Source organism: Ixodes scapularis, unplaced genomic scaffold, assembly GCF_016920785.2.
Source record: "Ixodes scapularis isolate PalLabHiFi unplaced genomic scaffold, ASM1692078v2 PGA_scaffold1__304_contigs__length_218370807, whole genome shotgun sequence".
NCBI classification, from domain to species: domain Eukaryota; kingdom Metazoa; phylum Arthropoda; class Arachnida; order Ixodida; family Ixodidae; genus Ixodes; species Ixodes scapularis.
This window is the reverse complement of record NW_024609846.1, coordinates 13210483-13282571: the sequence shown is the minus strand read 5'-3', so window position 1 is coordinate 13282571 and position 72089 is coordinate 13210483. Positions and strand designations below refer to the sequence as shown.

The 72089-nt window shown below is 45.2% G+C and overlaps 2 protein-coding genes and 2 pseudogenes across 2 annotated transcripts; 1 reads left to right on the top strand and 3 right to left on the bottom strand.

Annotated features, from left to right (window-relative positions):
• Positions 1-3606: 3606 nt before the first annotated feature.
• Positions 3607-11685, bottom strand: LOC8029525. The gene is made up of 4 exons (XM_029978009.4): positions 11409-11685; positions 10115-10149; positions 6492-6599; positions 3607-3862 (listed from the first exon to the last, which is right to left on the bottom strand). The coding sequence occupies exons 1-4, from the start codon at positions 11452-11454 to the stop codon at positions 3776-3778; spliced, it is 276 nt and encodes a 91-aa protein (XP_029833869.3). The 5' UTR covers positions 11455-11685; the 3' UTR covers positions 3607-3775.
• A 29844-nt stretch (positions 11686-41529) lies between these two features.
• On the top strand, positions 41530-44440 carry LOC120841178. Its single transcript, XM_040212040.2, has 2 exons — positions 41530-41688; positions 42479-44440. Exons 1-2 carry the CDS (start codon positions 41530-41532, stop codon positions 44393-44395), a joined length of 2076 nt encoding a protein of 691 aa, XP_040067974.1. The 3' UTR covers positions 44396-44440.
• A 15507-nt stretch (positions 44441-59947) lies between these two features.
• Positions 59948-60690, bottom strand: LOC121046853 (annotated as a pseudogene).
• A 2566-nt stretch (positions 60691-63256) lies between these two features.
• Positions 63257-63932, bottom strand: LOC115332290 (annotated as a pseudogene).
• Between the last annotated feature and the right edge of the window lie 8157 nt (positions 63933-72089).

Below are 72089 nucleotides of genomic sequence, written 5' to 3'. Positions count from 1 at the left end.
CAATCTGATGGATGAGCTCCCATTGGCTGGCGCGCGTCACAGTTTCAAGCAGCGATCGGCTCCCATTGGCTCTCGCGCGGCGTAGTTCCAAGGAACGCCACCAGAGAAGCCATCTCTATGGCTGCGCAGCTGCCCGACCGCCGGTGAGAGGGAGCGGCTGGCCGGCCGTGCCAGCAGAGCTCGCACGGGGAGGCTCCGGAGTGGTTGCACGGCCGAGCTCAACGTGGCGCGGCCATTTCACGAGAGCGCGTGCTCGGCCGTCGGGTGGCGCAAGCAGATTTTGATTCAAAGCATCGCAGACGGCAGGAGGACCAGGCGCTTCGACAATGCGAGGCCTAAGCAATACGTCGCAGGTGGCATGCTTTTGCATTCACAACTCATAAGAAGTGTTTTCCAAACAAATATCTTAAAAAAAAACATCCTGTATGCGGTCTAGCTCCCGCGACTCTGCTCGAATTTTCTGCTAGCTACACTCTAAGAAAAAATGGAGGAAAAAAGTAGCAACGGCGCCTCTTCCTCCCTTCTACCGACGCGCCCCCAAGCGGACACGTGAAAAGGGGAGGAACGAAACTTTTTTCTCCTTCTCCAGGCAGACGGGTGAAAGCTTCCGCCCTCCCGACTCATCGTCTTTCGGTTTCGTTTCTCGAGCAGGTCGCGCACTTTGTTTAATAAATAGCTGTTGAGTTGATTGAGCTTCAGCAGCAGCGAAGGCCGCCTGTAATTCCGTCTTCTAGTCTAAACGTGCAGAACATTTCGGATGCATTGACGTTTTTATCACTAATTTTATCAAACGAGCAAACGAAGCCGCTAGAAACAGCGAAGTTCCGGAACAGTGCCAGCAGTGCCACCTACACTGGGGAATGGCCGTCTCCGGATTGTTTGACTCGCACGGCACGGAACTACCGGAACTACAGCCACTGCAGCACTGCAGACTACAGTAGCGAAAGCACGCGGACCTGTGTCGACGTTTTCGACGTTATGGAAACCGCAGGAACTGTGTCCAAGAAAGGCAGGTGTTGCTGCCGGCTGCCTGGGTGCCTTCCCTTCTGAGTTCGGTTCTGTTTTCCGATGCCGAGTGCAACCGGCGTTCAACGTGGTTCTGTGTTTCTGCGTGTCAGCAACATAGCTGAAACATCGTGATGGCAGTGTTGTGGGTTGTGAACGGAAGACTGGAATTATCAGCGATGTGACCGTGTGTTCGCGTATCAGTGGTGTAACAACAAGAGGAGATCGTAAACGGTCGGGCATTGATGCCGCTGGTCGGGCCGTGATCGGAGGGGGCAGAGTGTCGCAGTTTGACATTCTGCTTTACATTAAAAAGTTTAATACAGCTTGAGGGATTACGTGCAATCGATCAACGTGCGGATAGTCATGTTGGAACGCTGGTCTGAGCAGTATAGGCTCCTATCGTACAGTGGCCAATGTGACTGTTGGTTGTATTGTCCCCGAGAGCGATTGCGCTCTGGGGCAAGGACAACAGTACGAAATCGTGACGGAAAGTACGTATATTTACAGTGTGGAATTTTAGCATTAAAAAACAATAGTAGGTAAAATCGAGAAAAAAAAAAGCTACCATTTATTTTGCTGTTTAAATATATACTACGGTTCCTGGAGAAACTGCCCTCTAAGTGGCACGCTTGGATGAGCGCTAGAAGTTTTGGGGCTCACCACGGCGTAGCTCCGTACACTTAACACCTGCCGCAAGTCGCGGCTTTGACTGCATTCAAGTTGATCGAAAAGCGATTTCTCAGCCCGTGAAGCATCACTTCCAGCTGAGTGAATATCCGCTCTACAGAGATTAATTCAAGACGGCAATTGCAGCTTTGCGCGAACAGCACAAATAGAAAAACAAACACTACAATAGAAATACAGGCTACGACGCTCCGTGCGGGGAAACAAACTCATGACTTCGAACCGCATTGGAGCGGTTTGATTTATTACTTTCAAATAATTACGGCGTGATCGAGCGTTTACTTTTTAATAAGAGATTCATCCCCTGAGCCGTTCAAAATACTCTCAGAGGTATGACATTGCTGGGAAAAAATCAGCATGCTGGGAATATTTTTTATTGCTTAGGGAGTCACCGAAAAGTTCCGCACGTTTAAAACGACCAGTATAAAAGACGGAAACACAGAACACGGGAGTAGTGTTCGGGTTAGTGTGGTGTTCTGTTGTATTGATATTTGTATGTGCAGTGCATGTGTTAATGTATGTTCACCTGATGCTTGTGATAAGTGTAATGGGTGTGGTGTGTGTATAGCAGAGGATCCTCAAGCGCAGAGTGGCCTGAGAGAAGCAAATTATTTTTTGTAGAACATGAATTAGGCGGTACCTACGGCCACCTAGCCTAGCTACTTGCAATTACTCTGCTTGACCCCGCCATCTGGTGGCTAGCGATTTAACCTTCTTTCACGCTACGCGATAAACAGCTGCTTCGAGTTTGTTCTTTCGAGAACGGCTTTTGGTTTCGCGGAGTGAGTTTGCCCTTCTCCGTGATGTGCGGTTGACGAAGGAATTGTGACTCGAGGAACACCAAAGGTAAGACGCAAAGTGCACGAAGTAACCCGGTATCGGTTGTCTCCGTTTAACATCGCAGTGGTGTCGACGAGAAGACTGAGTAACTGCTTTCGAAACGCCTGTGGCGGGAATCTGGCTTCGGAAATAAACACAGTTCGCGGAAAGCTCGTGTTATGCTCTTATTTGCTGCTCCTCTCGTTCCGTACAAGAGACGTAGCGTCCTCGTCAAGCCTTATTGGGCTCGATTTTCTCGATTCGGGGCCGCCATATTGAGATGCAAGCGACGGAGGAACTTTGCTCCCCTGCTTCAGGGACGAAGGTTTCTCCCTTTCTAAAGGAACATAGGTTACAAGACCGTTCCTCCCGTAAGGGAGGACTATCCGTACCCTTTTTTCTAAGAGTGTATATGCGTCATTAAAACGGCACCAGGCCTCGCCAGTTACCTGGTAAAGCTTTAAAACACAAGTAAAAAATAAGTTAGAAGATAGAATATAGAGGAGCCTCAAGCCCCCGAAATAAGCGTTCTAAGCTGCAGGAATAACCTATTTTTTCCGGAGGTAGGTACATATACCATTACGTTCGGACTGAATTTGGTAGATAGTATGAAATTACCTGAGAGAAACACGAACTGAAGGAACAAGGTTGATATTCTGGGAATATCGTCGGTTGTGTTCGAAAAACCTCAAGAGCAGGGCGAATAGATGTGACATCTGAAGGTCTGTATTGCCCACCAAAGTTCCTCATCCCGTTCCTGGGATTAGTTCTTGTACCATCTTTAAAATTCGCAAGGAAAAGGCAACGACGTTTTGCCCTTGCATATTCATGTCTTCGAGGATGCATCCCTCTTTCGTTCTCTCTCACAAACTAGAGCTTGAGTATCTTCAATATTTTTGGAGCTGCACCTCTTTGTTGGTATAGATACCAATGTTAGCCTACAAAAGATCTCTTGGCATGCCAGTGGGCCTTTTCTTAAATGACTACTCGTTATATAATTTGCGAAGCATTCTAGGTACGTACATTTTAATGCTTTGCCGGGCAGTCACAAAAAAGGCTTCCTCTTGGGTCAGCCGGCGTCAATTAGACACACACTTTTCCATTCATACTTTATTTTATTACCTTAATATTAAACACAGGTTTAGTGTTTCTGTTAGGTATACAGTGCAACATACTTATAAAAGATTTTTAAGCAAAGAGTTATGTAAAGTCTCTTGGGCCGCTTCTCAGAAACTCCTTGAAAGCTTTCCCCTGTTATGCATGTTTATTCAGGAAGCGACGATGTCATATTAGCCGTAGGCTTTACACATCTTCCATTCATGCATACTCCACGACTCAAGCCCAAATGTCTCTGGAGAAGAAAAACCACAATATAAAGTGTAATTTTAAGACCATCGATAGGCCTTATATCGCACAATACAACGTATTTGTTTACTGGTGTTTGCCGTTATAAGCAAACATGCACAATCACTTTTTTGAAATATTATGAACTAATAATTTTTTCCAACGCGTTTCTATGATTAAATAACGCGGTGTGTTTTAAGCTTCCGCTAATTGTTTTTTTTTCGCGTCGAGGAAAGAGATGCGATGCTTAAACTGCGGTTTACAAACGCTTCCGGATTATGTGGTCTATCACATTTCCTTTACTTGGATCTCTTTTTTCTTAATCTAAAACTGACCCATTTGAAAAAAAAAGAAAACTTTTATGAAATTACACGTTTTTATAAATGAGGCAGTGTGCCCTTAAGGATAAAATTGTAACCATGTTCTGAATATAAGTATAGAAGAAAACAAATCACTCTTTCATTCTTGTTAAAGAGTGCCAAAATTGAATTGAAAGGAATGTTACTGTTGGGTGAGCCGCGTAGTGATTACTTAACTGTGAGTATTGATAATTTGCCGATGTTTTTAAAAGGAGAGTATCTAAGAATGTCCGTCAATCAAATCACCCGTTTTCCAACATGTAACATACACAATTGAAACGGGAACTGCTCGAGAAGTCAGAAAATGCTAGACGAGGTAGGACTATTATTTCTACTCGAGATAGAAACTTGAAATTGGACGCAGCCTTCTCTCAAACAACTTTTAAACTGAAACACTAAATTGAGAAAGGTTTTAAGAGTGGCTGATTGTCAGACGTTTTGTTCGTTAATGTGGAACGAAACAGTGTCAGACGAAGTTGTTTATTTGCAAGTTACTGTGACAGTAAATTCAATGCACTTTACGCTCTCATTCAATCTGCTACGCCATGCATAAAAAACAGTCATGATTTATTTATTTCTTGTCATTCTAGATGTTAGTTAATTCTGAAATAATTGCTCTCGCGAGATTCAAGATAGTTTTGAAATCAGTTTGGCAACGTAGGTGATAAAAATCTTTTTTTTTTCCAGGATCTTCTTCCGCCTAATGATTAGCGAGGAAGGGATAAAACACATCAACCTTTATTTTTAGACTTTCGTTTGTAATGCGTTTGCAGTAATTAAGAAAAAGAACTGCAACAACACGAACAACTAATTCGGGACGTGAAGCAGAGGCAAAAAAGACAACCAGGAGCGAAGCATACTTGAACATCTTGGGAAGAAACAGCGGCCAAAAACTTGGACAGAGTAAAGAAACGTACACGACAGGACGGCTCAGCGCCGTCCTGTCGTGTATATTTCTTTGCTCTTGTCCAAGTTTTTTGTCGCTGTTTCTTTTCAAGATGTTCATCTCAAACCAAATAGCCCAACACCTCCCATTGTTGAAACATACTTGCATCATGACCGATAGAATGAATCATACGGTTAATAATACGTGTAAAAACTTATTCTTTGTTTATTCATTTTTATACGTGGAATCCAATGAGCGTGTAGGTAATTTGTATTCTGAGATCAAAACCCATACTTAGGCCAGAAGCGTTTATACGGCTTTTAGTTCGAAAAGCTTATTTTGGTCGCAAGCATATAATCTATTCTTGAGACCGACTCAAGAACTTCACAACACGGTCACAGTCTCGGCCAGTACTACAAGCGTGAGCGATGTTGACAGTTTTAATTACTGACAGCTTGAGAAGCGCAGAGCGTGGGTTATTATGTTCGCACTTCTTGGTTTGTGAGTCCCTCAAGGTTCTTTTGGCTAAAAACGAAATTTTATTGACTGCGAAGTGACAGTAAGATGATAGGGACTGAACACGCCTCATGTTTTTTAGGTTGTTAGTGAACATAACCTAGCGGTTTTGAATCCCTATTTCAGTTTCCTATAGCTCGTGTTAGCGGCTGCTAAAACTGGTTCTCGACCGTTTAATACGGTGACTACGTTTTCTGCCCAACGAGGCAACCCGAAGTGTCGAAGATACTGCAATTTTTCAAAAAAGATCGCGAGCTTTCCTTAAAGTTTTCGATATCTTTTCTAGAGAATTTGAAACTATGCGCAAAACAAAACTATGGGAAAGCAACTTAGCTAAGGTCCGAGTAAATAAAATGTCCGTATGAATTTACATACAAAAAGTAGGACGACTAATAGAATTCCTTAGCAGGGGTTTTGCGTAATGTTCACAAATCAATATGAAGCTCGCGCTCTCTGGAGACATTGACCGCAAGAGACGCTATAGACCCGCCCTAATATTTATATAAAAAAAACAGAAACTGAACTATTATTACAAAAACAGAAAGATAAGAACTGCAGGGCGTCCCTCTCGGATGCCCGGCTTCTGGCGCGTGCTTGTTGCCTTCCGCCATGCTTGGGCTGCGCGTGCATACTGGAGGCTCACGAAACGCCGAGGCGTTCTCGAATCTAATAAGCTTGCAGCAAGAGTAAGTATACCACTCTTACGTTCTCAACCTGACAGCTATTATAATCAGTTGGGTGGAGCTATCTTAATGCAGGAACTTGAAATGTAGCGAAGTAATATTTTATGATTTTGTCTATTATGAATAGTCACAGATATTTCAAATATACTGACAGTGCATTCGGCGGTTTTATACCAAAATAATTATACGCACCCTGCAAGACGTTCCGTTCGACTTATGCTCGAGGGTAAATTTTGGCCAAGAATGAAGCCCCCAACTTCCATGTTGGCAAATAAAAAGACAAGGTGGCCAAAGTACTGGCTGAAAGAGAAATGTGAAAGGCTAAAGAAATTGTATTTATATTCGTAAACAAATATGAATTGGCAAGAACAATAAAATTACAAACTGCCTTATATATGCAGCCGATTATAAACTTTAAGTTAATTAATATTATTTTATATTAGTGTTTAATGACACGCCGAACTGCAAACTCAATGGGTCAATTTCAACAGCGGTATTCTATTTAATCTATTTTAACAGTGCCTCTATTATATAATTGAGAGTATCACGTGTACGGCTATTATAGTGCGCATATAAATCATATTAATAATTCATTTAATTGAGAAAAGTTAAACTCTAGCAAAGCGAGCCATAAATTGGAAATGAGTTCTCGACTTTATCAGTAAAACAGAGGAGTTTGTTTTATACATATATACATCTTTGCTTCTCAGGCAAAAACGCCTTTTGTTGCGCCATATCAACAAAGGGTAGAGCAAAATGTCGTTCTAAACAAGTCTTTCTTAGGTCGTTAGAGTATAGAATGAAATAAAATGACAACTAATGCTGGGTACAAAATGACTATACAGGGTGTTTTTAGGCTTTCCAGATATGTTTAAAAAGAAATTTGAAATTTACAATAATGCGTGTTGTGCAGGTGAGTTATATTGCCAGGGGGACATATGAAAGGAAAATGTACGTCACGATAAGTCGAATAACTAATTAAAATACGTTACCGCCAAATCAAACAAGTAAAAGGAGCTTAGAGCACAGGGAAAGCAGGGTGAAGCGCTAAAGGTACGACTCGAGCTGCAGGAGCAAGGCCACCTGAGCCATAACGCTCTCGCGGGGTTTCTTTTGCTCTTATCCGTGTTTTCTCTTTTGCTGTTGCGCGACTGGCAAATTTAGTGAGCTAATGCTCATTCCATGCGCTCAAAGCTTTCTAAATTTACTGATTTAGTGGTTTTTGATGAAGCTTTGCAAGTTGTAACTATTATAATTGGAACTATGTGTTTATTTTCACTCGATACAATGCTAATGAACAATTTTGAGTAAATTATGAGGCTTATTCTGACGATTAGCCCCGTATATTTTGTACCGTAATCGTATTACTCAACTGCACAAACAGCACTAGTGTAGCTTTCCGGGCTTTCCTAAAAAAATGTGTATGTCCTAAAAGAAAAATTCTCTCTCTCTCTCTATATATATATATATATATTATATATAGGGTGTTTTTTTATTCTTACACATTTGTTTAAAAAAAAAAAGGCCCGTGAAAGCTACACTAATGCGGTTTGTGCAGGGGGGTTATACGGCCAGGCGGACATTATGTGGGTGGCTAATCTTTGGGACAAGTCGTCTAATTAATTAAGATTTGTTAATTAACTTTTTAATTACTGAAAATAGACATAAGGTTCCTAATAGAAACTTGCTGAGCGTCACCCAAAACCCCTAAATCAGTCACTTAAAAAAAAAAAAAAACATTGAGCGCGTGAGAAGCGCAGTTGTGCTAAAGTTACCACCCGTGGAGCAGGTACAAGGCTGGGGCTAGATATGAGACGGAAAAATTGCGCGGGCGCCTTACCGCAACCGCTAGCCTTGTACCTGCTCCACGAGTGGTAACTTTAGTGCACTATTACGCTTCTGACATGCTGAAAGTTTTTTTCTAAAAATGACTGGTTTTGGATGACGCACAGCAGGTTTTTAATTAGAACCATATGCCTATTTCCACTAATTAAAAAGGTTAATTAACGAATTTTAATTAATTAGCCCACTTCTCCCAAAGATTAGCCAGCCACATAATGTCCGCCTGGCCATATAACCCACCTGCACAAACCGCATAAGCATGCTTTCGCTGCCACAACTCCTACGCAATACTTAGGTATACCTCGAGCTTTTCTTTCTTTTTCTAAAGAACAAACGTGTGTAGGCAAAATTTATTTTCAGCTCTTTAATCCGTTCGTGACAAGGTACAACTACCACGATTGATCGACCGTATTCCAAACATTGTTGCACGGCCCCTTTAAGTCAAACGAATTAAAGCGCAGCTGTTAGGTACCCGCTCCCGTGTTTCGCAGCGGCGGCGTGGGCGTCGGCGTCGGCGTCGGCGTAACCGCGTTAAATATAGGCGGAGAATTGACGTCGCTTGATCTCATCGCTAATACAATTCCCCGCTAAATCTAGCGTGGAAAATCAGTATCTCCTCTAGATTTAACAGACAAATCCAATTTCTCCGCGAGATTTAGCGGGAAAATTAACGTTAGTGACCTCAACACCAAAATGATTCCCAGCTAAATTTTGCAGGGAATTGAATTTGTGTTGATTTTACGTGACGCTAATTTTCCCGCTAAATCTAGCGGAGCAACTGAATTTTGTGCATAGGTGACGTGCCACCGAGTTATGTGACGTCATTTTCCCCGCTAAACTTTTGGGAGAAATTTATTTGGGGGAGGAGGAGGGAAGAGGAAGAGGAGAAGGGGCACACCCTTCCCTCCGTGCCATCCATTCCTCATCCTCAAGAAATGCGGTCTAATTTCGAATTACAAAGAATTGTAAAAACATGTTATTTATTTATTTTTTCTCCTTTTTTACTTTTATTATAATTTTTATCAACTCGAAACAGTGAATGAGGTTTCTTAATTTAGAATACATTAAGTTTGATAATTATGGCCGTCAAAGTATAACCACAATGAAAAAGGCTCAATATTTGCAGAGGGTTATGACGGCGTAGTGACATTTGAAGTACCCAAGCTGACATCCAGAAAAAACAAGGAGTCAGTTTCAAATGTTAAGTTGACATTTGAATGCTTCTAAATTTGATTTAAAAAATACGGACTCACCACGAGTAAAATTGTTTTTCTTTCAAAATATGGTTATATTTTTTTAATGGTTTTATGCATTTTTAATCTGGTTATATGCAAAATATGGTTATATGCATTTTTTTAAAGAAAAACGAAGTGATTAATTTGTAAGAATAAGTTACAACGCTTTTATTAACGATTTCAGTAATTAATTGTGTGACGTTCTTATACAACTATTAATCTTTTTTCTAACGCAGATACAGTATTGCGGGTGCTCACAATAAATAGCTAAGTACAAATATATGTTTTTCTAATACATAAACCGATTAGAAAAAAAAAACTTTTTTTTTCGAGCTCCGTCATTGCCCTGAATGTATAATTGAATACATGACTGATACGGCGGGTATATGTTTGTTGTTATAGCAAGACAAATAAAAAAGATTTCTTGTCACTTATGCCATAATTTTACACAAAGTGGCCGACTTGCTTGACGACAATTCGACTACTTTTGCATTCGCTCAAGAAGTACATTTTCGAATTACTTGTTATGTACCCATTTCTTAACTCTAAAATGCATTTACAGTTTAAGTTAGAAGTCACCTCCCGTCATCTGTTCTTCTCTACGTCTTCCTCTTTTTATGCTTTGTATCTATACTTTCCATTGTCATGAACCAACTCGGCTGCATCGCTACATTAGTTTAAGTTTTATGTTTCAAGAGATGGAAAGGAAATTAAGCGACACAATGTATCTTCTCTTACCCATTTCTTTGTGCAATCCGGTTCAGCTGCCTTAGCTGTAACAAAAAGATATCATAAATATTGCGCGAAAGAATTAACTCGTCCAGTCGTCCAAGTATTTATAGTAGATTTTGGCCCTTGGGAATTTTGGTTGAGTTAAGAATCATTCGGAAGATTTCATCCTGGGCGCCGGTAGTCAATGTCACCGGTAGAAGACAGCCAGTGTGCAGCTCACACGTAACGCAAGCATGGCGGCATTTGAGGTGAAATTACCACTGCTGAGTGAAGTAAGTCGCTTTAGATAGCCTATAATCAGTGTTAGCTTAAAAACCGCAGGGTGTCGCTGATTTTGTTCGTCTGCTCGTTTTGATATTTGTTATTTGGCCATTTTATCGGCTAATGCCGCAATCTGACTTGCAGTGGAGAGTTCATAGATCTCTTAGGACTCGCAACAACCTGCTTCGCTCGAGCAATGCTACATTTAGTACATCCCGATAACTCAAAATTATGGTGTGCCCAGAACAAAGGTGTAACACAGTAGCGTCTCCTTTGGTAGCTCTCATTCCGGCGCTCGAAACACGTAAGAAATGTGTTACAGTTTTTTGGGACCCACGTAAGAACTGCTATAATTGTGCTGTCTAGTCAGTGACACCACCCGCAGATCACAATTAGCAACAATCTTAATGAAAATTACTAAATATAAATAACTCTGTAAAACGTTATTTGTAGCGTATTGGTGCATTCAACGTTGCGTTCTGTAATTACTCTTATCATACTTATTATTTATAGTTAAATTTCATCGCAAATAATTGATCGGCTGTCCTTATCGATGATGGCAGAAAAATATATTTTGCAAATCATAAATGGTCGCGATAACTGTTTCCACTAACTGCTATACATAACTCCGAGGTGACTAAATTAATTTTTATGCTACTAACATCACTAAAGCAACTCAAAGATACAGTATAATGGTAAATGATCTAAAGCTGTATATTTTTGTTGTGGCCTTGAGCTAGGGGAGCACATTTGTGGAAGTAGTAAACTTTATATTTAACCATTTTCAAGCTACGTAATGTATTCATCACCAAAACGTGATTGAGCGATTAAAAATATAGGGGCTAGGCTAGCCATATTTATAGGACGTTATTCGAAATTGTGATATCATATCATTCGGAAACGTTTTTCTTTCTATATTGATATCTTAGGCAGTTAGCATAAATATAAACGAAACATTAAAAACTTTCATTTAGAATATTTTAGACATAATCTAATGAACTCATTACAACCCTACATAACTGGAGGCTATAAATCTTACCAACGAGGCACATTGCTAAAAGGCCCAAAATGCAACTGAAACGCATTGTCGCTGTAACCACAAAAGCTAGTGATTCGGGTTTTGAAACCTCTCAATATATACTCACTGTCAGCTTTTTGTTGTGTTTATGTTAAAGGTCGCAAAGAGAAACACATTGTGACCTTATGTTGCATGGTTCATAATTTCGTTTTCGCTAGATTCTATTTTCTAGGAATCGCCGCTTTTCAGTTGTTGCCTTTTTCAGAAGCCTGACATTTTGGTGTTTGGGGATATTGTCTGTTTGCGGAAAAGTTGCCCTTTTTCGACGTGAGTTGCCCACTCATAACCTTCTATTTACGCAGAAGCTCGGCAGTAGCTATTTCGTTTATATATTTTTCTTTTAGTATAAATGTCATCATCACTATTTCTTCAATTTCGTTCCCGTAAACAACCATTGGTCTGCAATGTGGCGCATATGTAAAACGTTCTAAATTAGACGTACACCAATGCATATAAAAACCTCCCAAGCGAGCGAAAGCAAAAATGCACATTACAGCTATTTTTGTTAAATTTATTTTTCGTGATGTCTCATGATGTTAACCTCAAGTCAGTAAAAAAAGCGAGTGCCTTTTGTTTTTAAATTATTGTATTTTTGAAAGTAGGACTCCAAAGCAGCACATCATTGTTGAACCAACATCGGCACATCACTGGCAAAAATTGGATGCAGTATTGGCCTAAGGTTGTTTTTCTTGAAAGCGCTGCCCAATCCAACGTTGAACCATTCACTAATGCCAATGTTGGGCCACGATTAAAACATTATTTAAACCAACATCGGGCCATCATTCATACTACCGTTGGACCGTCATTTAACCAACATTTAAGCCAACGTTGGGCCGCAATTTAACCATAAGCTAAACCATCACAAGACCACTGTCGGTTGTGGGTCTTACAACTAATAATGGCATTCAACTTTAATCATTGGCTTATCCAATATTGGCTCCCCACCCTATGCTCTGGTTATTTCAATTTGGGCATCTGATTTCCACAGCGGGTTGTACTATTTTCGGCAGCCATTTTAGTGGGCATACAGCTTTCCATTCTGATGTATCTATAGTGTTCAATAGAACACTATAAATACATCTGTAAAGAAATGTGCAGCAGACAAGCCATATTCGCTGTGCAAAACGTTAAGTCAGTATTGTATGCCGGTAAATATGAAAGTATTCAATGCAAATTATACCGCAAATACATTTTATTTGTAATTTCGATGGAAGGAACAGGAGAACAAAAATGAGTGCCTGGCTACATCCCTGCAACCTGTTAACCGGGCTGGAACTTGATGGGATCCCACCCAGGGTGCTGGGCACAGGGTTCTAAATGAGACAGAAGGAGGGAGCTTGAATTTAAATGAAGCTAGGGTTTCAGAGGCCAGATTTTTGTCAGCTCCAACTATACCTCGTGCCACTGTAATTTGAAATATTCCTTTACCTTTTTATCTTCAGTCACTGTCAGTTCTCTCTTACGCTTGCCAATCATGAATATCAAAATAATATATAGCTTCATTATTCGCCGCCTTCTAATTAACTAATTGATTAATCGCTTCAGTCGCCCTTCAAGTTTAAAATCTTAGAGAGGTCTGCGGACTTTTCTCTTTATTTATTTTTCGAACTTTCTTACCCGGTGGTATATATTTTCGTAATTTTGTATATTATAAACATGTGTATACTAGGAGACAACAGTACTGCCTTCTAAAATAAGTAGATATGCAGGTAATACACCTGGGCAGGCTTGCTTGATTCAGCGTCTTAGCTGAGACTGGGAGATAGAAAGCACTCCAAAGGTTGGGGCGCGCGAGAATCTTGAGACGTGGTTTGAGTCCCGCTCAGCTCGTGCGCTGGCTTTGGAAGTGCTTTCTTTCCACACTTTCAGCAGAGACGCGGTTTCTAGCAAGCCGGCCCAGGCGTTTACCGTTCTATTGTTCGCCCGACTTGTCCTAACTTAGAACTGAACCTATCTAAATAAACATATTGATAATGATTAAAGAAGTTAATCATATAGTAGGAAGGTAAATCAATCAATTACTTAGCCTTTCTCTTGCAACATATTAATTACGCTATCGCCAATTAGGTTCACACCTATATTTCCGTGTTGATTTAAAAAAAAACTGTTTTATGACCTATTGCATCATCGGCAAAGAAAGATGTAGCTTTAAATGGCCCATATTGCCTCCGTATTGTTTTAAAGTACTGAATCAAACAGCTGTCCTCCCTCTTCAGCTCACCAGTGTCAAATGTCCTGCTAAATTAACAGCCCATTACCCTGCTACGAAAACAACATTACATTTGAAGAGAACATGATACTTGAATGAATCAAAGAATTAAAAAAATCATGCACATAAAAGCTTGTCCAACAAAGACAATTACTGAAACTTTACTCCAACAAAACAAACCGAATCTTGGCAAATAGCGACTACTCAGCACTTCTGTTGTATTCGGCTTTGAAGATACTTGGAGGACTTTGATATAGCACACACCTCCCACAGAGAAGACAGCCATATTTTAAAGGGATCATGAAACAATTCTGAAATCTAATTTCATTCACCGCACGTCGTAAAATGTGTGAAAGGAAAACTAAAATACAAAAATAGGGTGCGAAAAAAAATGTTTTCGACATTGAACTTTTTAAAGAAAATCGGACTCTTTTATATCTTCTATACTTCAAACCTTCTCTGCCTTTGGCTGAGATGCCTCCGCGGTGCCAAAGCACGTCAGCCAAATCCACGTCGCTTATTGGACCGCGATCATAAAAAATAAATAGCCGGCGAATGCACCTAGTAGTTTTGTTAAAGAATCTTGTCATCCACATTTTGTAGCATAATTCACGGTTTCACAGGAATTGCCGAATTTTATAATGCTGGCAGCCATGCGCGATCTATCGTGTGGTAAACAAAGCAAAAGAAAGATCAGACTGCGCCTTCGCTATTAACTCACGAGCGTCGTTTGCTCAGGAATTGAAGTTTTTATTTCTTTCGGATTAACCGAAAGGGGAACACAGACTAAAAGAGAAAATGCCTGACGAAGGTATCTGTCCCCTTTGCAGTTTGTACACACGGTACACAGTACACTATACACTCGTGCACCTATAAAGCATCAGTGATTCAAGTAATGTCGTGGCTTTATAATACATCATCAAGAGAGGATCGCAACTTGTAATATAGATTATGAAAGAAACTTTTTCACAAGTTCAGAGAAAAAACCCATCAATTTGACATGTATAAGATGGCTATAGAACAGTGTCACTGCCTACCAAGAGTGTCCACAGCTCTTTTTTAAATTTTGAAAAGGAGTTAATAAAATCCACGAAGGTCCCAATTGAATTCAATAATTTGGTCACCTGATAATCTTTAGTTTGCTTCCGTAATTTGTTCGAATCTGTGGAGGTCGTCTTAAAGAGTGCCGAATGGTATATTTATGCACTACATCACTCGCAGTCATATCCTAAAGTTTCTCAGTTTTGATTAATTGCATTAACTTGAAATCATAAATTTGGTTAGTCTTGAGTATACCGTGTTTTTTTTAAAAAGTGGCTCAGTTCGAAGGGCTTGCATATTTCCCATGTAACTTTCAAATAACCGCAAAATTTTCTTTTGTAATTCAAGAATCTTATTGTAGTTTGTGAGCGTTGTTGTACCCCCATACTAAAATACAGTAGCATAAATTTGAGTAAAAAAGAGAGTAATATATATATTTTTTAACCATGTAGGGATCAGGTTTCTTATTTTATACAAACATCCAACTGCCTGAGAAAGCTCGGCAGTCAACTTATTTACATGGGCATTCCAGCTAAGCTCCTGGTTAAACCAAAAGCCTAAAAGATTTTTGGTTAGGGGACTTGTCCTCTAATTGCGTTTTCGAAATATAGAGTTATTGGAGCATTATCATGTTTGTTTATTGGAGCAAAAATTATATACTTGGTTTTCTTAGAATTAAGTTGCAGTTTATTTTTATGGAGCCACACTGCTAATTCAGCCAGATAGCTATTTGCCATTGACTGTAGGGAGGCTTTGGAGGCGGAGGCGAAAAATGCGTTGGTATCATCTGTGTATATAATCAGTTCTAGAGATCTAGGAATAGCAGTAATGTCATTTATATAAAGGAGGAACAACAAGGGGCTTAGGATAGAACCTTGGGGGACACCCTATTTTACTTCCAACATGGTTGAGAGAGATTTGTTAACTTTGACGAATTGAAGGCGATTTGTTAGATAATGTTTTATTAAAGCCAAAGCTACTCCTCGTATTCCGTACAGTTGAAGTTTACTTAAAAAAATTGGTGTTGAATCGTGTCGAAAGCTTTGTTAATGTCTAAAAAACTACCAGTGTGTATAATTTATTTTCCATGTCTTATATTATTTTATCTTTCGTCTCAACAAGTGCCTGCTCTGATGATTTGCCCTTTTGAAAGCCATACTGAGATTTGTTTATGACACCATGCTTTATAAGAAACTGATATAATCGGCTTTGTATAACTCCCTCAAATATTCTGGAAAATATTGGCAAGACTAATAAAGGTCTAATGAGGAGAGCTCTGCCGTGCGTGTTGCATGCAGGTCGCGATTCTTGATATCAGCGGAAAAACATATTAGTTTGTGCCAACGTTACTACAACCACTAAGTTGGGAAACTGCCAGAGGGCCTGCTCTAAAAATGTGGCACCCATCCGTACTCGAGAACCGAGCTGACGGCGGTCGCAAGGCCGCCAATTTTCCCACAGCGGCCGCTTGGGGAACTGCCCGGCTGCTTCTGTTGGTTCATGACGATGGCATTCGACAGCGTTCGCTGTGACGGTTCTAGTTTAGCTTTAGTCGGCCATTATGGCGCCGAAACATATTCGATGGAAGTGGTTTCAGGGGTGCCACCCCCCGTCTCCCAAGCGGACGCGCCGCGTATTACTTCCGAAACTAGGACTCGCCCAGGTGGGAACTGCTACCTGAAATCACCATTGATAGATGGTTGTATAAACACAATATTAATTGTGCCGCAAAGCCTTGTAAACTAAAGATTGTAGAAAACATCACGAGCCTGTTTTTTCGCACTAATCTAAAATAAAGGCTCCTACAAAGAGAGTTTTTTTCCGTTTCTTTTTACGCAAAAACATGCTTTCTGAAAGCTCAAGGTGGCCACGGTAAAGAAAAAAAGATTAAGGGTGGCACTGTTATCCTATTTATCTTGGCCTCGGGGAGCACCAGCCGCCCAGGTTTCAACGGTGAATTTCCAAACTTAGCGTTCTAGTAACGTTGGTTTTTGAAGTCCGGAGCTTAAAAAGAAACTGCTCCAGTTTCACCGCTTGCCACTCTAGGAACCACGTTGAAGCACTTGGTGCAGGCTCGTCGGTTTGAGTGACCCTAGATCTAAGGTCATCCATGTATGCTCGGAACATATTGGAGCCGTCACTCTTTTTCGTCCGATTGCGACAAGGAACTATAAAGTCTTCCCAGGGAGACTCGTCGCACTATTCAGCAGGCGTACCGGCGGATGGTTACAGTCCCATCTTGTCGCTGTAACGCGACATATCTAATTGAATTTCTCTCAGTTGCGATGCGTCCATGGCTATCGCGGTGATGAGAGGCTCCGATTTAGGAAATATGTCGGTGGCATCGGCGCCATGTAGTAAAATCTACCGGCACACCGCCAGCTCGCCGCTAGCGCTCTCATTCTCCTTTGACAGAAAGAACTTCCGGTTCCGGTGCCATAGTACGTCACGACCGTAAAAATTACGCCTCGGCTTGTTTTGCGGTGAGTTGGAAAGGATGAAAATTTCAGTAGTTCACTCACTTGTCGTGTAGAAGTTAATAAACCGAAACGAAAACGAATGCCTGTTCGGCGTTCAGTGGAAATTAAAAGTTAATGTAAAAGTTATTTGGCAAAATTAAAAAAAGGTGATTTTATGGTCCCTTTAACAAAAAATATTAAATAAACATGACTTTGAAAACAAAAAGAACAAATCAGAACGTCTCTCACGGTTTGTTAAAATAAAAAGCATTTACAGATTGCGCTGTACAGGACGTTTCGGGCCTATCGCTCTGGATTACACGCTGGACTCGTCGGAGATTCCTGACCCAGAGTTCGACAAAGCCCAAACTCATCGGATCATGAAAAAACGTTCATTGCGTAGCAAGAACAGCTGTCCTCGCTGGTCAATAGGTTCGCTCCTAGTCACTAACACGGAAGAGAAGGCTGTCCGTTGTGTCATCGGTTTGTCAAAGCTAGTGGTCACATGTATTCCCAAACAAAGGAAGATCACCGGTGGGTAGGCGCTGTCGAAAGAATGTCCATGGCCTTGGCAATCCGCATGCTGAAGATCGCACTTGATATTACGACGAAATGCGCTGCTGGTGATTGGAGCGCTAGAACCACCGTTCTTCCCGGTTCAAGTAGGAGCAGCGTGAATATGGGAGTTGCCAAGCCGCTTCCCACAATAGAAACAATCCGCTAAGCAAAAACTAAACTCAAACAACTAAAAAAAAATGACACCACGGTGTTCTGAGATGTGCCTGTCGATCTTGCAGTTCTTTTTCTTGGCAGAAAAGCGCTCTTTCTGCCGAAAAAGCCTGCATAAATTGCGAAGCGTATCTACCCGTTTGTAGTTCGCGGTTGCGCGTGTTGAAAATCGAGAAGATCGTCCCCACCGTCTCCCGGTCCTTAACTTGTCATCTGACCGTGGCTCACGCGACCCCACTTTCTATCTGTGTGTGTCTGTTAATGTGTGTGTGTGTGTGTGTATGTGTTTCGCGGGCTGGACTTCGTCACCCCTAAGCTGAGAGTCTAGTGCAAGCTAAGGTGCTCGGTGAATCAATCGTGCGTCTATCTTTAATCACGTGGTCACGCTCCCACCCGTAACTTCGCGCAGAGAGCGGGGTAGGTGACGAAAAGGAGGTGATTGACCGGTCCGGAGGGCGCGTTGTCCTCCCAACACTGTCAGCTTAGAAATAAACAGTGTCCTTTTCGCTCAAGTACATCGAGTCCTCCTCGCCCACGAAGGAGAGATTTCAAGATGTGGTTCGTAGGGGAAATCGGAAGGGGACCTGTTCCGTCGTCACCCTCGCTCGCCCTTTCTGAGGGAGAGACAGTGTACCTGCGCAAGGAGTACAGCAGAGCAGAGTACCGCGATGGTTCCTTTAGGGCGGCCACGCTGGATCCAAGGCCGCACTGCGGAAAGCGACTGTCGCTTCTGCAAGAGCAACCGGTTGCGCGAGCTACGCGATCGTCCTCCGTGTCGTATTCTTCCGAGACTTTGAAAACATGTTCTAGAACATCGCTCGCGTTATAAAACAACGCGATTATACTGTATCCAGTGGCTGCACATAATTTTGAATGGTCAAGGGACCTTCCAGTTTGTTCTATTTTAGTGTCGGATGTTTATTTCGTAAAAGCAAAGCGAGAAATATGATCTGCCTGAAATCCGGCGCCTGCAAGGTCGCTTTCCCGGACGAAGCTCATATCCAGCTCGGTGCACGTGACCGCTTCTCTGCCAATAGGGAGAACAAGACGACCATACTCTGGCTCTCCCAGCAGAGCTTATAGTGTTACTCTAGGCCGAGCGACTTTCGTAAGCAACCCCTTTTGAGGCCGTCGGCGTGCCCCTCCCCTATACACTTGCCTCTCGAGTTCTTCCGCCTGGCTCTGTTCGTATTTGCTATCCGGGTATCCAAAAACGAATGTGGTAGAGATTGCTTTTGCATGGTCACTCTAGAGCAAAAGGGACTCACAGACACGAAGCTCCAAACTCGGCGTGAAGCCTAATGCCAATATTAAAACAAAAATACAATGACTAATTAAATGTCTCTCAGCAAAGCAAAAGTGATGATATAAATTTTAAGAAACTTGTCGGCCACTTTAGCGTTCCCTCAGAGCACTATTGAAGCTAACTAGCTTATGCTTCAAGAATAAACAAAACAGGAAAGCATGCGCATAAAGAAACCTGCACACAAATATGTAGAATGCTCCATGTCGGTATTCTAAAATGCCAATGACCTGTGGGCATCGCACGGATGTAGCATGGTTGCACCACGGGCAAATTCCTTTGCGCGCTTCAACTAGCATTTTTCCGTGTCTAAACCTAATGTGTCGATGGCCTACAAATGATGGAATGATTGCGTTACACACGTTCGCGTGCAGATTTAAGGTACGTTTATACTCCAACGTAACGTCGACGGGCGCGGCGAAGCGCACCGCGCGCAGATACTGATTGGTCGCAAATATTGAGTTCCTGGTTCTCGGCGAATAAAAGGCGCGCGTTCTGCGCTACGCTGCGTTCACTGCGCTCAACGTTGGAGTATAAACAGCCCTTTACCGTTCTTGATTAAAACCAGAATGCTCTGCCGTCACGTTGAAGACCAGCCACCTGGTCTGGGGATTCGCGTCAGGGGCTTCTGAAACTGGCCTTTCGAAGGCGGGGCAAAAGCTCAAGGTGTTTTTCATGGGGCATTTGACACGGAGCTTTTGACATCGGGCGCTTTTGTGCGCCACCCCATCGTACATCGCGCATCAACTTTCTGTAAGGCGGTCTCCTTCGGCGAGCTTGGCAGACCACAGTGATAGGTGTTCGTTGGAACCTTCGCTGGACAAAGCACAGATCACAAATTCCAGGGCAGTACGAAACCAAAACAGGGACGAAAATTTTTGTGGCCTTCAAGATCAGGTTAAGAAGGATCACGGCTACGTCAGTGCCTCTTTACTCGTTTCATCAAGTAAGAATTTCAGATTCATTTGTGGTGAGGTGTAATGAGTTGTGTATATACGTTCGTGCTATTATAATAAAATTCAGTCTCCTGTAGCACACCGTGAGTTACTGCTATTTTTGTTCTATTTTTTGTGATTTTATGTATAGGTTTTTGCACCTGGCGTTACTACCGGTATGACTTGAAATCGAAATCAACATTGCCGTCTGCTGTTAGTGCCTTAGCGCCATGTTGGAGGCATTTGGCGTCTTATTATAGCAGCAGTAGTGCCGTAGAGTCATAGAGCCGTCTTTGTACAACCACATTTCAGGATATTGTCTCGTCCTATTCAATCGAAACAAGGTTCCTGACCTCGCACAAAGTGCAGTCCACAAACCCTTAGTTGAGGTTCGAAGCTTTTCCGTCGAGATCATAGAGTTAATATATTAATCTAGAGCGAAACGTTTCATGCATTCGACCTCGGCGGAGCGACGATGCGTATAAGCTGTCTTCAACAGTCCCAGTTGGCAGTCCTGATTAGCCCATATGGCTGGCAAAGCTTAATACGCACAAAGAATCAACAAAACGTTCCCCTTAAGGTCTGTACTTCGTTGGTTTCTTTTTTACTTTGCCGCAAAACACCTGAATTTGGGCGTTGACACAATTAAATGAAGTTGACAAGCGCTCGAGCAACTTCAACTGTTCGCGGAAAAACGAACACGCCTAAACCAGCGTATTCCAAAATGCTTCCAATATTAGGCCAATTGTGTTATTAGGCCATTATATGCCACTGTGGTTTTGCAATGTCGATGAGCCAGTGGTACTAACAGCCAATATTGACCATTCAAAGCTCGTGTTTATCCAACGTTGGCAAGCCTATGGTACAAAAAAGCCAACAGTGTATATTTTATGCCAGTCTCCATCAAATATTGGAATGCCGATGGTACTGACAGGCCAACCTGAACCATTTTATTCCACTGTTCATCCAACGTTAGCAAGCCAAGGGAACTCAAAGGGCAACATTCACCATTTCACGCCAGTATTCATCCAATATTCGCAAGCCAATTAAACTGAGAGATCAATATTGTCCATGTTATGCAAGTGTTCATTCAATATTCGCATTCTAATGGAACTGGCAGATTAATATTGACCATTTAATGGCAATGTACCTCCAATATTGGTTGGTAAGTCGATACACTGGGCCATCATTTGATATTCTATATAATGGCATAGACAGCACTGGGAGCAGATTGGCTAAACTGGACCATCGATCATTGGACCTTTTTTGGCCACCGCTCTTCCCATATTAGCCCAACACCGTGTGCTCCTTGGTAGATGTTTTTGGTGTAAGAGTTTTTTTTTTTGTTCTTTAATTATTTCACTCGACAGAATGTTTCTACAAGTTTCGTATAAGAATAACAAGATTGATTTTTTTACGATATAATGACTGGCTTTGGCCGTCAAGGATGTGAAGATCCCAAATTCTCAAACTGGATTTTCTTTTCGAGTGTTGTTCAAGGAGCTACCAACAGCTGTGAAATTGACCTTAGTTGGGACTTCGTGATCTTTCAACTACCGAGAGGTTTTGTGATACATTTCGATGCTGACAAGGGCTCTGAGTTGAACGGTTTTGGAGATAAACAACTGTTGAATCATTGTGAGGCTGACATTTGTGTTCGAGGCGAAGATCGTGAGGTCAACACGAGGTCTTCTTTACAATGGAATGGGCCATGAAACATCGCACCGGCCTATGAAGCATTCGAAATAAGCGTTTGTGTGTGTTGTACATTTATGTTCCTCGCTCTTATTTTCTCCCATTGCCAAAGGTTAGGTGCTGACCTTATCTTCCCGGTATTTGCAATAACGATTATTTTTTTAGCAATGACGCACGCTTAAAATTAAATATATATATAAAAAGCGTTTGCGATTTGAACAGGGAATGTATCAAAGTTCATATAAAAGAGCAAATATTGACACCGCTTTTAATTTTAAACGTAAACACAAAAGAAAACAGACAAGTTCACAGATTGGTGCAAATATTCGCGAGGTTGTCGGATATATTACTATTTCTCAGATTTCTTTTGGTATAGCAGCATAGGCGTGCGCACAGGGGGGCAGGGGGGGCGGCCGCCCCCTCTAATCATATAGGGGGAGGGGGGGGCGCAAAGTTGGCCCGACTCGAGGGGCGACGGCGCCGACGGTATGATTTCTTTTTCAACGGCATAAAACACCGACGCCAAAGTTTCCCTCCCTCTAATGCGCGCAACGGAAAAAAAAAAAAAAAAAAAACATAAAAAGACGCCACGACGCAGCGCCAGGCGCCAACCCGTCTATGGCCAGCCGTCGGCGAAAAACCCTCCAGGCGCCAAGCCGTCTATGGCCAGCCGTTGGCGAAAAACCTGACAGGGACAACTGCTAAGCCTTAAAAGCTTTGCAGTTGTCCCTGTCACTAGCTGCGCGTGCGAGCGGACGTTTTCAAAGCTCGCCATTGTGAAAACAAAGCTGAGATCAACTCTGAGTCATGACCGCCTTCGGTGGCTGCTTTTACCGTTCGTTGAGCAACAGATTGCATTGTCAACAAGTTCTGAGTCAGTCATCGAACAGTTCGCGACAAAATCGTGCACAAGTTTGCTTTACACTTTTCACGATTGGTGAAAAGTACTATATCTCCCGCGTGCTACACATTTTTAGTAATCTAGTCATAAAATATGTTTACCACCACATAACATATCTATTAGTTTGTACAATGTTTGTTGAGCTCGACATAATGCGTGCGTGTTATCTTGTGAAAAAAAGTAATTATAGCCCTTGTTTCTATTACATGTTTCTATCAAGTGCCACAAAGTAAGATTATCAACTGTACATTTGGATGCTCAGAAGAAAAATGGCATGTCATAGCGTTTATCTTCAATAATTACTAAATATAGTAACTTGCTGTTTCTCGCATTTTTAATCTGCGGTATATTCTCGTGCTTTTAAGCGTGTTATTACGTTGTGTATTGGGTGCCGTTTTTCGTCCTCTGCATGAACGTGGCAGACGCCATATGACAGCTTTCGCCATGTGTAGGTGCACCCATGCGTTTGCCCTGTATGTATACTATATTTTCCATGCTATCAGAGTCACGTTGAGGCAATATTTTTAAATATTCTGTGCTGTTAAAGATGGCATATGTGTCGTGCCTTTCTCTGCAAGGTTTACAAAAAATAAAAATTCTTTGTATGCGCGTTGTGTCACTGACGCCTCAGCTGCGCAGGGACTGCCTTTCTTTGCGGACGTTTCACAAGAAAGTGAAACCAACTGCTTAATAATATTTTGTATATGTTAAAATTCATTATTTTTGAAATGAACGTTTCATAACCAAATCTGGTCTCAGCACTACAATATGAGCGGAAGGACATCAGTGGGAGTGCGTTGATAGAAAAGGGGGGGGGGGGGGGGCGCTCTGGCGAAACCTTGCCCCCCCTAATGAAAAATCCTGCGCACGCCTATGTATAGCAGAATAACATGTTTGCGATAAAATAAAAGCTCCACGCAAGTTCTTCTCACATTTGGCAATACGAACTCATATTGTCACAAATGATCAGGCGAGGAAACAAAGAATAACTGAAGAAACTGAAAGGTTTAATCGGGCAAACTTGTGCAGCGAAAAAAAAAAAAAAAAAAAAAAGAAACATCAAAGCGTCGCAGGCGTCGAAGTCGGCGTAACAGCAGAGTCGAACGCTGGGGTGAGGGAGACTGCGGACTGCCACGCGGAGCCCCCTATGTACTATCGTGGACACTGTTAGCTATAACACGGCAGAGGCGGCCGTCCCGTACCCCCAGCGCCTCATAGCAGGCGCCGTCAGAAACTCCGCGCATGCGCCGTGTGGCGGACTCGCTCTTCCCGCCTGCGAGAACACCCTCGCTTTGTCGCCTGCTAGGCACAGAGCAGACGACGCCAAAGCGCTCGCCAATTTTCTCTGAACACGGTTCAGCAAACCACCACGTAAGAGGTGTCCACGGTTGATTCCCTGACTCCGCTGGCTAAGGATAATCATCGCCACTAATTGTAATATCACGGTTTATGGGACAAACTTGCAGTTATACTCCGTTTCAATTTAGGTCTAAGCGCAGCGGACGCTACGAGACGATAGGGCCAACCGAAAGCGACAAAAGCGCACTTTTCGCACCTTTTTGTGTCCCCCGGTGATGCACTCCGTGACATTGCACCTTTGCCGCTATTATATTGGCTATGTCGTTTTGTAGCATGCGCTGCATTCGGACTTAAGGTGAAACGGAGTATACGTCTATTTCTGTATCACACCTGCTGCGCTCATACTGGTTTGCGAACGCATATTGTGAAAGATGCATCGCAAAATACTGTTTCTAAAAAAAAAAAAAAAAAAAAAAAAAAATCGTAAACAGGGTTCATGTTAAAATGACTGCAATCTCCCCGAATCAAACTCGCCAGTTTAAAATGAGTTTGAGACCAGTTCGCTAGGGCCAGGGTACCAGCCGAGCAGCACTGTGGCTTCGCCTGCTCTGCGCCTAGCAGACGACGCAGACGACAAAGCGAGGGTGTGCTCGCAAACGGGAAGAGCGAGTCCGCCACACGGCGCATGCACGGAGTTTCGGACGGCGCCTGCTATGAGGCGCTGAGGGTACGGGACGGCCGCCGCTGCCGTGTTATAGCTAACAGTGTCCACGATAGTACACGCTTGGGCTTCTGGAACAATCGACCTATAAGGTTCGGCGACAAGAACATTCGTACCTCGAACAAGCAACAGAGTTCTCGAATGTAGGAGAACAGTAAATTGCAAGAATAAATAAAAAACGCGTCGCTCCCAGAAATTGAGCCCTGGCTTTTCGCATGGGAAACAAGCACGATAACAGTTAGGCCACAGCAGCGCTGCCTACTTGGCCAGCGGCGGGCGCGGCGTTACTCCCCTTTTAAAAAGTGCATTCCTCCGATGCAACACAAGACGAAACAAAGAAAATAAAAAGAATGGCAAACTAAGGAGCCATTTGGCGCACATAAGGTCCCCAGTCCTATCGAGCGTAGTGCGGCTTTAGACGCACAACGTGGATGACTTCAGGTCGTGGTGTACGGCGTGATGATGCTCTTGTTTCGTCGGGAATCACCTCCTAGTTTAGATCCCCGAGTCGACGAAGCACTCTGTAGGGTCCGAAGTAGCGCTTCAGGAGTTTTTCGCTGAGACTACGGCGGCGGATCGGTGTCCACACCCTGTCTCCGGACTGGAAGTGGACGTCCCGACGACGAAGGTTGTAGCGGCCAGTGTCGACACGTTGTTGAGCTTGAATCCGGAGTCTGGCGAGCTGACGGACTTCTTCTGCCCGTTGGGCAACCACCTAGGCGCCATCGCTTCCGTCGACAGCCGGTTCGTGGGGTAACATTGGGTCCAGCATTGTCGCTACTTTGCGACCATGAAGCAGTTGAAAGGGTGTAACCCCGGTGGTCTCTTGCACGGCCGTGTTGTAGGCAAATCTGACGCACGGCAACACCTCGTCCCATGTCTTGTGCTCCACGTCGCCGTACACGGAGATCATGTCGGCGATGGTCTTGTTGAGTCTTTCCGTCAGCCGGTTGGTCTGCGGCTGGTACGCCGTGTGTCGACGATGGCTGAGACGAAGGACTTCTTGTGTCAGCTGAGCAGCTAGCCCAGCTGGACCATGAATGAGGATCCACGGTCTGAGATCAGGACTTCGGGGGCGCCGTGACGGAGGACAATGGACTCGATGAAAAACTTGGCGACTTCAACTGCCATTCCTGATGGAAGGGCTTTTGTCTCGGCGTACCGTGCGAGATAATCGGTTGTGCGACAGACGAGCGCCGCGACACGAGAGCGCACGACAGCAGAGTGCGGCGACACGCGCGTGCAAATAGAGCGCGCGTCACGAGAGCGCATGTGCGCGCCTTGGGAATGGCCGATGTTTGAGTCTTCAAACACATGTTTTCTCGGATCGAACGCTTTACGTCAGTTTATTGGTTGAGTACGCAGACTTGTAGGAAGTCTAAAAAATACAATTTTCGCAAACTCGAAATGAAGAAGCATGATTCAGAATTTCGGAAATATAGTGGTTTATTGATTGCCGCTCCATTATAATAAAAAAAAAAATTCAAAGATTGAATGATTGCGCGACACCGCGGACGCAGTCTAGCATGGGTCAGGTCACTTGGACCAGACAACGACCGGACCTCCCGAAGGTCACGAGAATCAGGGAAAACCAGCAATAGAGACCCTTTGGTGGCATTTCTTCCTACTTTACACCTAAGAATATTTTTTTCCGCGACATTTTTTTCCGGGGACCTCTTTTTCGGGGACATTTTTTTCCGGGGAATTTCCTCCGGAACCCCCAACCAACAACGTTATTAGACGGCGGTACTTGCAATTGCAACATAAACCATGCAACCATAAGTTAAATTGGTAATTAGAGACTTTTAGTTAATTGCCCAGCATTTTACCGTATATTGGTACCTCCAATGTCCACCAACCTTGAACAGCACATACCGAAGACAACATCCCCAAAGCACAAAGCCCTACTTTAAACAAATATCGTATCGATAAAACAAAAAAACCGCCCTGCATGTTGCGTATAATTTACAATAGATTGGGCAACTAACTTACGTGCGAGAAACTGCGCTATCCGAAACATTATGTGTTTGAAGACTCCAATATCGGTCATTCCCCAGGCGCGCTCACGCGCTCTCGTGACGCCCGCTCTAGTGGCACGCGCTCTCCTCTCGCGCGCTCTCCCGTCGTGCAATCTGGTGTCGGGGCGCTCTGCTGTCGTGCGCTCTCGTGTCGCGGCGCTCTCCTGTCGCAAGCTCTTCCGTCGGCGCCCTCGCGTTGTGAGCTCTCGTGGCGCCCTTCCATTTTCGCGTATCCTGGCAAGGGTCCTGCTGTAGCCAAGGTGTCCTTCTGTACGTCGGGTCATTGTGACAGGCTTGAAAAATTTCTTCTCGAAGACTGAAAGAGATCACCAACAGCCACGCCGTGTTGCTGTCGCTGCAGATCTCTTTGTACAGCACACCTCGTCGGATGGAGAAGGTTGGCAGTGTTCGTACACAGCCGCAGGGAACGGCGCTTCCTTGTCCCTCAAGGTGCTCGATGAGTGCTCGCAGCTCAGGTTTGTCTCGTTGGAGTGCTGCCATGTCGCTGAAATCCAGAGTGCCGATAAAACAGTCATCGTCGTCCTCTTTGGTGCAGGCAGACCCGGCCTCGACTGGGGCCCTCGACAGGCAGTTGGCGTCATTGTGCTTCCGGCCGGACTTGTACACCACGGTCATGTCAAACTCCTGCAGTCGTAGGCTCCAAGGGGCGAGGCGTCCGGAGGGGTCCTTCAGATTTGCCAGCCAGCAGAGCGAGTGGCGGTCTGTGACCACGCGAAAAGGACTTCCATAGAAATAGGGGCGAAACTTTGTTATTGCCCAGACGACTGCGAGGCACTCCTTTTGAGTCGTTGAATAGTTACTCTCCGCGTTAGACAGCGTCCGACTTGCGTATCTGATGACTCGCCCTGCCTCGCCCTGCATTTGGACTAGCACCAAACCCAGTCCGGTGTTACTGGCGTCGGTGTGGATCTCTGTTTCAGCAAACTGGTCGAAATGGCCAAAAATAGGGAGCGTCTGGAGTCTTCGTTTGAGCTCGTCGAATGACCGCTGGTGCTCTTCTGTCCACTCAAACTTTACGGCGTCCTTCGTGAGGTGCGTCAGCGATGCAGACAGCTTGGCGAAGTCTCGAACAAAGCGCCTGTAGTAGGCACAGAGTCTGAGCAATCTTCTCACGGCCTTCTTGTCAGACGGCGGCGTAAATGCAGCTACGGCGCAGGTCTTCTCGGGGTTAGGTAGAACGCCTTTGTTGTTCATGGCGTGGCCAAAGAACTTTAGTTCCCCATAGGCGAACCGACACATTGTTGACTTGAGTGAAAGGCAGGCGGTTTTGATGGCTTGAAGCATTGCTCGTAGTCGTTTCATGTGTTCGTCGAAATCTCGTGAGAATACCACGACATCGTCCAGGTAGACGAGGCAGCTCTCCCATTTCAGACCTGCCAGCACGGTGTCCATTACACGCTGCAAGGTGGCCGGTGCTGTATCAAGTCCGAAGGGCATCACTTTGAGCTCGAACAGTCCGTCGGGAGTGACGAAAGCAGTTTTTTCGCGGTCGCGTTCGACGACTTCAATCTGCCAGTAGCCACTCTCCAGGTCCATCGACGAAAAATATCGGGAGTGGCGCAGTCGGTCTAACGTATCGTCGATGCGGGGGAGCGGATAGACGTCCTTATTTGTCACAGTGTTCATACGCAGAACCTCAGGGTTCTGTCCTTCTTCTTTACAAGGACGAATGCGGACGCCCACGGACTTCTTGAGGGTTGAATGATGTTGTCGTTAAGCACTTCCTGGACTTGATCTTGGGTTACCTTCCTTTTCTTTAAGGAGACTCGGTACGGCGACTGGTGGACAGGGAGCGCGTCACCGTCGGTAACAATACGATGTTTCGGCAATGGTGTTTGGCGAACTTTCGACGATGTGGCAAAACAGTCAGTGTATTCAGCGAGGAGATAAACCAATTGCCAACGCTTTGGAGTAGGGAGCTCGGGGTCGATGTCGAGCTGCGGCGGCGACGTGCTCTTCTGCTGTGACGACGAGGTTTCCTAAGAGATTGCGGTGACCACGGCTGGCGCCTGAAGCTCCTCGACGTGGAGCCACGGTAAAACCCTTTGTTAGGTGCTGCGGCTCCTCTTGGAAGTTTGTCACGAGAACAATTGTACGTCCTTCTTAAAAATCTGTTACGTCTCGTGCAACGCCAATTCCTTTTTCAAGGAACAGTTGGACACTGCCTTTCAGAAGAGCTTCACCGTGCAGGGCTGCGTCGGTTATGACGGTTACGAAATCACTCGACCGCGGCTGCAAGTTCACGGGGTCGGCAATGACTCGGATCGCGGTTGACGTCTTGTTGATCTCCACCGGCGGCAGAACACGCTTTCGCAGTGTCGACTGGTTTGCCCCGAGGTCAATGACTGCGCCATACTCGCAGAGAAAGTTCATTCCGACGATAACGTCCCTCACACAGTCTTGCAGAACGACGAACCTCCCAGGGCACGTCTCCTTATGAATCTCGACCCGAGCAGTGCATGTTCCAACTGGCATGATAAGATGCCCCCGAACAGCCCGTACCTGTAGGCCATCCCACAGCGTCGTCACTTTCCAAAAGCATTTGAAGAGCCTCCTACTCAGGACGGAGTATTCTGCTCCTTTGTCAACAAAAGCCGACACGTCGTGGCCGTAGATAAGAACGTTTAGGTTGTTCTTTACGTTTGCAGGAGCGTCGCTTTTTGTCTCTGGTTGCGTTTGAGTGGGGGCCCTCCGATGTTCTTGGGGCTGGTCGTCTTCGGCAACTACACGTCCAGGGGTTGCTGCGCCTAGTTTCCCCGGCGCGGAGCGAGGGGCGTCAGGCTTTTACGTCGGGATCGATGCATCGGCGAAGCTGGGCGTCTTGGGGAAGGCGACTGGAACTCTCTGCGGGACGCAGGCTCGGACGAGTGAGGTCGCCGCAGGTACTCGTCGATCTCCCGAGGGCGTTCACCATAATGGGGGCGCGAGTCGTTCGGATGGAACGCACGCAGCCCGAGTCGTCGGTGTGGGCATCGGCGGTAGGTGTGGTCTGCTTCCCTGCAATGGAAGCACAGAGGGCGACGGTCGGGCGTCCTCCACAGGTCGGTCTTTCGAGGTCGATGCTGCTCTTGGCGCGGAGCGTACTGCGGCGAAGAGACCTCTCGTTGGGGTGCAGCTGAGTACTGCCGGGTGAGAGGAGGCTGCGGACGACCAGCAACTGCGGCGTAAGTCAAAGCTGGTGGTTCCGGCGTGGCACGCGAGAACATCTGGCTGGAGAGCTTGCTGAGCCTCGTCTCGTACAATCTCGGTGATCGAGAGCGATGCTGGACGTTCGGCGGCAGGTACCAGCTTCCTTAGTTCTTCACGGACGATGTCCCGGATGATTTCGTTGATCCCTGAGAAATTGGGGCTGAGGGCGCAGCTGGACGGCGTGGGTGCAGCTACGCTAGGAACTCGGTGATAGTGGGCGGCTCGTGCTTGAAGGGCACGTTCGATGTTGGTGGCCTCCGTGATGAAACCTTCGACGGTGGTAGGCGGGCTCCAAACAAGGCCTCCGAAGATGCTTTCCTTCACGCTGTGCATCAAGACACGCAGCCTTTTCTCTTTGGGGGCGTTTGGGTCGGCGCCATTTATCAGGTGGAGAACGTCTTCAATGAAGCTTGTGACGCTCTCGGTCGGCCCTTGGGTTTTTGCTCGCAGAAGTTCTTCGGCACGCTGTCGTTGCTGCTGGTTGGCAAAGGTGCGTCGCAGCTCGGCCTGGAATTCATCCCAAGACGAAATCGACGCTTTGTGGTTCTTGTACCAGGTGCGGGCCGTGCCTTCCAAAGCGAAGTACACGTTCTACAGGCTTTGCTCAGTGGTCCATTCATTATGGTGGGCTACACGTTCATAGTGCAGAAGCCAGTCCTCCACGTCCTCGTGCATCTCGCCATGGAAGGTCGTCGCGGTTCGCTGGGTTAGGGGCAGGTAGACGACAGCGGCGGCGGTCGGGGACTGCAACGACTGGTGGTTCATCTTCGGCCTCGTCAGCTGCTTGGTCTTGTTTGGCAGCAGTCCGTTTTCCGGGTGTAGGCCCTGGGTGCAGCGACTTACTTGGGTCTCGATCTGGTCTTCGTTGGGTCCTCGGGAGCTTGGTTCGAACTTGAACTGCGGGAACTCGGAGGGGTACGCTGCAAGGACATGCGTTACACAGCACCTCCACCAAATTGTCACGTACGATCAGGTGAGGAAACAAAGAATAACTGAAGAAACTGAAAGGTTTAATGGGGCGAACTTGTACCCAAAAACGAAAAGGAAACACAAGGTAACAGCTGAGCGTCGCGGGCGTTGAGGTCGGCGTTACAGCAGAGTCGAACGCTGGGGCGAGACTGACTGCGGATCGCCACGCGGAGCCCCATGTATACACGCTTTGGCTTCTGGAAATATCGAGCTAGAAGGTTCGGCGGCTAGAACATTCGTACCTCGAACAAGAAATAGAGTTCTCGAATGTACCAGAACGCCAAAATTGCAAGGATAAAGCAAATACCCGTCGCTCCCGGGAATCGAGCCCTGGCTCTTCGCGTGGGAAGCAAGCACGATAGCCGTTAGGCCACGCCCGCGCTGCCTACTTGGCCAGCTTCGCGGACGGCAATCTGGACCTTTAAGTCCAGAGGAGAAGGAGCTAAAAAACGTGGAGGTGCCAAACTTGTCGCACTTCCAAGGCACGAGGAGCATCATTGTCAGAAAAAGATAAACAAAAGCCAGAACTTGATCTCCGTAAGGTACTGACTGAAATGAACCAAAAACTAGGTGACCTCGTGACCATCCGGGAGAGGGTAGACTTCTTGATGACGATAAAGGAAACTGTAATCAACATCGAAACGAAGGTACAGGAATTGTCTGACAAGTATGACTATGTGCTGTCAGAAATGACAGAGCAATCGAAAGAAATCTCGGACCTAAAGTAACGACTATCGGATGTCGAGATAGAAAACAACACTGAAGTTGAAAAGCTAAGACAAAAAGTAAATAAATTTGAACAGTACAGTCGCAGAACTAACTTAGAAATACATGGACTGCCTCGAGGTGAAAATGAAGATCTTCTCTGCAAAGTGATTGATATTGCAAAAAAGCTCGAACTCGTTGAACTGACAGCAAATGATCTAGAAGACCTGCACACACTGCCGCCTAAGCCCTGTAAGATTCCGGTCGTCTTGGCACGCTTTGTTTTGCGAGTAACACGTGACCAATGGCTGGCTAAAAGGGCTTATCTAAGAGACACTGATCTGAACGTGCGCTTTTTTGACAACCTAACCGCACACAACAAGAAACTCTTGTGGATGACGAAAGTAAAAGCTCAAGAAAAAAGTTCCAAGTTTGTTTGGCAAAAAAAAAAAAAAAAAAAAGAAAGCCGTTTTTAACTACCTGTAACGCCGAATTAGAGTGCAGCTTTTGAGGAGAAGGATGAGAAGGTACGGAGAGGGGGCTATGCCCCTCTTCCTCTCCTGCTCGCCTCCCATTTAGGACAAATTTTCCGCTAAATTTAGCGGAAAAATTCTCCACTAAATTTAGCGGGGAAATTTTTCCGCTAGATTTTGCGGGGAATTTGTTCCGCTAACTTTAACGGAGAACTTTTTCCGCTAAATTTAGTGGGGATAATTTTCCGCCAAATTTAGCGGGGAAAGTTTTCCCCTAGATTTAACGCGGAAAATTTTAAGCTTAATTTAGCGAGGAATTTTTTCCGCTACATATAGCAGGACCGATTTTCTGCTAAATTTAGCGGGGGAAGATTTTCCGCTAGATTTAGCGGGGAAACTTTCCCGCTATATTTAGCGGAGAAAATTTTGTGCTAAATTTAGCGGAGACAATTTTCCGCTAAATTTAGCGGGGAAGATTTTCCGCTAGACTTATCGGAAAAAATTTTCCGCTAAATTTTGCGGTGAAAACTTCCCCGCTAAATATAGCGTGGAAGTTTTTCCGCTAAATTTAGCGGGGACATTTTTCCGCTAAATTTAGCGGGGAAGATTTTCCTCTAGAACTAGCGGGAAATTTTTCCGCTAAATTTGGCGGTGAAATTCTTCCGCTAAATTTGACGGTGAAATTTTTCCGCTAAATTTAGCGGGGAAGTTTTTCCGCTACATTTAGCCGGGAAATTTTTTCGCTAAATGTAGCGGGGAACTTTTTTCGGCTATATTTAGCGGTGATATTTACCCATCATGCACCGCGCGGTTACGCCGACGCCGACGCCGCTCAAGCCGGAAACGAACGCCTAAGAGCTGCGTTCTAAAATGGAAAGATCTTCGTACGCAACGCAGAAGGCGAACGCGCTATCAAAATCGGATCTGAAGTTGATCTCGGCAAAATAATCTGAGAATGGCTGATACAACTCCTGTTGCATTGTATGATAATCCAACTACTTTCAGCCAACTCATCCAGCAAGATCCGCTGTACCTGCAGCAACATTTTTTTCGATTTTCCACTTGAATGCAAGGAGCGTTGCTAATAAACATGACGAAATCACCATCTTTTCTGGCTCTCTTAAATATAGCTTCGACGTTTTGGCTTTTACAGAAACTTGGTAAACTAGTACCAGTGACGAAGTTAATTTTCTGAAATACAAGAGGGAATGGGTGTTTAGAACAGACAAAAGAGGAGGAGGCGTTTCCCTGTACTTCCGTGATAGCGCTAGTTATCGTGTTGTGCCCGAGTATAGGCAACCTGCAATGCTGTTTGGTTTGGCGCCATCTAGTGACTGAAACCAGAAATATTGGGTATCCCTGGGAGTGGCGGCTGCATTGTTCAAACGTGAGCTTTTACTCTGGTGGCGCCGCTTAGCCTAGCGTCTGAAGCAAGAAATACTGGGTATCCCAGGAAGCCGTGATCGCGTAACGTGCCAGTAGAGCGGAAGCTATGGCCCTGGCCGGCCAATCGGAACGTGACTGGCTATCGCCGGAGCGCGCCTCAACTCCAGAGAAGTATCAGGCTTTTCGCTGCGTCATGCTCCAATATGTGTGCGTCGCATTTCGAAGCCGCCGGCACGCAATGTGGGGCTTATCGTTCACCCTTTGCCAAGTTACAACGAGACAGGGTATAACCGTGCGCTCTCACCCTGCTGGCGCCGCCTGGCCGTTGCCGTTACCAGTCACTAAGAATCGATCGTTGCAATATACGACGGTTCCGTAGTCGCTGCGCCGTATCGTCCAACTTCAGGAACAGTATGTGAATTTATTAATCACATCACTGAACTTTTAGAATATATTACTGACTTAAATTTACCAGTGAGAATAATAGGCGACTTTAATATTAATATACTTGGCTCGGATCCCTCTTGCAGACAGTTTCTTGACATAATTGAATCTTTCGGGTGCAGTAATGTTATCACCGCCTCAACAAGAATAACCCTTAATAGCGCAACTGTAATTGATCTGTGTATTACAAGTCATTTACCGAGTCAGGCAATCCCCGGAATAGTTTCCAGTCCTATAAGTGATCACCTACCCTTCTTTTGTATTCTTCCATCTTCGCGAAAAACGAGAGCCTCATCCTATTCTTCACCTGTGATAGCCTCGAGATGCACTAATCGTGACAATATAAAGACCCTTTATGCCATGATATTCAGTATTAATTGGGATGATGTATGCAGTGAACAGAATCCAAGTGTATGTTATCACTTATTTATAACAAAAATCAAACGATACTATGATGTAGCGTTTCCAAATAGAAATCTGAGAAAAGACAGGAAATTAAGAAAACCGTGGATAAATAAGAATATGTACAAAAGATTGAACTATTGAAATAAACTTTATGATACTTTTATCAAAACAAGAGATGAAGCGATATTACGGGAATATAAAAATACTAGAAATAAGATGAATGCAGATATTAAAAAAGCACACAAACAGTACTATGAAAATAAATTTGCGTCAGTTTATAACGACTCACAGCAAATATGGAACAACCTAAAATTCTTATTTCTCGGACCCACGATGCATTACCCACGACGCGTTACCGTCAGTACTCCCACTATTTTCTAAAATCCTGGACCACGTAATTAATGTTAGGCTTTCTAAGTATCTCCAAGGCAAATAATAGTGAAGGCACAGTATGGTTTTCAGAAAAAATAAATCATCAGAAAAGGCTCTATTACACATTAAAGATAAACTAGTCAATAGCATTGAAAGTGAGCTATACACCGTGGGAATTGTCTTAGACTTCCGCAAGGCGTTCGACTCGATTAAACACGGCATCCTTCTACAAACCGATGCATTAAAAAAACGATGCATAAGGGGCACAGCTTGGGATTTAATTTGCAGTTATTTATCGAACAGATCGCAATACCTAAAAATTAATGGATTCGAATCTGAACCAAGAAAAATAAATTATGGTGTGCCCCAGGGGCCAATCTTCGGACCATTGCTTTTTCTACTCTATAAAATGATATAGTGAACATACCTGACACTCCCGACATAATCCGATATGCAGATGATACCAATGTATTTTTTACTGATAAGGATCTAAGTGCGATAGAATATTTGTCAAATATGTGGCTTTATGAACTAGCGCTCTGGATAGACTCCTATCAAATAGAACTGAATGTTAACAAAACAAAATATAGTATTTTTAAACCGGATCATAAGCAACTTTGTAGTAATCTTAATTTGAAAATAACTTTTAAAAACTTGGCATTGGAACGAGTGTCCTCCCTTAAATTCCTGGGCGTCTGATTTGAATAAACACTAAGCTGGTTGCGTCATATAGATCATGTTCGCTCGAAAATATCTCAGTCTATTGGCGTCTTATACAAACTCAAAGAAATCCTTCATTGTTGGCTTAAGCGTCAACTCTACTACACTCTAGTACAATCCCATCTTCATTATTGTTCATTGGTCTGGGGAACCACTACAAAATCTAAATTGACTAGGATACTTGGTCTACAAAAGAAAGCAGTTCGCTGTATTGAGAAGCTGGGTTATACCGATCATACAGCTCCATATTTTGCAAAGCACCGACTTTTGGTCATTGAAAGTCTCTTTATTCTTAAACTTGCAATGTATATACAGCATGTTTTTTTTTATTCTTACACATTTGTTTAAAAAACATTGAAAGCTACACTAATGCGGTTTGTGCAGGTCGGTTATACGTCCAGGTGGACATTATATGGGTGGCTAATCTTTGCGATAAGTCAGCTAATTAAATAAGGTTCGTTAATTAACTTTGTAATTAGTGGAAATAGACATATGGTTTTAATTAGAAACTTGTAGAGCATCATCGAAAACCACTAAATCAACCATTTTTGGAAGGATATAGCGCGGGGGAAGCATTTTACAGCATTTTGTAAAAACGCCCCATTTGGACGCGTTTCTAGATTTCGGTTTCTTATCGGAGCGCATCACCGCGCCCGCGGTCCTGCTCTCCAGTGGCTGAGACGCGCAACACACGTGCGCCGTACTTCCCTCCTTTCTACGAGGGAGGCGAGGAGGTGGCTTCATGCCGCGACCACCGGGGAGCAGGATTGCGGGCGCGTAGATGCGCTCCAATAAGAAACCGAAATCTAGAAACGCGTCCAAATGGAGCATTTTTACAAAACGCCGTAAAATGCTGCACCGGCGCTATATCCTTCTAAAAATAGTTGATTTAGGGGTTTTCGATGATGCTTAGCAAGTTTCTAATTGAAACCATATGTTTATTTTCAGTAATTAAAAAGTTAATTAACGAATTTTAATTAATTAGCCGACTTATCGCAAAGATTAGCCACCCACATAATGTCCGCCTGGCCGTATAACACACCTGCACAAACCGCATTAGGTAGCTTTCACGTTTTTTTTTAAACAAATGGGTAAGAATAAAAAAAAAAAAAAACACCCTGTATATTGTGACTACAACAGAGATGAAACTACGTTTAATGAGACCTGCTACCCAAAGAAAACGCCATATTGCCGCGAGCGCAGCTGACCAAGCAGGCAGCGCGCTCGTGGCCTAACGGTTATCGCGCTGGAGCCAGGGTTCGATTCCTGGCCGCGGGTACGCATTTTTGTTGACTCTAATGCGATGGTCTGGTAAATTCGAGAACGGTGTTGCTAATCCGAGGTTAGACTGTTCTACGCGTCGAACCTTCTACGCCGACCATTCCAGAAGCCCACGCGTGTACATAAGGGGCTTCGCGTGGCGAGCAAAAGTCAGTCTCGCCCCTGCCACTTGAACCCGAGGTTCCGCCGATATCGACGCCAGCGACGCCCTGCTGTTTTCTTCTGATTCCTTTTTGTTTTAGGCGCAAGTTCGCTCCATTAAACGTTTAGTTTCTTCAGTTATCTTCGCCTCTTCAATTGTCATTCGTGACATCTTGGTGGAGGTGCGGGGTACGCATGTCTGTTCAGCGCACCCGTACGTGGGCCCGCAGAGCAAGTCCGACCCCAAGCCCCCGAGGACCCAACGAAGAGAAGACCGAGACTCGATCAAGTCACCGCAACCTCGGCCTACCCCTGGAACTTGGACCACTGCCGGACAGGACAAAGAAGCATCGAAGCCGACGATGAACACCACGTCGCAGCCAGACGGAACGCCACCGACGTCCATTGTCTACGTGCAAGCCCCACCAAGGACGCCACCGAATTTCAGTGGCAATCTTCATGAAAATGTGGACGACGGGTTGGACCAGTACGAACGTGTCGCACGGTTCAACGGATGGGGTCCTGAGCAGTGCCTGCGAAATGTTTACTTCGCCCTGGAAGGCACTGCACGCACCTCGCTCGAGAACCACGAAGCGTCAATTTCATCGTGGCGAGACTTTCAGGCGGAGCTTTGACGCACTTTTGCCAGCCTGCTGCGACGTCAGCGGGGCGAAGAACTTCTTCAAGCAAGAAACCAAGGGCGAAACGAGAGCGTCACAAGTTTCGTCAAGGACGTTCTCCGCCTCACGAACCGCGCCGACCCAAACGCTCCTGAAGAGAAGAAGCCGCGGTTCCTGATGCGAGGAGTGAAAAAAACCATCTTCGGAGGCCTTGTGCGGAACCCGCCTATCACCGTCCAAGACTTCATCACAGAGGCAGCAAACATCGAACGTGCCCTTCAAGCACGCGCCTCCCACTATCAGACACTTCCTGGCTTCGCTGCCCTCTCGCCTACAGCAGCAACACCGCGGACATACGCGAGATCATCCGGGACGTCGTCCAGGAGGAAATCAAGAGCTCCTGCCTGCTACCCACCAGCCGGCTTCGGTGTCAATGGCCGAAGTTGTCCGCGAGGAGGTCCAGCGGGCATTCCAGCCTGAGGCTCCTGCCAGTGTAGCAGCACCCGAGGAGCCCTCTTTGACCTACGCTGCGGTAGCTCGGAGATTAACGCCAGCTGCCTAGCAGTATTCGACACCACCCCGACGTGTACTACAAGAGCCACAAACCTTCCGACGTGTGGAAGGGCAACCCCAGTTCGTCCGCACTGAACAACCGGCACCAAGGAAGACGGATGTGTGGCGCACCGCCGATCGACGAATGCTGGGTTATCACTGCGGCGAGGCCGATCACGTCTACTGGAGGTGCCCGTACCGAAAAATGGGCCTGCGAGGCTTTGCGCCGAGCGACCCGCGACCCCGCCTTGAAGTGCGACCAAGGGACACCGAGGAGCACCTCCGACGACCCCTGTCCTCGGTGCCGACTCCTGTTGAAAATGATCGTCTATAAAAGAAGAGGAAAAGGAGATATACGACGAAAAAGAAGGCACAATGACAGCTACGACGCTCCAAAAGCAAACGGAACCATCATGTAAATATTGTATATAAATTCTTTCTTGTTCAACTAACTCGACGCAGTTGTTCCCCTAATGTAACGCAAAATCATGGTGCCGAAACCCGGGAATAGCTGAGCCAAGGTCAAACAAGAAAATACTTCGAACATCCATCGTAAGGCCTAACGATCGTCTAAGGTACTTACCGCAACGGAAATGGATCCTCTAACGCCAGCAGCCATCGATCAACTCAAAAGAAGAAGAGCAGTGGTTCGGTCATCGGCTACCAGACTTATAACCGAAACCGTCGCTCTTCTATCCATGGAACCAAAGCCCATCGGTGAGCTGGAAGAAAAACTTAACATCTTAACAATCAAAGAAGCTGCACTGAAGGAAATTAACGACCAGATTGAGAGAGCCATCACTGACAACACGCTCGAACACGAGATGGAAACCGCTGAAGGCTACACCGAAAGAATTAGCGCAACGAAAACAAAGATCCTTCAGAGTCTCAGAGAGCAAGAAGAAGACGAAGTTTGCTAGATATCTGTCGTGTTTTCTGAACGCTCCTAAACGAAAACGATATTTACGATCGCCCCGGAAGGCCTGCACCCCCGGAACACCTTCATCACGAGTCCTAAGGTGACATGGAACACGGAAGACCTCCGGATTTACTCCGACCACCAATTTTGAACCCAACGAACCCATATTTGGGAGGACCGGAACCAACGCCTATGGACGCTGACCTAAGCCTGACGGGGAATGGTGGCGCGACAGGGAACTCACAAGGAACAAGCGATAAGCAGATGGTGATGGTAAGACTGGACTGCGGTCTTCTAGAGGAATTGGGAATTTCCGAAGAGAATGTCGGAAAACTACTGTCTGAGCTTCTACGCGGCTACATAAGAGGAACACGAACCCAGGAACAGACGGCAAGCCAACGGACATGCGATGCCTCAAGAAACGATGAAATAAGCGCTCAATACGCTCGCGATTTTCCTTCACTAGCCACGCGTCAAGAACAGCAAAAGCTGGAAATTCCGCTTTTTGCCAGGGGAAGTGACGAGCCCGATAGCATGAAGTTCTCCTTATTAGGAGAAAATTCCAGGGCAGAAGATCGACAAGCTGTCGCGGGCAAGCGCCGGTGTGTGAGCCCCCTGGCGTCCACTACAGCAGAGAAGACAAATGCGGAAAAACAACACGAAGATCACCTGCCAACACAGACAATAGTTCTGAAGCCGATCTGTAGAGAAAATGTCAGACATCACCACTCGAAATATACAGAAGGCAGTAAAAGAGGCAGGAATCGCCAGCCCGAACGACTACAAGATCCAAATACAATTAAAAACCAACACCATCGCACTGACGACTCGGAATGGACTAATAACGGACAAGCTTCTCCAAATTACTGAGGTAAAGAAAGGCGACAATTCATATGCCTTGCACCCATACAAGGCCATGGGGAACAATCACATACGTGGAGTTATATACTTACATGGTGACAACAATGATGAGACCCCCGAAACCCTCAAGCAAGACATGGATTGTAGAACAAACAAGATCGTCTACGCTCGCCTCATGGGAAAAAATAGCAACACAGTGGTCATAACATTTGAAAGAACAACACTCCCAAGAAAAGTTATATTCTCCAGGGAGGTTTACGATGTGAAACCATACCTCCCGAGACCAATAGTGTGCTTCCACTGCCACGGTCTCGGCCACATGACCGATGTGTCCTAATAGGGAGCGCCGCTGCGGTAAGTGTGGACACGCACATGAAGACATGGAGGAATGCGAACGAGAACCGCAGTGTAGAAACTGCGGCGGACCTCGTGTGGCACTCAGCAATGAATGCCCCAAGAGACAGATCCCCAAGAACAAGACCAATCAGCGGCAGCGATCGCAACAAGGAAGGGCGAGCTACGCGGCGGCGGCCAAGCTAGTACCGACCCCTCCAATAAACCAAACCGACATAACAGGAAGTCTTCAGGAAGTCTTCCGGTTCAACGCGAATCATATGAAAAATTCGGCAATAAAAGATGACCACGAAGAAACGATCCCGAAATGGATTCCATCTGATTGGATTCGACGCACAACGAAAGGAATGACAGAACAGCCCAAAAAGCAGGAAGACCTGGAGTCCAGAGCAACTAAACTGGAAACAAAGGTAGCCAAGATGAGCACGGAGATGACAATGGGCTTTGAGGCAGTTTTCAGAGCTATTGCAGATCTCAAGAAAGACATTGCCACCCTCAAGCACGGTAAATAAAGGTAAAAGACCCGGACCGGCAAACACGGCAACGACCCGAATCGTTCAATGGAACTGCAGCACGTTCTCGGCAAGAATGGCGGAGATGAGGCTCCGTTTAGATAGAGAGGAGCCACCTGACATCCTGCTCCTACAGGAAACAAAAACGCCCAGTATGACACTACCCGGGTTTGAATTCTATGTGACACCTACAATAAAGTCAAATCCCAGCTACAGAGAGAAAAACCCCGTAGAGAAAAAAGGATGGGCTGCCATCGGCGTACGAAGACACATACCACATGCTTACCTCGACACCTCCCAACTCTGTTCGGACGAACGGGAAGTGACTGCAGTCAGACTGAAGAGGGGTAATATGAAGCTCGTTGTAGTCTCGGTCTACATCCGACCAAGAGCTACCCCAAACGACGGAGAAACGGCGGAGTGGATCCGTAAGATATCAGAGCTGGCGGAACGAGACCCGACGATCATCGGAGGAGACTTCAATGCGCAACACCGCGAATGGGGATACGAAATTAACGCCAAGAGAGGCAGGGACATCTTAGAAGCCATGCAAACAAACAACTTCAAGCTCTGCAACGAACCGGGCGTTAAAACAAGGCTGGCTAAACAAAGAAACCACAGACACCACACCAGACCTAACTTGGGCCACAGCAAACCTTGATCTTCAGTGGACTCCATGGAGAGACACACACGGCAGCGACCACTACCCTATTGAGATAAAAATCAAGCATACAGGAGGAAATAATGGCAAGGAATCAAGCACATTCATAAAATGGGACAAATTTCGTGAGATACTCGAAGAGAGCCTCAAGCTGAATGAGGACATAGAACATGTCATTCGCGAAGCTATGAAGAATGCCAAGACACAAGTATTAGTCAAAAAAGGAGACCCCACACCAGACACGCACCTCCACAACCTATGGGCTAGCAGACTACAAGCCCTTAAAAGGTTCCGGAAAAAGAAGACAACAAAACTGAAAATTAAATTTAACATGGCAACTGCCAAGGCAACAAAATACTCCAAGGAACTAAGCAGACAGAAGTGGAGAAACCACTGCGGATCCGTCAACGCACGCTCTGGACTTAGAAAAGCTTGGCGTACATTCAAGGGAATGGACAAAAGAAAGAGAAAGACTAGAAACGCTGCACAAAACCTCGCGCTGCGAATCAACATCACGGAGAAAGAGCTAGCTGCGAAAGCGGGACAACTCTTTTTCCCGCAGACTGCGATCTGCAACCGAAAAGATCAGAAACACAAGAAATACTGGTCTGCGAAACCGCCCCAAGAACCGGGAATGGATGAACCCTTTAACATGGGGGAACTGCTCGAAGCAATTCACACTGCCAAACAAGAGAGCGCCCCCGGCCCTGACGGGATTACATACACTGCTCTCAGAAACCTTTCAACAGAGGCCAAAGAGAAGCTACTCGATAAGTACAACGACATTTGGGCTAAAGGCAAGATACCAGATTCGTGGAAGGTCTCCTGGTTAACCCCGATACCCAAACCTGGGAAAGCCCAGGACAAGATCGAGAACTTTAGACCGGTGTCGCTGACATCAAACGTCTGTAAAATCTTCGAGAAGATGATAGCGCGGCGGATACAGTGGTACCTGGAGACCTACGATAGATTAGATCCAAAACAAACCGGGTTCAGGGAATACACGGGGACTCAGGACAGCATAAAGCTCCTATATGAGGATGTAATGGCAGACAAGGACCGCGAAGACCCAAGGCTTGTAGTTGCACTCGACATAAAAAAAAGCCTTCGACTCCGTGCCACAGTGGGCGGTCAAGGACGGGGCGGCAAGATGCGGGTTAGGAGGGAGAACGCTAAAATTCATCGACAATTTCCTCGACAAGAGAAGATTCAAAGTAAAAATCGGGAACACGATGGGCCCTGAGGCCCCTAACAACAGGGGAGTACCACAAGGAGCAGTTATATCACCCACACTTTTTAATATTGTGATGGCTGACCTACCCACACGGCTCAGACGTATTCAAGACCTTGGATTCACAATTTATGCTGACGATGTCACGCTATGGACCAAAGGAGGCTCCCTGGGCGAACAGGAGCAAATAATGCAAAGAGGCATCGACGAGGTTACGAACTACCTAGAAGAAGTGGGGATGGAACCATCCCCAGAAAAGACGCAATACATGGTTGTCGCAAGACCAAGGGATCACAGGAAGGGCATCGCTCACCTAGTGCAACTTCAGCTGAAAGGACAGACCATAGGCAGGCAACCAAGTATTAAGATCCTCGGAGTCACTTTTGAAGAGACGGCACGAAGCACTAAATGGCTACCCGAGCTAGAAAAGACATGGAACCAGACACTTAAACTCATCCGAAAGACAACCGGCAAATCATGGGGGGCCGATGAAAAGTCTATCAGAATCATGGCCGAAGCACTCCTCACCTCTAAAGCACTGTACAGTTGCAATTGGATGAACCTAAACAGGACCCAGTGGAAAAAGATTGAAAGATTAAACCACCAGACCATGAGAATAGTTACAGGACTCCCAAAATATACACCCCTCGAAGACCTCCGGAAATACGCGGGGATGAACACAATAGAAGAACAGGCGGAGGCGCAAAAGATCGCACACTTCCAACGCCTAGAGAGAACCGCACACGGCCGGCGTCTTCTTGAGATTTTGGGCTATGCAGCAGAAGGACGGTACCCACTAGAGGACGCCCTGCCACCTTGGAACGACATTGAAATAACGGACCACAAACCGATACCCAAGACAGGGATGGGAAGAAGAGCCTTCGCAGCTAAGAAACACAACAAGTGGCTGGAACAACGTACAGAAGAAGAAAGAAAGGGAGAAATAAGATACATGGATGCCGCGAAGAACACCGCGGCTGTTTCTATAGCATGGACAGATGAAACGGGGAACAAAATCGAAACAGCAAAACTCTCAGAACAGACGTCCGTCAGAGAGGCCGAACTCAAAGCTATACTGGCAGCTGCTGAAGACATTAAAGGAACTCTCCAGCCGGGCTATACGGCCCGAATATTCACAGACTCGCAGCAGGCGCTTAAAGCGTGCAGAAACAGCAGAACAAGAAACAGGACAGTTAAAACCATCAAAATAATCGCAAAGGAGCTAAAAAAACAAGGCTCTACACTGATAATTGAATGGCTACCCGGGCACACTGGCATCCTGGGCAACGAGAGGGCACACCAGGCCGCCGCGGAGGCAGCTAGCAGCACCAGCTCTGCAACTGGCCTAACCTCTCGGGAAGAAGCAACCGAGGAAACTCCCATTGACCCAGAGGAAAGAGCCGAATTGGCAAAGAAAGAACGCAAACTCTACCTGCAAGGCCTTCTACTGAGAGTAGAAGACCCAATCCCGCAAGGGTACACGAGGTGGGAGAATGTACGATTCCGAAGAATCAGGACCGGTACAGCCTTAACACCGGCAAGAAAAACAACATTTACAAAAAAGGAAGAAGGAAATGAAGACATCGACCCTGTGTGCAAGAAATGCATCGCAGGAGTGTTGCTGACAGCAACACACATGCTATGGGTCTGTAAGAGTCTAGAGAAATTCAGACAAGACGCATGGGCCTCGCTAACGAGTGAGGCGAAACCAAGGAATTTAGAAGCCTGGACCCACCGAAAAGGACAGGCACAACACAGAAAGCAAATCCTGGATTCACTGATACGTTTTATCAGGACATCCGGGGTCCATCAATTCATCTAGCCTAATCATCATCATAATCCCCTCGGCCTACAACCCTCTCAACCCCCTCCCTCCTGCCTCAGGTTCACCAGACCATAGGCAGGCGAACCTTTCTCATCAATAAAGACAAGATTTCAGTCAGTCTCAGAGAGCAAGAGCAAATGATCAACAGAACGCCGGAGACCTCGACACAAGTTGGTAGATCAGAACAACAGCTCTATGCAAGTCAGACACACGCAACAGCGAAGCTTCCGAAATTAGAAATCGCCAAATTTTCCGGAGATATTCGGTCATGGCAGGGCTTCTGGGACCAGTTTGACGCTACGATCCACAAAAATGTGTCTCTCTCGGAAATTGACAAGTTTAAATACTTGAAGAGCTACCTTGCAAGCAAAGCTGCTGCGGCAATTGACGGTTTTCAACTAACATCTGAAAATTACGCAGTTGCATTCGTCATTCGGAAAGCAAGATTCGGGAAAAAAGAACTCATCATAGAAGAACACCTTGCACGGTTGCTGGCTGTAAGAACAATAAACAACTCTCAGGACGTCGAGAAGCTCAGGTTATTGTACGAAGAAGTTGAGTCTGGAGTTCGTTGTCTTGAGGCACTTGGTGTATGTTCAACGACATACGGAATCATCCTCCTAACGGTTCTGCGAAAAGCCATGCCATCAGATCTCTAACTGGAATATCATCGAAAGACAACAGCAGTATCAACAAACGAAGGCAACAAGCTAAAACGATTCTTGGACTTCCTGAAAACGGAAATTGAAAGCCGAGAGCGGACTCAGCATAGAAATCAAAGAAAACCAACTTCCAATAGGGATAGAGCTACTCCTGGGGGAAGAGACCGACAGACACAATACCCGCATTCGGCAGGTATGTTTGCGACAGGAACTCAGAAAGAAGAGAAACAATGTTTGTTCTGTGGATCCTATGACCACCTAGCTGCCAATTGTTCTATACCAATGCCATTGGAAGAGAAAAAAGAAATGCTGAAAAGAAACAATCGATGCTTTCGATGCACGAAGCAAAACCACCGTGCAAGGGGTTGCAGAAGCGCAAGGTGGCTAAAGTGCGCACAATGTTCTAAAAGGCATGCCACGGCAATGTGCGATCCAAGCTACAACGCGCTAGGAAACAAAGGTCCGCACGAAAAGTCTAGTACAAGTAAGAAGGAAGCCCCTAACGATACAGTGCTGCAGTCCTCTCTAAAGGCAACGAATAGCAAAAACAGAGGGCCTTGCCAAGTCCTTCTACAAACGGCAAAAGCATCGGCAGAAGGTGAACAAAACCGTGTGCTTGTCCGGCTTCTCATTGATGGCGGAAGCCAACGCAATTTTGTGAGACGAGACATCTCAAAGAAACTTCACCTGAACGTTTTAGGAGAAGAGGACCTAACGATCTTCACCTTTGGAGAAGGCGCTGCAACGGCTTTAAGAAAGTGTCGAAGAGTAGAGCTATGGCTGCCCAACCAAAATAACAGAAAGGACGTACGAATTGAAGCCCTAGAAGTCCCACAGATATGTGCTGACATCATTCACACACCACCAGACGTCACGCTGGACATACCAGAAGACATGCTGCTTGCTGATACGTCTCTCAACAACGACGAATGTGAAAACGGATTCAGCCTACTAAGCGGAGCCGACCACTATTAAGACGTGGTAAGTGGAAGCGTGAGACGCCTGAAAACAGGATTGATGGCCGTCAACACCATCCTCGGTTGGACTCTACAAGGGCCCATGTCCTCAAGATCATCTACTGCTATCTACTGATCAATTACTGGAGTGATGAAGGTTACGACAGCTGACGCAACTGAGATATCAACACAATTGCGATCGTTCTGGGAACTGGAGCATATCGGAATTAAGGAACAAGAAACGTCAACCAACGAAATTGCTCAATTTGAAGACTTTAAAAAGAGCGTAAAATATGAAGACGGACGATACCAAGTTTTCCTCCCATGGAATGATAAAGTTGATATGCTCAAAGACAACAAAGAGAACGCAGAACGACGACTCCGATCACTGACTGGACGCCTCATCAAAAGCAAAGCGCTCATGAGAGACTACGACACAGCAATACGGGAATATTTTGTCAATGGGTTTGCAGAAAAGGTTCAAAGTAATGAAAAAAGCGGAAATCCTGTATATTACATTCCACACCAAGCGGTTGTGCGACAGGAACGACTTACAACAAAATTACGGGTGGTATTCAACGCGTCCTCCAGCGCTGCAGGGGAACTTTCACTGAATGACACCTTATCCAGTGGAATGAACTTAAATCCTGAATTAATAGACCTGCTGATCGAGTTTCGTACTCACAATGTCGTCGTAATGGCAGACATCGAGAATGCTGTTTTTACAGGTGATGTTGGCGGAGCGAGACAGAGATGCCTTACGTTTTTTATGGTACGAAACTACTCCACACCAAGGACATCAACTTCCGCCTATAACAACATGGAGTATGACCAGAGTTCCATTTAGGGCAACATCAAGTCCGTTTCTCCTGGCAGCAACGTTGAGACACCATTTCGATTTGATGAACGAAGAATTTCCCGATACCTCGAATACTCTAAAACAGCACATGTATGTTGACGACCTGGTAACTGGCGCCGATGATTTGGAAGGAGCCCAGGTACTGTGCAGAGAAGCAACAAAGATACTAGAAAAGGCGGGAATGCATCTTTGAAAGTGGAAATCAAATGAACCAAGGTTGTTATCGGAATTAAAGGAAGTACGGCCAAGTACCACTACCCGAACAAATTGGCCGAACAAAGGTTCTAGGCATTGGTTGGGAAGCACAAGCAGACATAATCAATTTCGACATAGAACCTCTAATTGACTTTCTGTGCTCACGTGAAGACAGCAAACGCTTCGTACTTCAAGCAACAGCTCGCATATTTGACCCTATGGGTTTTCTTGCTCCCTCCGTGACAACCATAAAAATGCTATTTACACAACTTTGGGAGCGAGGAGTTGAGTGGGATGAGGTGTTACCTTCAGACTTATACGAAGAATGGGTCAAGTGGTGTACAGACATCACTGCCTTGAAGTACGTCGCTGTTCCAAGACTCATCGTTCGCGACTTCAACAAAGACAAAACAGAAAATGCATTGCACGTCTTCTGCGATGCTAGCACAAAAGCGTACGGCGCTGTAGCGTACGTGGCATCGAAAGAGGAAGAGGGAGAAAGTGTGTGACCATTGTAATGGCGAAATCGAGAGTGGCACCCTTCAAGCGGTTGACCCTTCCGCGACTAGAGCTTATGGGAGCATTAATTGGCGCTCGTTTGGCGCATTCTCTAACAAAGAAGTTGAAGATGGAAGGACTCCCAGTGTATTTGTGGACTGACTCGATGATCGTCTCTTATTGGATTCATAGTTCTGCAAACCGGTGGAAGCAGTTTATTGCAAATCGCGTCTCAGAGATCCAAGGTCTGACGGAACCAATCAACTGGAGACATTGTCCTGGTTCAGAAAACCCAGCAGATCTTTTAACGCGTGGACTCATGCCAAGTGCTCTGGTTGAGAACAACATATGGTGGAATGGACCCATTTGGCTTCAATGCTCGGAATCATCCTGGCCAAATCAAGTTGAGGAAAGACCAGAATGCGAAGAATACAAGGCTGAAGAAAAGAAAGATACTGTTGTTCAACTCACAATACCCGACGAAATTCATCTGATAAACTTGGAAAACTAAAGTTCATTTAATAAGTTGGTTCGAGTAACGGCCTGGATTAAACGCTTTGTAAACAACATAAAACAACAAGGACAACGCAGGGGAGCGCTGACAAGCGATGAAATCATAGACGCAGAAAAATACTGGATAGCGGCTACACAAATGCAGGCTTTCCCGAAGGAAATCGTACTCCTAAAAGATCAGCAGCCAGTTGACAAAAATTCAAAAATCAAGTCGTTCAACCCAATTATTGGCAATGATGATATTATGAGAGTTGGTGGTCGTTTACAATGCAGTAGCAATGAGGAAAGCGTAAAACACCCAATAATTCTACCTGCAAATCACCGGTTCACTACCCTTCTCATTGAGGAAGAACATCGTCGACTGCTGCACGCCGGAGTTCAAGACACTTTGACGCAGCTACGGGAAACTTACTGGATTATAAAGGCAAGACAAGTCATACAGAAAGCAATACGTCGCTGTTTAACTTGCCAAAAAAAAAGCTGTGCACCTGCCTCAGAGCCGGTAGCTCCACTACCAGCCGACAGAGTTTCAAGATGCGAACCATTCGAAACTACTGGAGTGGATTTCGCAGGACCTTTGATATGTCGACATCACTACGAAAGTAGCAAGGTTTACATCGCACTGTTCACTTGTGCCGTAACACGTGCCGTGCACCTCGAACTTGTGAGTGACCTATCGACAACAGCATTTTTGTTGGCGTTCAAACGCTTCGTTGCACGCCGAGGCATCGCAAAAACGATTTATTCAGATAACGCTTGAACGTTCAAACGAGCCGCTAAAGACATCAGACAAATGTTTGAAGCAATACAAGGAGAGGAAGGGCAGACCTACTTTGCGAATCACAGGATTAGGTGGAAAACAATTGTAGAAAGAGCCGCATGGTGGGGCGGTTTTTGGGAGAGACTAGTGAGGTCGGTCAAAGTCTCACTACGCAAGGTTCTGGGCCCTAGTAGTCTGAATTTCGAAGAACTGGCCACGGTCCTCACTGAGGTAGAAGCTGTAGTCAACTCCCGTCCAGTGACGTACATTTACAACAACCCTAAAGAACTAGAGGCTCTATCTCCAGCACACTTTTTATTGGGACGTAAACTGACCACCCTTCCCCACATCACTTACCAGCAAAAGATGAAGCAAGTTCTGGACACTTAGCGCGACTTTGGAAATATCGATGCACTATTATAGAGCAATTTTGGAGAAGATGGAGATCTGAATATTTGCTAGAACTGAGGTCAGCTCACATCACCAAACCCAGAAGTTCAAGTGGTTTACAAACCGATGACATCGCCCTTCTCAAAGACGACCGACTCCCACGGCAGATGTGGAAAATCTGCAGAGTTAAAGATACTTTCCCAGGAAAGGACGGCAAGGTTCGAGCATGCAGGATTGTGCTGCCCAGTGGGGGAGAGCTCCGTCGTCCGATACAGTTATTATACCCGCTGGAATTGCAAGAATGAGCATTCGCTCATTTTGGGGGGAGTTAGTTGAAAATTATCGTATATAGAAGAAGAGGAAAAGGAGATATGCCACGAAAAAGAAGGCACAATGACAGCTACGGCGCTCCAAAAGCAAGCGGAACCATCATGTAAATATTGTATATAAATTCTTTCTTCTTCAACTAACTCGACGCAGTTATTCCCCTAATGTAACGCAAAAACTCCACCCCGAGGTTCCTGTTCGCCTTTGCCTCGATGTGCGCTTTCGCCCTTCCGCCGCTATCGTCGGGACAGCCTGTCGCCGCAATCTCGTCGGCAAAACTAAGTGTGGCAAAGCCTGGAGGTGGCGTAGCCGAAGACGACCGAAGCAAAGAGCCTCCAAGAACGACGGTGCGCTCCCACTCTCCCAACGCCCCACATCACAACGACGCGCATGTATCGGTGTCCAATAACCTAAACGTTATTATCGAGGGCCACGACGCATCGGCACTCGTGGACACCGGAGCAGACTACTCAGTATTGAGTGGGAGGCTCTCTTGCCGCCTTCGAAAAGTAACAACGCCATAGGAGGGGCCGCAGATACGAACTGCTGGAGGACACCTCATTACACCTGTCGGGAGGTGCACTGTTCGAGCCGAAATCCACGGTGAGACGTGCCCTGTCAAGTTCGTCGTTCTGCAAGACTGTTCGAGGGACGTTATCCTCGGAATTAACTCTCTGCGAATATGGCGCCGTCATCGACCTCGAAGCAAACCGGCTGACGCTACGAAAACCTGCTCCACCACCGGACGAACTCAAAGCGACGTCATCCGCGGTACGATTCCTCGCAAACCACGTGAACCTACCGCAGCGGTCTAGTGTTTTCGTACCCGTCGGGGTTGATGAGACTTTCTGCGGCGACGTTCTGCTCGAAGGAAGCCTCCAGTTGCTTCTAGGAAGAGGGATCGGCATCGCAAGAGGCGTCGCGGAGCTCCAAAGCGGACACACTGTCGCACCCGTGACGAACTTCTGACAGGAGGCCCAGCACCTTACGAAAGGCACCGTCGTGGGTCACGCCGAGGAACTTCCGGACTCAGCAGCAATCGCCGGAATATCAGAAGACCTCTCTTCGTGGCCACCCAAGATAACGCCGCCTTCGCAGTTTGACATCGACCCAACCCTGCCTACCCCACAACGACGACAACTCAGTGACCTTCTCGCCGAGTTCAATGAGTGCTTCTCCACGTCGTCGAAGGTGCGCCAAAAGGCCGTTGAGAAACACCGAACTGTCACTGAAGACAACGCGCTTCCTGTTCATCGGTCGCCGTACCGTGTCTCTGTGAAAGAGATAGAAGTCCTCCAGTAGCAGGTCCAAGAAATGCTCGACGACGACAATGCCCAGCCCTCAAGCAGTCCGTGGGCTTCACCGGTAGTCCTGGTGAAAAAGAAAGACGGGACTCTTCGGTTCTGCGTGGACTATCGCCGACTAAATGCCATAACAAAAAAGGACGTCTACCCGCTGCCACGCATCGACGACACTCTGGGCCGGCTGCGCCACGCCCGATACTTTTCGTCAATGGACCTGAAGAGTGGGTACTGGCAGATTGAGTTCGACGAACGAGATCGTGAAAAGACAATCAACAGCGAGTCGACGCACGCCGGTATAAACTTCGTCGCCGGGACGTCCACTTTGAACCCGGAGACCGGGTATGGGTGTGAGCACCAATACGGCGCCGCGGACTCAGCGAGAAGCTTCTCAAAGGCTACTTCGGACCCTACAAAATCATTCGACGCCTCGGCGATCTGAGCTACGAAGCTCTACCCGACGGAACGCGCCCACCTGCAAGACGCCAGCCACGACCCGAGGTGGTGCACATCGTCCGGCTCAAGCCGTACTACGAACGATAGAACTGTGGACTCTCGTCAAAGAGTGAACTGTGAACTGTGGCTCGCGTCTCTGCTTTCCTTTTGCTGTGGATCTGTGCTTTCGTTTCGTGCTGCATCGAGACGATGCACTTTTTTAAAGGGGGGAATAATGCCGCGAGCGCAGCTGACCAAGCAGGCAGCGCGCTCGTGGCCTAACGGTTATCACGCTCTCCTTCCTCGCAGAAAGCCAGGGTTCGATTTCTGGCCGCGGGTACGGATATTTGTTGTCTCTAATGTGATGTTCTGGTAAATTCCAGAACCGCGTTGGCTAATGCGAGGTTAGAATATTCTACGCGTCGAACCTTCTACGCCAACCAATCCAGAAGCCCACGCGTGTACATAAGGGGCTTCGCGTAGCGAGACAAAGTCAGTCTCGCCCCTGCCCTCGATCCTGCGGTTTCGCCGACATCAACGCCCGCGACGCTCTGCTGTTTTCTTCTGATTCCTTTTTGTTTTGGGCGCACGTTCGCCCCATTAAACGTTTAGTTTCTTCAGTTATCTTCACCTCATCAATTGTCACTCGTGACGATATAATCTGAAAAACTAAATCTACATGAAACTCAAAATACGAACAAATTACGGTTCCCAAGCAATAACTTACAAAATCTTCGAGCTCCTAAACAACCACCCCGATATCATTGAGTTAATAAGAACTTCTAATTCACATTTTCATCTTCAAGAAAAATATGAAATGTTATCTCCTGCCATTTTATGAGCAGTGTAGTGAAACTGTTTATTTAATCATTATCGGTCTATTTATGGGGCTGATTATCAGTTTTTTGTTTTTTGTGTTTATACTTGTTAACCGATTCTTTGCTTTGTAAGCGACAAATTCCTAGCAGTTTATTACTGCCAATTCTATGAAGGGCCTTTTTATGTATATTATTATTTATATTTGCTTAATTTTATTATTACAGTTTTATGTATTTTTTGTTTAAGAATATTGTTTTCTGGACACGATATTGACTCCATAGTTTTCTTTGCGTTTACTGCTATATGCTGCTGAGCTATGTACAGGGTGGTGGGGCCTCGTCAGGTAAAATAGTTTACCTTTTGCCCTTCCACCCGCGACTCAAGGAGTCCATATAAAGATTATTATTAATATGCCAAAGTTGTGATATTTATCAAACGCCACAAGTCGAGGAGCTTATGCACTCAGCTTCTCGAATAAAGGCGTTTGACAAATGTATGTGTAAAAAAGATATTAACAAGTCGTTAGTAAGTATAGGATTAAAATCAATATAGGCAACAATAAACAGCAGGCTGTACTTACATAAGTTCAATATTCAATATGTGTTTTTGAAGGGTCGCCACATCGTTCGAGCTAAAACTATGCATCGCGGGGAAAAAAAAAGTTAATTTTGTACTTCTTTCTGCCAAAGTCTCTATTTGGGGAAATTGATAATGTTTGGAATTGTTATCTTACTATTCATATCAAGCAGGCAACATATAAATTAGTAAATTGAAAGTTTCACTTAGAAAAGTACTGCGTGTCGCACCAAATCACTAAATAGACTCGCATTAGAGAGATATAATATACATGCATAACTTTATGGCGCTCTCTAAAAACACTGAATTCGGACAGATTTGGAAGTTTCGCTTTCGTATCGGAGATCATCTTTGCAACAGATGTCCCGCTTTCAAAAAAAAAATCGTCTTCGTCTGTTGAGATCCTTTTCTTTTATATTAAATTGGATGAAACCTATTATACCTTCTAATGGTGCAGGTTGAGAGAATATGTTTATATATTTTATATTTGCTCTCACGTACAAACTGTTATTGTGACTGGAGTGCGCAACAAACGAGCACCGCTCTGCAGTCTTCTCATAATAAAGGTAAACACAATAATAAAAAACTTCTTTTTGCAATGTCCCTCGAGCAGCAGGTTTTTCAATTTCGCCGGCGAGTGCCACCCTTCCGTCCCTTCTACGAAGGAGGCGAGGCGGCAGTTGCGGGCTTTGACGACGGGAAGCAGGACCGTTGGCGTAAAAGTGTACTTTGAGAAAAACCAAATTCAAAAACGCGTCCAAAGTAGACGGTTTCGGGAACGCCGTAAGATGCTACGCGTCTTATATACCGGGGTCCAAATCAAAGTGAAAAACTTTATCCTAACCATGTTGAAATAACCTGAGACTGGGGTAGAGAAGAAACATCAAATCGTAGAAGGGGCAGAAAATAGACAGGACGACGTCTATTTTCTGTCCCTTCTACGATTTGATGCTTCTTCTCTACCCCAGTCTCAGGTTATTTCAACATGGTTAATATTCACCAGCTCGCCTGCGCCCTTACAATTTTTTCTATTATCTTAATGGCATAGAATTAACAATACGACCACTAGCGAATGCCTTTAATGGTTATTTTATGGGGTGGGCGAATATTCGAAATTTCCAATAGGAATCGAATATTGCACATTTAATATTCGTATTCGATTCGTAAACTAAGTCTTTGTTATTTTTCGAATATTCGTCGTTAAACGAATATTCGAAATTAATCGAATAGTCGAGAACGTATTCGCAAGCGTAAGTTTTGGTTTCGATTTCGGTAAGCAACGCCCATTGACAGCGACATAGCTGCATGGCGGCTTTAACCAAAACTGTGCTCACTTTCACGTTCGCCCATCCGTGTTATGGCGGATAGAAGAACGAACGGGAAACGGCACCAAAACGAAGAGAGAGGAGCGCTATTTGGAAATATTTTGCGAGGGTGACGGCACCGATGGCACAATATACGCATGCGAGTCAACGCTTAAAACGCGCTCAGGTACGACAAGAGCTTAGAACTCCGGACGAGACCGAGACGCAGGCAGGCAGGTGGGTGGCGACCGGATCTAGTATATCGCGGGACACGAGGCCTTTGGGCCTTCTTTGTGTTTAGCTTTGGGTTTAACGTGCGTTTGTAAATATTTGTGTAATGTAGCTTGTATTTGTAGTTTAGATTGAGTGTTTTGTAGCGTTGTGTTTTATTGTACCGATAAACTGAGAGCGGAATCCCGCTCCCGTGAAAGAACCAGGCTGGACTCGGGTTGTTGACGGACCACGTGGGAAACGGCGAATACGCGGCGGTACGCGATTTCCTACAACGCGAACTGCACAACAGATGTGATCTTGGCGGATCTTAAAGGATCACGAAAGCTGAGGAAGCATGTAATTTATAGTTTTTTTTGTAGTTATGTAAGTTACTAATATCATTTACGACGGCCCGCACGTGAATATTGGATTCGAAAGTGGCCATCCCCCTGTCGTCACCTGCAGAAATGTAGTAATTCCACAGCGGTTTGGGGTCGTCACTTTGCCCGAAGGCTAGTAACTCGCCCTTCGGGGTAGTCAAAGCCTCCAAAGCGCCATTTGACTACCCACTGTAGTCATCTTTTCTTAGAGTGTGTGAACTAAAGTTGTGGCGGCATCACGCATGCGCCGAACGCTTAGTGATATCGGTCTATTCGTACCTACGCGCCTCTTTGCACGCACGCACAGCAAGATATTGACATGGACTGCGTTCCATTCTAACTCCCAGCGGGAGACCTTCGGTGCCTACACATTGACAACTTTCTCCCGGGCGTGTTTACACCGTCGAGCAGCCGCTGCTTGCTCCGGCGTATGTCTCGGCCGCCCCATTCTTGCGCGCAAAGGCTTAGACCGCCGAGGAAACGGGCGACCGAAGGTAAGTGAGGAGATAAAGAGCAGGTGGCGAAGAGGGCGATTGCATGAGCCCCAGGGCAACAGCAATTGGCCGAACTAGGTGCGCCTCAAACGCGACTATTATCAGCGAACGAGAGAGGGTATCACCAACACTGCCTGGAAGATCAGGTCGTCGTTCTCCTGCTTTGACACCACGGGCGTTGGCCGACGGACGTCGCGGTACAGTAGACAGGTGAGTGAATTGCGATGGTTATGCTGTCGTAAGAACGAGTGTAGTAGACAGCAACGCACCCATGACCAAGAAGTCATTTTATTTAGTAGGGTGCGTTGTTGGACTAGTTGGTTAATTTTAGTTAAACATACAAAAAAGGCCGAGAGACGGTCGCTCGAGAGCTATTGGAAGCATTCTTTATAAAAAAAAGTGGGACGGCATGTATCAGCAACACTTCTATTGTACCTCATAGTAATGAGTTTCAGTTTTTGAATGATTGTGCACAAAATTAGTCAACTTTTATGTAGTGCTGCTTTACCTGTCGTGTTTATATATATGCTTGGTGTTCCTGAGTAAAGCTTGTTGAAAGTTAGCGCTTGTCCTGTATACTTGTTGTCCTTGTCGTTTTCGCTCTATCTTATATGTTTAACTAAGTCATTTTATAAACACCAATGAGACTCGGAAACCTATTTCACTGCGCAGAAGGCGATCAAATACCTTCCGGTATAGCGCAAAAAAAAAGAGGCTTGAAGTGTAGATTGAGTATTGTACGAATGGACGTTTGACAGTCACAACTTGATTTATTAGATGAAATACAAGCTATACACAATTATTGAAGTAGAAACATGTTTAACGGCACACAGTAATATTCCTTTGGAAGATTATTGTTATGATATATAATCATAGAAAACGCAAGACGAAATTGCGCACGTCAAGATTCTTGAGAACGATGTGATTGGTTTGTTTAAGTGGTAATATGGTGTAGTTATTGCTGCAAATGGGGGACTCAGTTTCCAGTAGCAATAGTACTCAGATGCTGACTCAGGTGTTGAGCTTTCTTGTAGAAGAAAAAGCTAGTCAACAAAACTTAAGGTACTTAAATGTGTTGCCTTCGAAGTAATTATTTTATTTTTCAAGAATTTTATTCTTGAGCTTCAGCAGATTTATTTCTGAAAAAGGCACGTAAGTAAAAACGGCTGTCTTACACCTTGACATACATTTCGCAAGAATACTTCTTCATCACACGCGCGAACATCTAAACGAACATTATCGTGGCTTCAACTGAACTTGACACCTGTAATGCTACATGCGCTAGGTAGGCAACCTATTTAAAATTTGCGTAATGCAATACAGTTGATGTTTCACAACACTGCTTATTTGTAGGAGCAAGCACAACAAACATAAATTGAAGAAAATTCCGTCCAGTTGGTAAGTCAGATTTTTATCAGAGCGCTGGCCAAAACTTTACATTTTTCGAAACTAGAATACTTCGTGTGCGTCATCTTTAATGCAACATAGGTTTTGCTTTTTAATGCGAAAGCATTAACTGTCTCATGGAGCGAGGCGCGCCAAACGGCACCTTAAATCTTTTCTCCAAGTGAAGCCAGCTCCCAACTATGAAACCATTCGAAAAGCAACCCAACGCACCTAAATTCTTCAGCTTTAATCCCATTGGCTAGCGCGCGTCGACGATGCTCTCATTGGTCGCTGCGCGTGAGTTTCAACGACCGCTCACCCCTTGGCGCTGCGCGACCGTGAGAGCACCGTTAACACGGAGCGTCCAAGGTCAGCGCGCTCAGGAGAAAGTGCGGGCTGTCCGGCGACGGAAAGTACGCCACAGATGAAATAAGGGAGCGGACGAGCGGCTTGTATGCTTTCGCATTCACAACTCATAGAAAGTGCTTAGGTGTTCCTAGAGCCTTTTTTTTGACGTGAAACTGAACAACAGTGGTTATAATAAAAAAAACATATAAAACCTAGGCATATTATACTAGATAATGTTCTGCAGCTTCAAGCATTTACATCGAAAGCTGGAGTAATAAACTGGGTATTTATCTCCTTCAAAATACCTCTCACGTATCCTTAGCCTAAATTTCGCAAGACTTGAGCAAACAAATAATTTCACAGGCAATCATCTACGCATAACAGTAATCAGAACCGAAAAACAGTTCTGCAACGGCGGCTTGCAGAGCAGCGGCATCCATTCACTTTATATTTGAGCTTGTATCTTGTCTTGTCTCCTGCTGTGCGCACTTGACACGTAGATCGGATATCCCGGGTGTTTCAACGGAACTGCTCCATTACTGAGGCATGGACAACTCAGTGTCGCAGCCAACACGCGCCCGTAATCGTCGTCGACGTGGGCATTTTCCAAATACCTTCAGCATCCGTGAAGTGAAGCTCGCACACTTAAAATATAGAAGTGCCTTCATGTAAGCAGGAGCGAAGAGGCTACGTGAGTGAACAAACGAGTGAAAGCAGTGTGTTTCATTCAATTGATGAACTCAAGCACTTTTGGAAACTAATGAAACATCATAACCGTGCGCCAAAGGAGATGAGTCGTACATTCAAAGAAGATGACATTACGTGTATTGGTCTCGACAAGGAACAGCACGACAAGCTTCTGGAATATCAAAACGTTCCCTTTCGCGAAGCCACTCGCACTTTTGCTTCCACTCATGTGTGACTACACTTCTGCTTTTCTTTGCTTTCTACAAGAGCAAACAACGACTAAAACAAATAGTGACGTTCTCACCCTGGTGTGGCCTGAGATGACGAAGTTGGCATGCGGGATCACTCGTATACCCAAAAATCATGAAGATCATTCTCGTTTTGAAATCGGAACGCAGTCACCTTTGGGCCTCCGGTGTAATGACTTTGGCACCGACGTACGCAATATTTCGACTGAATCGGTGTGCCGTTGAAGACGTATAAGGAAAACAAGTGCGCATTATTGACACAATGACGCGGTCAAGACCATAACGACGGAAGAAAATGTCGAAAGAAGAAGAAAAAAACCGCGCTGGGCTTTTTATTGGGCGTCGAACGCCGACGCCTGCGCATTTGGCCTTCCGTCGCTGTCCAGGCGACAATTTCAGCTATGACGTGACAGGACGTGACCGTCTGAATAACTGGGGAGGAGGGGGGGGGGGGGGGGGGGAGCGATAGGGCGCTGGTATTGAAGTCGACGCCTCAGAAAATTTAATCCTTTGGACGCCAGATCTGACGTAGAATGACTTCATCTCTCCGAGCGCTCCGGCTTTGTATTGTAGGCAGTGTTCGTATCACTGCTGTGCTCGCCCTCTCCCAGCTCCAAAGCCGCCTGCATAGCCGTGCGCGTGCAGCGTTCGTTTTTGGAAACACGATACTCACCTTGTACAACAAGCCCAGTACAGCTGACGCTGTAAAACTAACCCGTGTTTCGTAGCTTATGAACGTCAAAAGATTAATTTTCAACGGTATTTCAGCGTCGCACCGCCCCTGTAAATTAAAAAGAAATTTAACAACAAAAGCTAAAGCGTCTTTTAAATTTAGGTTTAGTGAAGACGATTATAAAGTTCAATTTAATGTGGAGATCAAAATATTTCATAAGAAAATATGTAATATTATGACGAAAATAATCCCTGGAGAAGGGGAACAAGAGGGACAAAGGACAAACACAAATCTCCAAACACAGCTAGGTGACTGGTGCGCGACTGAAAAAATCCGCCTGGTCTGGGTATCGAACCCGGTACCTCTCCAGCTCGCTTGCACCTTTGCATTTCATTGCATTATAATCATGTAATATTATCTTCCGAAATTGATAAACTTTCGCCCATGATCAACTTTTTTTCACAATTATCAATACCACTGGAAGCTGTTGATAGCATGGTTGAAAAATGCATTGTATAACTGCTAACGATCAGGCTTTTTGAGCATGCAACGATGCTGTGTTCCCCCATTTCACGTTTATGATTATATTTGTTGAAAATAAAGACATTAATATTATTAATAGTGTTCTGCTCCTAGGGGTTAATCACAAGGCCTGCTTATTTTTGCTGCAAAAAACTGTATGTCAAAATTGGCATGAGCCTGACGAGATTCAAAAAGAATGTTACTAAAATTACACACTGAATTATATTGTCGTCAAGTGGGAATGTGACAATTTTGGCCCATTACTTAGCAAAAGTAACACGCGAATTGAAATGCGGAATGTTGATTCCAGTTTAGGTACAGAACGCTAAAGCTAATCAATATATCTGCTTCAACTTCGCTCAGAAGCAGATGTCATATAACTTCAAAACACATAACAACTAACTTTTAAATAATTTTTGTTTATCTCAAGGAAGAAAAGAGAACATGCATTGTACCAATGGTTTCTTGAGTTCAGTATAACTGGGCCCCTCCTGATGATTAAAGTCTCCAATCCCGCGATAACTTTGAAACCTTTTGTTGATGACACTAACGACTATTGCATTTACACGAAGTAGTAGCAAAAAAACAAGACTGGCCGGTCCGTCTTGTCTATATCCAACATCAATGGAAAGCATAAAAAATCCTGAACTCTTAACCAAACAACAACCCCCTTGCTCTTGGTTCATCTTCAGAAGTCATGATCCCAAGGCAGGTTCGGTGTCCTCGTCGCCATTGTGTAGTGTTCGTGCGAGTGGACGAACAGGATTGACGAGAGTAGCTCGGCGAGTGGCGAGGTGGAATGACTTTATTCCATGACGGAGCGAGCTAGAAGAGCGCGCGGCCGGGAGGCATGCGTAACTTATAGCATGTTATCAGAGAGGAAAAGGGTAGGCAGAGGAGGAGCGATCAAAAGAAAAAAGGGGCGCGTCATACGTGCTGAAACGCGCGTATCAACATAACACTCCTCGGGCCTAAATAAGTTTGTTCTACACTCAACAATAGGCTAGGGCGCGTAGCGGTCCGGTGGTCTTCGTTGGCGAGAAGGGTATCGCCGCTCCTCTTGCTGAGCTGGTTCCGCTGGTGGTGGTCGAGCAGGAGACACTTCTCGTGGTGCTGGAGTCTGCAGGCAGGCCTCTAGTACCTCGGATTTCCTGAAAGGTCCCAGTGTCGTGGAGATGTCCCCTTCCGGTGGCACCAGAACAATGTGGTCCTTGTGCCGCACCCACTGAAACACACCTCGCGGCGTGGTTACACACAACTTGTAGGATACCGGCCCGGTTTGGGCTAAAATCGTGACTCTAAACCACCTGTCACCACGTCGAAAATTTCGGACCCGCACACTGTCGTCTACCGAGAACCGTTTACCGAGCCGACCATTTGAACGCCGTTTTAGCGTCTGGGTAAACTGCCTTGCAGAAACAGTTTCCCTGGTTGAAGGCTCGACAACATCTAGCCGTACGCGGAGACGCCTGCCAAGCAATAGGACGGCTGGCGCTTCCCCGCTTTTAGTGTGCGGAGTGTTCCGGTAAGCCAAAAGAAAGTCCGCCAGTGCCTCGTTCACAGGGAGGGCTATATCCTTGCGCAGTGCGGCCTTCAAAGACTGGACAAAACGTTCCGCTTGGCCATTACTACTTGGATGGTACGGTGCCGTGCGAATATGACGTGTACCGATCCTGCGCATGGAGCTTGCAAATTCAGCAGACGTGAATTGTGTGGTCCATTATCTGACACGAGCGTTTCTGGGAACCCAAAACGACAAAATAGTTCGTGCAAAAAGTCTATGTTTCGTTCGGTAGTTTTCTGCTTGATTGTGAAGACTTCCAGCCATTTCGAATGAGCATCCACAACAAGAAACAGCATGACACCTCTATAAGGTCCCGCAAAATCCACGTGGACTCGTTCCCAGGGACGAGTGGGCCACGCCCACGGGTGTAGCGGAGCAGGGCAAGGCAAATTACACTGCAGCTGGCAAGGCTGGCATGCGCCTACTTGTCGCTCGATGACCTAATCAATGGTCGGCCACCACACGGAGCTTCGTGCCAGCTCCTTTGTCCTGACAACTCCGTGGTGTCCTTGGTGCAACTCCTCAAGCATGAAGGACTGGAAACGTCGCGGAATGACGACACGGGTACCAAGCATTAGGCACCCTTGCTGCAATGAGAACTCGCAGCGCCTGTAGAAAAAAGGCTTTAGATCGTCACTCGACGCGATTCGGCCAACTGTTCGCCACGTACTGCACGATCTGCTTCAACACCGGGTCTTTGTTTGTCTCGCGAGCCATGTCATGGTGGTTAACCGGTAGCGTACTGAAGCGTAGTAAGAAGAAACATTCTTCTGACGGCTCTTCGTTATCGCCGTTTTGACCTTGAAGATTCAGGCGTGATAAGCAATCTGAATTGGCATTTTCCTTTGATGACTTGTGCTTTAGCGTAAATGTGTACGCGGAAAGGAGAACTGCCCTGTAGTCTGGCTGCTGCTAGGGTAGGGATGCCGGTCTTCGGTCCCAGGATGGTCTGCAAGGGCTTATGGTCCGTTACAAGAACAAAACTGCACCCATAGAGGTAGTAATGAAATTGTTTTACACCGAATACCAGTGCTAACGCTTCCTTTTCTATTTGGCTGTAGCCTTCTTCCGCTTTATTCAAAGTCCGTGACGATTAAGCAATCGGACGACACTGCCCATCTGGAGCGACGTGAGACGGGACCGCGCCGACGCCGTACGCTGAGGCGTCGCCGGACAGCTGCAACGGTGCTCCAGGATCGTAATGAGTCAGCACCGGCGGAGAGGACAGCAGCCTCTTCACTTCCTGGAACGCTAATTAACATTTGTCGCTCCATGACCAGCGCACGTCGCCGCGCAAAAGCCGGTTGAGAGGTGCAACCACGCTGGCAAGGTTAGGAATAAATTTTCCGTAGTAATTCACTAGTCCCAGCAACGACTTCAACTGGTGCGTGTCAGCTGGCCTCGGCGCTTTCATGATAGCTTCGACCTGATCAGTAGCTGGCTGAACGCCGTCGGCTTCCGATATGCCCCAAGTGCTGCAGCTTATCCTTGAAAAATTATCATTTCGACAGTTTTACTTTGACGCCTATCCCAGATAACCGTTGCAACACAGCCTCCAAATTGCGGAAGTGTTCTTAGTCAGTTTTTCCTCTTACCACAATGTCATTGATGTAACAAGTGACTCCTTCGAGACCATTCAAGATATTGTCCATTATTCGCTGGAATATCGCCGGTGCGGACGCGATGCCAAACGGAAGGCGACTTACGACGTAGAGCCCCTTGTGAGTGTTCAAAGTTAGGTAACTCTTCGATGACTCATCCATTTCTACCTGCTGGTATGCTCGGTTGAGGTCTAGCTTCGAGAACTTTTTTCCTCCGACCAGGAGAGCAAATGATTCTTCGAATTTAGGGAGCGGATAGCTCTCGGAGTCTAGGATTGGGTTTAGCGTGACTTTATAGTAGCCGCAAAGTCTAATAGAACCATCACGTTTGATGACTGGCACTACAGGCGTCGCAAACTAACTGCTGGCAACGGGAGAGATTATGCCTAATGTTTCAAGCTTATTAAATTCGTCTTCTATGGCTGCACGTAATGCAAACGGTACCGTTCTAACCTTCAAAAATCTAGGTTTTGATCCTTTTTGAAATAAAGACGGGCTTTCTCACCATTGATTTTGCCGAGCTCGTCGATGAAAGTATGCTTGAATCTTTGCAGAAGCCGCTGAAGTTCAGCTGGAGGCTTGTTCGAAGTTGGCGAGGCGCGCGTGACGGCGTTGAAGTCTCGAATGCGGTCCCAGTGAAGCTGGACGTGTTGAAGCCACTCTTGTCCCAAAAGCGGTTGTCCGGTCTGCGGTACAACATAGAGTGGTAAAAGTTTTTTTTCCGTGCCGCTGCTTTCGACGTTGACATGTAGCACGCCGTTGGGCTTGATGACTTGTCCCGTGTATGTGCGCAGCCGAAGAGGTGTTTTCTAGAGGCGCAGACTTGGAAAAGGTCGCTTGTGAAGGCTGCTTGAAATAATCGATACGGCTGCCCCCGTGTCCAGTTCCATCGACAACGGAGTGCCTTGAACTTGAACTTCAACCATGATGGGCGTAGACCGAGCAGATGCTTTGACGCCGTTGAGAGGGAACTCATCTTGGGATTCCAAGGACCTGACTGGAAAACGTTTCTTGGGCGACCTTGTCTTTGATTTGCACGCTCTCTGTATGTGCCCCTGACGGTGACACTTGTAACACGTTGCTTGTGCGTGTGGACACGTCGTGGCTTCGTGTTTGGGTGAACCGCAGCGAGAGCAATGCGCCGTTATCACCTTGGCTTGGGCCCCGAGCTGCGCAGCTTGTTCAGTTCGGCGGCGCTGTCTGACCTTGAGTGGGGCGCTGATGCGTTCTTGACAGCTGCATCGAGTGACAAAGCACGTTCGATGGCTTTTTGGGATGTGAGGTGCCTATCTTCACTGAACAAGTGCCGCTGGATATCTACTCGTCGGAGGCCGCAGACAAAGTGGTCTCGAAGTGACTCATCAAGAAAGTTCCCAAATTCGCACGTTTGTGCGAGTCGTCGTATCTCGGCCATGAACTCTGAAATGGATTCATCTTCAGTTTGCGACCGTCGGTGAAATTTCGCTCTCTCGCCAATTACGGACGGCTTGGGTGATAAATGGTTTGCGCAGTAGTTGCCGCAATTCTTCAAAGGACTCTCACGGCGGTGTTTCCGGAGCAGTCAAAGACTTGAGAAGAGCGAAAGTTTTCGGTCCGATCAAACTCACGAAGGCGTCTACTTGCAGTTCTGCCGGAACTTTGTTGGCTTGTAGAAAAGATAACACGCGCTCTTCGTAGGAGAGCCAGTCACTAGTAGACTCATGAAAATGTTCCACTTGCCCGAAACTGGTGGTCACGGCCTCGGCGTCGACGACGCTTTCGGTGCTTTCGGCGCTGTCTCGGTTGGTTAGCTGGCCATCTCTTGGTTCATCTTCAGAAGTCATGATCCCAAGGCAGGTTCGGTGTCCTCGTCGCCATTGTGTAGTGTTCGTGCGAGTGGACGAACAGGATTGACGAGAGTAGCTCGGCGAGTGGCGAGGTGGAATGACTTTATTCCATGACGGAGCGAGCGAGAAGAGCGCGCGGCCGGCAGGCATGCGTAACTTATAGCATGTTATCAGAGAGGGAAGGGGTGGGCAGAGGAGGAGCGATCAAAAGAAATAAGGGGCGCGTCATACGTGCTGAAACGCGGGTAATACAACATAACACTATGAGTAACGTGAAACACTTCTCAGATCTAGTCTAGATTAAAACTTCTATGTCGAAATTTATTAAACCTTTTTAAATAATCCAGTTACTCGATACAAGTTATAACGGGATATCTCAAAGGTGAAAATAAGTTTTTAAAATGTTTGCAGCAATTGTGTTCGTCTGCCTCATTTGGTAGACATGAACTAGCGCAAACCTTTATTGTTTATAAAGGGTTCAAAAGAAAGCTATAAGATTAATTTCTAAAAGCTAAAAGTCAGCCACACTGTCGCTAATCACAACGTAACTGATAGCCAAACAAATTTTGAACTAAATACAGCATAACCAAGAAAAACAATGATATTTCTTTAATTTTTATATATCTCGGTTTATGCTTCATTAAGATGTTTTATTGATCAATAATATAATTCAAGACATGATTTAAAACTCACAGCGAAATATGGTCAGAATTTGTTTCTACAATAATATTTGGCAAGATGTATTTCTACAACAATTAATACTCAAACCGACGAAAACAGTTTAAACGTAGTGTTCAAGAAATGTTTTGTGCAAATATTGCCGCACCTTTGATGTAGCAGTGGATAATTCCTAGCAAACATTTGCACATGTTGCGGGTTCCATGTGGAAAAAGAAGTGAGAAACGTTTGAAAAACACCGGGACATTCGCTCTAACTTGACTTTAGAACAAAAAAAAAATAAAAAAAAATTAACGCGCCTTTACAAAAAAAAAAGAAACCGAGTAGCATGATTTTTTTTTCTGGAATCAACACTTCTTTCATAAGTGGCCTAAACTTAATTGGTTTTAAGATTGTAGGACCTGTCACGTATTTTGTCTCTGCTTTGCTGTGGATGACTGGGTGGCGCGAACAATGTGTGCTAGGAGGAAGTCAGTCGATGTTTGATAGCGCACGAATTCGCAACCTAATGCCCGCTCTGGACAATCGGAGATGCTTTTCCGTTTAAAATAGATTTCAAATAAACGCCATGAATGCACTTTGCATAGTGTGGTAGGTACTTTGCCCGTTGAAACTGTCTATTTCAATAATACGTGATGCTTGCGTAAATATAAACCTGGTTCGGCGCTGCAGAAGTCGTCTTGCGATCTACGAGGTCCGGGTGATAACGGAAATGGCAGTTTGATCTGAATCTTTTAGGATAGAGTGAATCTTCTCTAAGGACTTTGCCACCCTGATCATAGTCAGATTAGGTAGCCCATGTGCTGTTGAAATTATGTGCTATTTTGTAGATCGGAGCGAGTGCATGAGAACCATATGTGAAATCTTCCTGTTCCGTGATTACACGTACAGCCTCCGCTGTTTCTTGAAGCTACCAGCAGGTACAAACAAACATTTTATATATAGAGTACAAACGTCTATGATATATATCAAGTGTTGGACCTTCCTTGGAGGATATTGAAGGTTTCGGGAGCAACGTAGGAGACATCAGTAGTTTTCCAAATTACATCTGCAATAAATGCGTCCATAAAAATTAGTATTTTCTCTGGCATTAGAACAATACAAAAGTGCCCCGCTCGGAAGAAAGAGATATGTCGAATTTAAACGTGTAAAGTAAAATGGGGTAAGCAAAGAGCCCCTTTTTATTGTCATCGATGTCTTAAAGGGATACTGAACAGAAATTCGGATTTCGCAAAATAAGGCCGCAGAAACATTGAACTGGACGCTACGAACTCCAAAACATCATTTAAACATCGATATCTCAAACGAATGACCGTACTTTTGGAAAAGAAGGCCGCGCTCAAGCAAGCTCTTTGACGTCATTGTCCTCCGGGAGAATTTGAGAATGAAAGGAAGCGGCCTCGCTTCTCTCCGGCTCGCTTCTGTAGGGACGTAGCGAAAAGGAGAGGGATCGGAAATCGTGACGTGACTTTTTCTTGTCGATCTCGTCTGCCATGTTCAATCGCACACTTCTTTTCCAAAAATACGGCGATTCGTTTAAGATATTGCGGTATGGGTGATGTTTGGGGGGTTTTGCAGCGTCCCACCTATCCGGCCAGCCTTGTTTTGTGAGCTCAAAAGTTCTCTTTAGCATCCCTTCAACACATAATCTGTTTATGCGTGGGATTTTATACGAAAGGTGTCACGCTCCAGCGTAACAGAAAAAAAAGCGTTACAGGCAGGTCTAGGGTACAAAGACCATGCACATCCCATAGCAGGCAACGCATAAGCATCCGAAGCATTTAGAAAGCCCTCTTAGTCATGATAACTCATACATATCACAATTACGCAGAATTATTCGCAGCTAGAAAGATTCACCGGGGTGCTGAGCAGCAATCGAACCCCGGACCGTGCGATCCGCAGTCCGACGTCTTTGCTCGGCGCCAGAAGGAGGAGATGACAAAGAGCGCAAGCAGCTGGAATAAGTATAACTTGCCGCAAACAATCGCCTGCCTTAGCATACGCTGTACGCGGCGACGTATATTTCGTAGATGTAGAAGGTCTTGCACCAGCTGTGGCTACGGAGACACAATGTACAGGAGATTCATATTTCCTTTTACAATGACTTCAAATTTACTTGGAAGGTTATGTAAAGTCGTTTTCTCACGAGTCGTTTGTTCAAAGTCGGTTGCGCATGAGGCGTTCGAAAGCAGCTGTTTTCCGCATGGACAATGCATGAAGCGGAAAAGTACCAGAGAATAAATATAAAGCATAAATTATATTATCGTGACTCAAGCAGAGCCAATGCTGTTTGTGTGTGTCTCCAGCACGTTTCACAAGTTAGATCCAAGAAGGAAAACTTTCTGGTAGATTTTATATAAACCTCAAGTTCAATGTGGTCTTTCTGCGTTAAAGGTTTTGGGCTTCGAAGAATAAAGTCGTAACTCTACGTTGGAGCTTCGAAAAGTGAAAAAAGTAACTGTTTTACCGTACCTTCACGAAATTTCGCATGACCTCAAAAACGTGGGACGGTAAGTTTGTGTTGATGTGGTTTTCTCAACACCAAAAAAGCTGTCCGGGTTCTGCAGAAGTGTAAATTCAGTGTTTAAATAAATCATTATGTGCAATAAAAAACAATAATATTAATTTGTGACTTCTGTGGAACGAATTGTCTGCTTCATTCCGTTATCATTCCGTTATGTCACTCAAACAGGACGTTTTCTTAACTAAAGCCTCAGGAAACGCCAGGGTTTTCCCCAGGGATTAAAACTAAGGGGGGGGGGGGGGGTCTAAATTTTTAGAGGGTGGGATTAGGGGGGCATTGAGAATAATAATATTAATAATAATAATAATAATAATAATAATAATAATAATAATAATATATTTATTTGTGCGGATAATTTCTCAAGTTGAGGCACGGGTCTGTCAAAGCCAGTAAAGGCTTGTGGGACAGCACCCTACTGGACATAATCACAATATCCCCGAAACTCAAACAGTGTCAAGCTCACCATGCAGCATCTGCACAGTAATGCAATAAATATGATGAAAAATGCCATGCACATAGTATCAATAAATGCACTGTGATGCAATAAATAATCATGTAAAAAAAAACACGCACGCGCACACACTCACGCATAGTTATGTTGTTCCATTGAAATCTTGGAGCACTTGTTTGAGTTTTTTTAGAGTCCACACCATATATGTTTTCCGGCAGGTCATTGAAGATTGAAGGTACATAGTAATTGCGAACTCTTTTTCCATAATTCGTTGTGATAGAAGGCACTTTGTAACGTTCGGTCCGGCGAAGTGATCTAGTTACTATATTGGGTTCTTCATAGTCATCGTTCCAAAAATATTTCAGTACAACAGTCTTAACCAATAAAGCATTGAAGAGCGGCAAACCTAAAGCTTTTAGTTTTTCTTCTTCGGTTTCTGCCGATGGACCATATGCAATACTCTTAAACATTCCTTTTAAAACTGAATCAACCTTTTGGCACCATACTACAGACCCATGTCCGAAAATTGTTATGCCATACCTTAAAACCGTGTAAGCTAAAGCTTGAGCTATCATCTTTTTGGTTGATGTAGGAATTAATGATCTTGTATTATAGAGTAAACATGACACGTTTCTCAGTTTTTACAGATATAAGACATATGAAAATTCCATGACAAAGCACTATCAAACTCAATTCCTAAATACCTAACCTGATCTGCATAAGACACAAGGCAGCAGTTGCCGTCTGCACGGTCAGAAGTATGCATGTAAAGGGGATGATCAAATGTTATATTTCTTAGCGGATTGTGAAAGCAGACAAGTTTAGTTTTGGATATATTTACCTCAAGACAATTTCTTTTGAACCAGTCAAGTAAGCAGCACGTGTCTTTTTGGAGTAGCGTCATTGCTGGAACATAATCAAGATGGAGCGAGAGCAGTACCGTGTCGTCAGCGTATTGGAATAGTTTACATGTGGAGACAGCGTTGGACATATCATTGACAAACACGTTGAAAAGAAGAGGCGACAAAATAGATCCCTGAAGGACTCCAGCTTTTAAATTTACTTTGGAGCTTCGGGTATTGTTTACAGAAACTACTTGTGTACGGCCGCTCAAAAAGTTCTGAAGCAGAGAAAGGATTGGGCCGCGGAATCCGGAATCCAATTTTATGCAATTTTTTAAGTAGAATGCTATGGTTGACCGTGTCAAATGCTTTCGCCACGTCAATAAAAAGTGCACACGCGACTTGATGCCTTTCAAAAGCAAGATGGAGTTCATCAGCAAAATCTTCCAGAAGTGGCTGGGTCCCCCCGGCCACTGACGAACCCATATTGTCTAGACGATAGGATATCAAAGCTATCAAGGTACGACGTCATAGTATTGAGAATATGCTTTTCCAAAATTTGAATTATAAAAGGTCAGATTGAAATTGGGCGGTAATTGTTAATTCTTTTACGCTCCCCACCTTTGAACAAAGGCTTTACTAAGGCACTCTTTAAATCATCTGGGATTTTTCCACGAGAAATGAAACCATTTAACATATAAAGGAGCACGTGTTTTATAACATCATAATTCCTCTGCAGGTCTTCTGCAGTGATGCCATCTACACCAGGACACTTGTTTGATTTGAAACTGAAAAGCGTAGTTTTGACATCAAGCTCCATCATCGGGGGAAGGAAAGCCGAGGAAACATTTGAGTCTAGAGTCCCTGCTGAAAACAGCATCATCTCGGGCTACTCCGGAGAATTTAGCGAAGAATCTATTAAAATCCTCAACCAGTTGCGTTGTATCGTGACCGAATGTTTTCTCGAGTGTGCGATCAATTGACCTATTAATCCCCTTGCCTCGTAGCTGATTCACCAAACACCAAGTATGTGCTATATTTGACCTTGCTTTAAAAAAAATTATTTCGAAAATATTTTCTTTTTGCCGAACGTATCAGCGCGTTTAAACGATTTCGTGTACTGCGAAATTCTGTCTTCAACTGAGAATTATTTGGAGAACGTCGGCATCGTGCCCAAAGGGCATCTTTATACCTAATTTCTAGTAGAATGTCACCAGTTAGCCAGCCGTGTTCGTTCCGACGTCTCCTCACAGGAATGACCTTTTTTGCTTGTTCCCTAAATGCACAAAATTTATCTTTAAGACTTCTGTAAACGTCGTCAATGTTGTCAGTCGATAACAAAATGTTCCAATCGTTCGCCCTAACCAAGTTATCAAACTTCGTTCGATCAATTATTTCAATTATTTTTGTTGTCTCTTTTGGTGATTTAACATTGAGTTGTGGTATAAGTTGACATGCCACGAAGTAGTGGTCAGAAAGTTTTTGCTCTATTACTGCTGATTTCGCAATTATATCCGGTACGCGTACATTAATATGATCAAGGCATGACACCACAAGATGATCTTCTAAAAGTTCTTCTCGGGTAGGAGCAAGAATTAAATTTTCAATACCAAAGAGCGCCAATAGGTTAAGATAATCACAAACAACAGACTTGGAGGGTTTAAGCGTGTCAATGTTAAAGTCGCCTATTAGACAAGTATCATCGATGGATCGAAAACTGTGAAGCGTACCTCGGAGTTCGTTAAAAAATCTCGAAAGATTACCTGACGGAGGCCTGTAAAAAGCTAGCAACATCAATAATAATAATAATAATAATAATAATAATAATAATAATAATAATAACAATAATAATAATAATTTTATTCCACATATAAAAAAAAAGTGTCACAGTACAAATGCGGGTCTGTCCAAGCCAAAGGAGGCTTGTGGGACAGTACCCGGCAAGTCGGACGACGAAAAAAATCAAGTGGCTAGTAAAAGAGATGAAGAAATAAACAATAGGTAACATTTCGACAACACAGGGGGCACAAAGTACTAGAAGCAAATTTTGGGTAATCGCGCTAAATTTTTAGATTGGCCAACAATGTTTTTAACTTTCTCCTTGTATTGGCGTTGATGACACTCTCCGGAAGTTTATTGAAAACGAAGGGTACGTAATAAGGCCGAACTCTTTTGCCGTAACGCGTAACACAAGAGGGGGTAAGAAATCGTGGTGTGCAGCGAAGACTCCTTTGATGTACAGAGGGGCGCTTAAAGTCATTACTCCAGAAATGTCGCAGCACAACAGTTTGCAAAAATAGAGAAGAAAAATTTGGCATCTGTAGAAATTCGAAAACATTAATATCAGGTGGAAAATCCATCTGATATCCTACGCTCTTCAACATAGCCTTTAATATACGGTCAATTTTAATTTGCCACAGTTGCGCGCAATTCCCGAACACTGTAATGCCATACCTAAGTAAGCTATAGCCAAGGGCATGTGCAATTGACTTCCTCACGAAAAATGGCATGAAAACTCTAATATTGAAAAGTATACAACTAACGCTCCGAAGTTTCCCACAAAGAGACGACAAGTGCGAGTTCCACGACATGGCAGAATCAAATAACACCCCTAAATATTTAACATGATCAACATACTCGAGATGAGGACACTCACAGTCAAGGCAACTCGAACAGTGTAATGCTACTGGCAAGTCGAGGTTCACTTTTTTGAGCGGGTTTCTAAAGCAAACCAATTTTGTTTTCGATGCATTGATTGTAAATAAATTCTCGCCGAACCAGTCCATTATTCGCTTCGCGTCATCCTGCAATAGCCGTACGGCAATATCATATCTAAGATGACGGGATACCAGTGCAGTGTCGTCTGCATATTGAAATATGGCGCAACTAGATACTCTGGTGGAAATATCGTTCACATAGAGGTTAAAGAGTAACGGTGACAAAACAGATCCCTGGGGGACACCAGCCTTTATCATTACTTGTGCACTTTTAAAATGCCCGACAGATACGATTTGGGAGCGATCGATAAAAAAGTTTTCAAGTATATTAAAAAAGGGGCCACGGAAGCCAAAATTATAGAGTTTCTGAAGGAGCAGTTTATGGCTAACCGTATCGAAGGCTTTCGATATGTCCAAGAATAGGGCACAGGAAAAAAGGTTGTTTTCAAACGCGCTATGAATTAAATCAGAAAAGTCTTCTAGCAGAAGCTGTGTGCTTCTTCCTGCCACGAAGCCATACTGGCTGCGAGAAAGAATGTCAGAGCTATCGATGAAACTAGACATTACAATGAATAGATGTTTTTCAAGTATTTCCCCGATGCATGGTAGGATTGAAATAGGGCGATAGCATTCATGCTTACCTGCCATTCCTCCCTTAAAAATCGGTTTAACCAGCGCCGTTTTCAGGTCCGTAGGTATGACACCGGATAATAAGAAACTATTTATCATGCATACTAGGACCTCTTTGATAGCGTCAAAGTTTCGACACAAATCGCCAACACGGATGTTATCGACTCCAGGCGCCTTGTTTCTTTTTATACCAAACACAATGGAGCGCAATGCGCAAAGGTCAAGAGACGGCAAAAATGCAGAGGCAGCCACTCTGAAGTCACCACTCAAGTTGGCTGACACATCACCATCGTCTCTTGCAGTACCTGACGA

Coding starts and splice junctions, on each gene's coding strand:
- LOC120841178 (XM_040212040.2), top strand. CDS start 41,530: ATGAAGAATGCCAAGACACAAGTATTAGTCAAAAAAGGAGACCCCACA. Junction 41,689..42,478: donor TTAACATGGCAACTGCCAAG/GCAACAAAATAC, acceptor TGGGCGGTCAAG/GACGGGGCGGCAAGATGCGG.
- LOC8029525 (XM_029978009.4), bottom strand. CDS start 11,454: ATGCGTTTCAGTTGCATTTTGGGCCTTTTAGCAATGTGCCTCGTTG. Junction 10,150..11,408: donor TTTAGCAATGTGCCTCGTTG/GTAAGATTTATA, acceptor TTTTTGTTACAG/CTAAGGCAGCTGAACCGGAT. Junction 6,600..10,114: donor CGGATTGCACAAAGAAATGG/GTAAGAGAAGAT, acceptor TTTCTCTTTCAG/CCAGTACTTTGGCCACCTTG.